The following is a 72089-nucleotide window of genomic DNA, read 5'->3' on the forward strand; positions in this document are numbered from 1 at the left end:
AGGGAGTCATTTTAGATCGCTGAAATGGTAGAAAACTCAGAAGAAAGAAAAAAAACCAGCACACATGTAGAAGATGGCATCCTGCCATTCTAGTCAGCTGAACTGGCTTGAGGGAGTCTCTAAGTAGCCCCAGAACAGGTGTAGAGAGAGAGAGCAGGAATACTCCTCTTTATGGCTTTGTGCCGTTAAACCAGTACACCTGCTTCTGAAATGGAACCCAGGAGAATCTTTCCCTGATTCTGGGATTGCTGTGCAACAATTGAGGTGTGCTGGGCCCGAAGGAACACACAGGAGAGCAGAGCAAAAATCTAAATGCAAGTGGGGAGTCTAAAAAATGCATTTTTAGAGCATGTGTGTGGTGAGTCCTGGTCTCCTCTCTCTCACACCGCCTGTGTGTCTTGTATTTCTAATCTGCAAATAACGGCCTAGGAGATGAGTATGCTACCCAGAAGACTTCTGACTGCTACATGAGTGACAGAAGACCAAGCCAACCATCTTTCTCAGCTAAAGTAAATTTTCCATTTCACTCGGGCTTGCAACCTCTGCCCCAGATCATGCTCCTTTTTTCTATTTCTCCCCAATTCTCCTTCCATCCCAGTTGGCTCCTTTTATTCCAGTTCAGTCTTATCCCCCCTGCAAGGGAATGCATCAGGCTGCACCTATAGAAACAACCATTATAGGTCCCTTCCAACTCAGAATATTCTGTGATTCTGTGACTCCACACTGTAGCAGGTGTCCTGAGGAGCTTATTTTATTCTAGTAATGGCAATGAGGATTCGTGATTGATTCTGCAGAGGTGACAGACATGTATCTGGACAAGGTAAGAGAACAAAGCCTGTGAAGTCAAACTGAATATATTTTTTGAGAATTTATTCCAGCACTTTATAGAAAACTGAGGTAACCCTAACAGAAGCAAAACTCAAGTCAGTATTACAGAAAGAATAAAAAAATCACCGGTGAATTCACATGTGAAAGTACAACCATATACTGTTCATTCTTTAAAGCTCTTCAAATTTGTACAAGTTTCAGGAAGACAGATTGGCTTAGTTTGTTGGCAATTCACAGCTACTTTGAAAGCACAAATGAAACTGTTACTGTACTGTAATGCAGTGTGACATTAGTATGAAAGAGTCAAGACCCTCCCTCTGTCTCTGATCTCATTTGAAGCATGACAGCATCAGACTGGCATTACTAATGCACAGGTCCCCAGTGTACACTGGCTCTCACTTTTGCATGCTCTGAGCTTTCCATACCCTTTTCACTACAGATCTGTAGATGTCAAGGACCCCTAGCCTCGAGCATGCAGTACTAAGTATGTATGAGCAAAACACATTTATAGAAGACATTTTAAAATTAAATGTGCTTTCTCTTGGACCTTCTACAGTCTGGAAAAGATCTGCAGTTGGATCTCGGGAAAACTATTTCAGCTTCAGATAAAAACATTTGGAATGTCAAGGGACTACTGGAAGTCCTGAGAACAACTTTATGAATATTACTGTTATAACTCAGTAAAATCCATTAACGTTTCCCACAACATTGAATCTGAACATGCATCAGTGTGAACCATGAATGATAATTCCAAGCTGCAATATGTCCTAACATTTCCAGATATAACAGAAACAAATGGCTGTGGTCATTCACAACAGAACATTGCACAATGTCGAACAAAGTGCCTCTTTTTAATATGTATAAGGAGATTCCAGATGGATGATGAGACAAAAGCAGATATATTTATTTGAATGAACTTTTAAGAAATGTTAAAGCTACTATTTAATAAAATAAAAACCTGATTACCACATAAGAAAATCTTTTTGGAAATGCTTTCTTTTTTCAAAATGTAGAAATTCTCTGCTGACAATCTTATAAAACACATACATGCTGCAAAAATGAAACATACAGAGGAGCAATGAAGAATTACCTCAGCTTTCACCACCACTTCACTTGATTGAAACTGTTCTTGTGTTCCATTAAGCATAATAATATATTTGGAAAATGTAAATAACCTAATTATGTTTTTTTGCTTCAAGCTTCCAGGCACCAGTCATATATCGTAGTCGTATAAAAAGAAGATCCCTGCCCATCTGCAGCCAGCTCCAAAAGGGAACTAACTTAGAACCTGTGATTAATGAAGAAGAAAATCAGAACGACATTGTTAGGAAAAAAATGAGCACCAGCAAGACTCACATTTAAGCAGTCACGAACCTCTGCATACTCAGCCCCACAACCTAGATTTTAACATTTATAAAAAATATATATTTTGAAAGCAATTACTTTATAGTATTACATTATGCCATAGGTGAGACACTCTAGTTTGCAAGCAGCACAGTAATTCCATGTATGTGACAAGATGCACACTGCTCTCTGTGACAAGGCTTTGTTCAAGTAAAAAGGAACCTGAACACCAATAACTAAGCAAATGATTTATCTAGCAACTTTGGAGAAGAGGACCACCAACCTGTCTTACAACAATAATATGAAGGTACCTATCTTCAGGCAAGGCAAGGAACCCACACTACAAAACCAAGCCTTCTACCATCTCTGCTAATATTTGTGTTTGGTGTAATGTACACATGGAACTGCACTGAAACATTTCTAGTAAAGTTGGCTCAGGACATTCTCTGCTTGCACTTTTCATCATTACCACAGTTCATTATAATTTCTGTTGTCCAGGGGTTGTGCTGAGGAGATAAAAATAAAAAACATGAAAAGGGCAAAAAAATAGAGGAACTGCATTTGATGGGGGGGAAGTGAGCTGAAGCAAGCAGTACCTCTTGAGCTGGTTCTGCACTGAAAAAAGAGCTATACTTCCCAGTAACTCAGTGGCAGAGACCTCCCTACAGGTCTGAAACAGTATCACATCTTAAGAAGAGATGGTGCTCTACAGGAAGCCTTAGTAGCTGAGAATTTTGGAAGGCAAGATACAGTCAAATGGAATTGAATCAGTTAAGTGATGATGGTCAGACTCCCTGCACAGTGTTTTAAAATGGCACTAATTTATTAACACATTATAGCAAGAAGACATGCCAAAATAGTGTTTTGTCCTGGCACTGTAATTCCTTACTTTTGTCTCCAGTGGGACTGCAGAGTTTCTCTGCTATTCTACCCCTTCACCTACACTTTCTGTACCAAGCCATAGCAATAGGCTGGCAAGGACACGAAATTCAGAATGTATATGGAAAGAAGGCCGTGTGCTATCAAAACCAGGTAAATAGGGCAATAACCTTGGATCTGTTATTCTGGATTGACATGTCAGGAATCTTGTAAGAACATGAACTATCTCCCTACCTACCTTCTATTTCAGTCCAGTTGACAGCAACTTCTGCTATAGGTATTTTCAAGCGCTGGGCTATATAAAGAAGTTCCACGTCAAAAGCCCTGAAGAAGAACAGGAAATACCAAATATAATCACACATACTCCCAGATGAAAGACAGCAGTGGAAATGTTAATTAAATGACTTCAGTTAGTTAAGCAGTTGGTACCAATGCTCTACGGGTCAGATACACATGGATGGGAAATTAATTTTCTTGACTGAACTTCTCACAAAACAGCCAAAATACAGAAAACAATAATACTTCTCTGTGTCCTGTATTTGAAGGTATAGATCACTCTGTGTTCAGCCCACTACTTGCTTTTCCTACTGTCACAGTCACAATTTAAACATTTTTGAAGACCATGAAAACCAAGCAGTCAAATGTACAGTGTCACTCCACATCTCTAGTAGTTTCATCAAAGAGTATCTACCTGCTGTGGCTTTATGCTGATCTGATGGGTGCTCCTTTTACTTTCTCAGTCAAGGAACTCAAGGCAGCAGCATAGAAGTGAGAAATTATTTATGTTACCATGCACAACCGAATCCAAACAACAGTTTAGTGACCACTTAATGCACAACACAAAAACCCTCTAGAGAGACACATGTTTTTTATTGGCTCAATTTTTTGCAGGTTGTATGGCAAAATGAATAGGGGCAGTGATCCTGCTGTGTCAGGTGCTCCTTCCTTTTCACTTTGTCCAGAATGCGCCTTAATCCTCTCAGTTCTCTGCACAGTGAATTGTCTGTGTGTTTCATTCCTGTAAATGCATTCTCAAGTAGGCCTGGCGGCTCTGAAACACCAGATTTTTGATATGCAGTAAGTAGTCTGGCAGCTTTTAATGCTCATTTAGAAATCAGCATATGAAACTGCCAGTAGCTACTACTGCCAGGGTTGAACACAAATCACAGTTATAAAGATTCCGATAATTTGCCTTAAATTCTCGTTGCTAAGTCCAAGATAGCTTTCTTTTAAAATGAAAGAAAATATTTCGGCACTGAAGGAAATGTATGCAATAAAAAAAAACCTCAAAATTATTCACTCATGCTTAAAGAGTTGCTTGAATTCATGTCTTTGGTAATTCCATTTAACACTAGAGAAAAGATGGAAAGGGACAAGTGATCAAGAGCAGGCAGAAGACACACTTTAGCAGGTTGCTTGCCTAATTCAGCTGTTATTTCCTTCTACTTCAAGCCACCTTCTCCTTTTAAGCAGTGCAGTTCTGTAAAACTATTAATAAATGCAACAACATGAGCAGTCCACTCTGAAATGTGCAGCTAGGTCTGACACACACAGCTAGGTTCCCACTGAAGTACAGACCACAGCAGGCTGGCCTGATACCACAGGCACACCTGCACAGACCTGTGCTCTACATGTACATGGCATGAGAAAGCCCCTGATTCCACACGGGACAGCGCTAAAACAAGCAAGGGCAGCACAGACAGAGGTTATCTACATAGGCTACAGATATTGTGTATAGGGAATTTTGAGCTGCTTTGCAAATCTGATTTTGATTAGGACACAGGCCTTCTCACTGCCACCAAAAAAGTTAGAAGAATAAATTATTTCTTTACCTCAGTGAACTAAATCTGCTCCAAGCAGCCCTGTCATTTCACTGCTGTCTTTACATGAGGGTTGAATATTATTTTATTAATCACTCCATGGTCTCTTCTACTGAAGAGGTAGTATTTAACTTTTTGCTGACATTTTACATTTGTAAGCCAAAAACCCAAACCTTTGAATGTTTATGAATCATGTGTATTAAGACTAAATCTAATTTTGTAATACTTACTTAAATGACTAAAAATCTTAAGAGACGCAGAATAATTGTCTGATGAATTAGACTGTATGAGCTTCTCTAAAAGTATTACATAAACTATTAGCCTAGTGAACTAATAGTTATTTGCAGTAATTCCTGTGGACAACTGATTACTGGAATGTCAGCACATACATCACAGAACAACAACATTAAATAGTTCTGTGAACTACAGGGCTCAAAGTAAGAGATTAAAAGCACAGGAATTAATCAGGTTGAACACTAATATTGTTACATGTGGTTGCCATTTGGGTAACAGTGAACATATCCTGAAATTAAAAAAAAAAAACCAAACCTATTCAAAGCTGAAAGGAGAATTACTTCAGTAGAATACCACTGGGTTATCGTTTTTCTTCCCTTTTCCCCATCACCTTTCAGTATGCCAGAATGGTTAGTCAAGGAATACAGACTGTAGTGTTCTCAATACACTGACAACAGTACAGACATACTGCAGACCACCAGATCCATATGGTACAGGAGAACCATACAGAAGCTTCTACAGTCAAGATTAAACTTGAGTGTCTTAAATGGAGCCTACCCTAGAGGAGATCAAAGCCACACCAGTGGATGAGCTGTAAGTACAATTCATGTGATTTGCCACAAAGCCATTTGTGAGCAGTTAACCTGTGACAGAACTGCTCCCAGAAACAGCAAGATATATACTCTTCACACCAGGTACTTCATTTTGCTGCCTCTTGGGAGGGGGACACATAGCTCAGAACACCCAAACTTGGCTCCAGCCTGAAAGAATTCAGATTCCAATCTAAGTACCCAGAGTTAGATAGCCAAAAATCTATGGTGTGAACAATTTCCCCATCTATTTCTAGTAGTGGCTCCATGATGTGCTAATTACCACAAACGTGTATTGTAAAGTAAAGAAAAAATTCTCCACGTGATTGTGTTTTGGTTAAGTTACAATTTAAGGCAATGCTAGCTAAAATTCATTTGAAAACTAAGTTGGTAGGTGTTTAATTGAATTCAGTCTTTTTAAACTGAATCCTTAAGATGCTTGAGCTTACAAAATATCTATCCTTAAAAATTATTCTGTATTTTAAAATTGCACTAGGACTCTTTCTTTTTCTGGTGCAATATTATGTGTTTAAAAAAACAAAATCAGGCCTTCAGCTATAATGTTTTAACTGGAATTTATGAGTTTTGTACATCCAAGATATGTTTTTCCAATAAACTCTTAAAGGCAAAGAAAACAGCGAATGGTCAAAGAGGTCTAACAATGAAACAAGATGCCAAGTGGGCTAGACTGCCAGAACTGCCCTAGCTGAACTTGGGCTTTTGAAAGTCCATATGTCAGCCAAGAGCAGGACTTTTTAAAAGACAAAACAGACAGAGTTAAAACAGCAAAAATATTTTTGCGTTGACTAGACACTCATAAACAATTCTACTTGCCATGCACAAAACCAGGAAAAAACCAACTTATTCCACTGCTTGTGTTGGTCTACAATGGCACAAAACTGGGAAAAAAATCCCTGCAGCAATATCAATGCTTATTTTTCTGAAATTTTTATATAGAAACTCATATTTAGAGATTAGTGACAAACTGGAGAAACAAACATTTTTTTTACCAGTTTCTTTCCCAGTTTTAAAAGTGAAACAGCATACCTTGCTCAGAGCACAAGGCAATTTTTACAGATAAAAGTAATAGCAACAATTTGATCTCTTCATTGATCTGCTGACTTGTACAATGCCGTCATAAATTGCCACTTCACAAAAATATGTCAATCCAACCAGTACTAGAACTACATTTTGAATTTCCCCTCCTTTTATCATAAAGGTAGGACTGTAACTGCTATGTCTAGTTCTCCTAAGGACAGACATTTTCTGGCTGGAAGAAAATTTATCTTTTTTTTTTGTTGTCAGAAGAAATCAATGATCAAATTTAGGATAGGAAAATTCAGCCAGCGAGACCATTTAATTTTCCAGTATTTCTCCTACGCATCAAAATTTAACACGAACAATTACATTTTTCAAGTCAAGACTGTAGATGCAGAACTAGATCTTCTTTTATAGCCTGAAGTGACTAATTCCAACTGTCTCTGTTATGTTTTTAGAATATCTCTTTTAATTTTCCTTTAAGTTTTAAATTAAAAAATCTGCTCCATCCATTTCTGAAAAACAGATTGCTGTGTAATCAAATTCAGAATCTAAAACACAAAGCATATGCTCTCTGTACAAAAGGTTGCTTTCATTTCAAACTAATGTCAAAACTTCGCTATTTAGAAAGTAAATTTCAAGAATGTTTCGTTTATACTCATATATACACAGCCAAAGGATAGTTAAACAAAAAAGACAATGAGAACACTCACCAAAAAAAGCCAGTTTAGGATGTAAGTATCGAGTATATAAATAGTTTGTAATATCTATTAATTTTCAAATGCCTTCTAAAATTTAGGGTTAGAATAAAAAATTATTCTAGGAAATATCCTGATCTCTCTTTAAGAAGTGTTATGTGATCCTTACTGCCATAATAATAAAACTGTATTTTTCCTTGTATGCTTCAGTTTCAAGATTTCTTAAATGTAAGCATCTATAAATCAAATTCAGTGGAACAAGAAGAAAAATCTGGTCTGTTTTCTAGTATTTTTAATATTAAAGAGGTGATATTCACATCAGTGTCCACTGGAATGGAAAAATCATGGTGAAAGCATTAAGAACTGAGGGTCTAAGCAGGTGGGAATTATTAGATAGCTGATTTTATAGTACTTTTGTATTAACTTCATGAGTAAATATGTTATGCCTCAATTTTAGTCTAAATATATTTTATAAGAATTCACCTAGCACTGTAGTACCCCCCCAAATCCAAGCCTGACTAACCTTGAGCAGGCAGACAGTTTGGTTTGTGCAGAAGCCTGGTGTTCATTCCCTTCAGCAGCTCACCACACGTTCCAGTGCAGCAGCTGGGGAGCCCCCGGCAGGCTCAAGGACCAGGGTGCTTAACTCAGATGGCTTTTATCCTATTAAATCCAGCACTATCCTTATTCCCAGAACATCTGAGCACTGACTACACAGAACTGAACACTCCTTCTAGTACCTAACAGACTTGCACCCCACTTGTGGGAATTTAAGGTTCAATGAGAATCAAATGTCCATTTCCTTGGATGTCAAGTAGCCCCAGTGCAGTGACACAGAAGTGGAAATAAATCCAGATTTCAGAGCCTCTTATCTGGTACCAAGACAGTGATTCCTCTGCTACCCCTTGCTGATGGTTTCAGTATGAAAAAGTTGCTCTGTGACCCAGCTGGGGACTCCACATTGTTCCAGGCCAGCAGAAGTACAATACCAACTACTATTTCTTACTCTTCTGTCTCCATACTCACGATATATACTGAACCTCTATGGGACAATGTCTAACCAGTTTGTATTTTCTTTTTCACATGGTATGCAATGGAAAGATATCAGGGACCAGATTTGTTTAAAATAAGAAGTTTCCAGCATTGAGCTGTTTCAGATTCTTACACAATTATGTACAAAGAAATCTAATGCTATGGGATGAATGTTCGATGTCCCTATATAATTTCCAATTGCAATTATCCCAACTATTTGTACAACACTGACATTTCACTTAGGACTAAAATTTCCCTGAATATATGCACTCTCCCCACATACAAATACCTCCCCATGTCCCAGTTTACTTCCAGATCTTATGAATATTAAATGGGAAAGGGACAATACTTGATTTGTGCACTGACATGCCATCTTCCAGTTACAGATGCTAAATGACTAGCTGTGGAGCAGAAAAGTAACTTTTGAGACCTTACTATAAGGTTTTTTCTTCAGCAGTGGCAATAATCTGAGTTTCTCTCCTCTAAGAGGGTTTAACTTTCCACTAACCTTGTCAAAGCTTTTGATCTTGAAATCTCTACTGTTCTGTCAGATTTGGTTTGAATTAGCCAATAGATATAAAAAAGGCATGTAAACTGAGACTGTTGATTGAGAGATCAGCATGAAACCAGAAAATACATTACCAGTTTGTACAGAAGTAAACCAAATTTTGAAAGACCCCAAAAAAATCTATAGCTGTTTTAGGCAAATTTGAGACTTGGAATTATCTGAAGAGCTTCTTTCTTGGAAGAACTTGAGTTGTTCTTTTCTTGACACACAAAACAAGCATTGTTCATCACTAACTAGCACATTTCAGATAAATAAAACACACAAGGGGATTAGTTTATGGATTACTATAGATAAAAGAGCAAGAATCAGGCTCTGATTCTACGAAGAAGGCTCATCTTCTAGCGGCACATACAAGGCTCAATGAACTAAGACATGAAGATCTGGTATGTTCCACACCAATGATATAATTACTATAAAATGTTAGCAATATCCCTTTTTCATATGAGTTTAACTGTTTATTATCAGTATTTAGAAAATCCCTGTATGTGAAATTTACCGAGCTTTATAGATCAAGACTGGCTTTAGAGGTAGCAGCAGAAATCATACTTCTGGCTCAGCTATAGTCTCCTTTAGGTCAATAAGCTACCCACTCAGGTGGGAAAGTGATTTTCTGACTGTTGACTGCTCAGTTCAATGCAACAATAGCTCTGTTCCACAAGAGATTCGTGCACCTGAACACAACCTTTGCAACTGCGGTCTGGAGGGGCAGTACAGCTGTCAGAGCTCAGCCTAAAACTATACACATTGGAACAGACTAGGACTGTAGGATTGCACACGTTTGTGTTTGGGAACATTGTTCAGCAGTTCTGTTACCTGTCAACCAAACAGAAGCTCATGAGAGATTTTCCTGAATGAAGACAATAGTTTGAAAAGGTTTGATTACATCTAATTAAACTATCCTTTTCAGCAAAAATTGTGGCATAGAAAATCTACAGGAATTATGGTATTTGTGTGAAAGCTGCTTCAGTCGCATAACAGCAGTCATGGCTGTATCACTCACATATGGGAACTGCTCTACCTAAATTACAACCAAAGGAGCTCTAAAGTTATTAAAAGACCACACATAATTTTCAATTGTCTTAAATTAAAGATATCTGTCAATGTTCCTCACATAAAATACTTTAGCAAGAAAGTAAGTAAAGAATAAGCATTTGCTTTCACTTTAGAGTCCTCAGCAATTCCAAAGACCTTATCAGATATTAATTTTACATAAAATACTTTGGTTAAGCATTACTGAATTGTAATGTATAAAAAAATAACACTGATAGGAGTTTGGAATACGATTAATAACTCTTAACTTTCTTTATCATAATAACAGCTTCTCTCTATTTCTTACTTACTTGCATGGCTTATATCTGTAAAAGGAGAGAGGACTCTCAGAAATTGGAGTGAATTACAGCACCATGTAAAAGTGTTTGAAATTTCTTCTGGAGGTGAAGAAAGAAGAGTTGTTGGGATTTTCAGTTGTTTGAGGCCTTTTTCCTCTTTTTCCCCCTCTCCTCTTTCCTAATCAATTACCATTTCCCATGACAAGGCAAAACCAAAGTATCCTACCTAGGATTACATACATCTTTTGAGAAAAGAGAATAAAATTAAATAAAGAATAAAATTAAATACCCAACTACTTTACTACAATGTATCTTAATAAGAACATAGAATTTCTAGCAATTACCAGGATACTTTAACATAACAAGAAATCGAAGCTGCCATGCAGGCAATACTATAATTGGCTAAACTGAGCAGCTGAGATGCATACACAGACATCACATGCTTCATCATAGCTGCAACACTAAAATTACTTTTTCAAGTAATGAAACTTGACAGTCATGTTCAATTATAAAAAAACACCACCAACAAAAAAGGAACAATTTACCAGCGTTCTATGTGAAGATTTGAGAAAGTCTGCAAGGCAGCTTCTCTGGTTAGAAGTTTAAATCCACACTGTGTGTCCCGGATCTCTTTGACACAGAGAAACCACACCAGGAAGTGGAACCCATACATGAGGAGAGTTCGAAAGTAAGAGCGCTGTGGACAAAGGCAAGAAGTTAGATGGTTTTATTTGAGTGATGAGAGAAGTCCTTGAAGAGAGCTGTCTTACAGGACAGTAACTCTGTTTTGTGATAGCTTTCAAAGTTTGTAAACTGGTTGTATTTTGCACTGGAATGAAAACAGAACTTAACAATTGTTACAGTACAAACAAAATTTTGGCTGAAAGGGAAATATTTTCATCTAGGGAAAGACTTGCCAGTCATGTGTATAGTCTAGGACAGGAGAAATCCAAGTTCCTTCTTCTCCTCTCCCCACTTCAGAGCAGTTTCTCAGTCTGGATTATGCCTTATTAAGTAAAGCAGGAACCTGCACCTGGATTTCAAATAATTAGTGGAACAGCCATAGTATCTTCTGTATGACTCTTCGGAAGTATATAATGGACCAAGTGAAAACGAGGTCTAAAGTAAAGGCTGCTGTGCAAGATATTTCATTTTATATTGCCAGCAACGTTACAGTCATCTCTTGTTCTTTTGCCTGCCGCCCCTCACTCTCAACATCAGCTAGCTGGGGAAGCAAAGCAGCAGAGTCATCTGTTGTTCTTTTGCTTTCATGGATATATTTTATATTCCCGATAAATGTTCCCAGCCTACCTGTTGGTTACACTTGTGCTCTTGACACAATAATCATACAGATAAGTTTGGCCATGAATTCCAAAGGCTGGAGTCTGGGTTTGCTGAGGTCCGTCTTAGGCTTTTATTCAAAATAGCTCCTAAACAACTAGAACTGTGATCTAAAAATTTCTTCTGAACTCACTGCTGTTCCCATGCTAAATTTAAGTGATTTTATCTATGACTGCAAGCCACAAATCATGTAAAATCTTTAGGAGCCAATGATTCAAATGTTAAGTATCTCTGGGTGATAAGAAATGCCTTTAAAGCCAACAATTTAGAATCTCACTTGAAAAATAAAGAAGATGCTTGGCTTATTATGTAATAGCCTTTGGCTTAAGAAAAACCAAATTCATAGCTTGCGTCTTTTGAAAAGTGCTCCTGCCCCAGGTTAATGGTGGATCTGGTGTGGCTTCTTTGGCTCTTTTGGGTCTGTGACCAGGAACACCAGGCTCCCACCAGGCCAGAAGGGAAGTGCTAGGAGGCTGCATGACTGTCAAGACAGTGAAGCTGTGCACTTACTTCACAAAGAGCAGTTCCTGGGTTATGCCTATCATTTCTAAGACTATGCAAGTCATAGTATAGATTCATTAAAGGACATTAACAATTCTGGAGGCAGACCCGAATTCTTGATGTATTGAGACTGAACACAAGGGTGAAATTCTGGTCTCAATGAATTTAATACAGCTGCTTATCACAGCTTCATTCTACAATTTTAGATGCCAGTAAGTCCAGAGAGAAATCCCAACATCTGAAAGATTGCTCTGCAACTTTTTTATACCTATTGTACTATACAACAGTCTTGTCCCACCATAGTAGAGGTAGTCTTTCTATTCCTGTCTAGGGACCACCAAGTGATGAAACAAAATGGGCTACACATTTCAAGCAAATCAGTTCTGCCTAAACAGTTTGTGATTCCTCTATTAAAAATTCAGAAATATGGGGAGAAGCAGGAAGCAAAGGATGGACATGTCCTAAAAATTGTACTTTTGTATTAGAAGATGAAAGTCCTGTCCCAATTCCTCTCCCTAATGTAGCAAGAAATATGAACGCACTGAGGAAAGTCTGTCCATATCCAGTACTTGACCATGCAATGAAACATTTTTTCTGGGCTCCACTTTATCAGCTACATAATCTCCCTGTAGCAGTTCCTAGTTTCTGATAATGATGAAGGCTTTTTTCTTGTTGTTTTTTTTTGGTTTTGGTTTCTTTTTCTTTTTGAGGATGAGGATGCTTTGAGGACGGAAATATACACACAGCAGTATTTGCAAGAACTCAGGAAGAGTGAACCACTCCAATACTATCTCATAAACCAGAAGAAAAAAGTACAGATCTGCCAGAGGCTGAACACTATCAAGTGTAACTTCTTTTGAATGTCTCTAACTATTTTAGTAGTCGTGTATATATTTTAGAATACTTTCAAGTACTAAACATCAGTATAAACAAAGCTTACTCTTGAGAACATTCAACGAGCTGAGCACATCCAATGACATTAAAAAATGAGCCCAGCAATGTGTCTGTTGCAATACAAGTTCCATGCCTGTGCTTTCTCAATTACTGTCTGCCAAGACATCAGAAAATCAGATGCAAGCTAAAGCCATGTGCCTGTGTATCACTGTTCATTACACAAGAGTCACACAGAGAACAGTACTGTCTGTGTGTTCAAAACTCAACAATTTTACTATGAGTAACACAGAATACTTAAACCACTTTCCCATGAATAGAGGTACTCTTCAAACAGCTGGCTGCTAATTATCCCTAACTAATTTTAAACAGGTTTCAAGATCAGCAGGCCAAGTTCTTGCATTGGAAGGAAATCAATAATAATGAACTCATCAGCTACCTTCCCTTCCAGCCCCAGTACTGGTTGCTGGACACCAATTCTGTCAGGGTTTCGAAGCTCTGCTTGTGAGATATTCTCAACTATAAAAATTAAGTCCTTAAATTGGAACACTAACTGAAATGAGTTCAAAGTGCCTAAAATCTAGAACATACTCTTTGTATATGATGGAGGACCTCCTGCATGTATGACAAGCTTTTCCTTATTTTTAGCTTCTATTCTTTTAAAAATATTGATTATCTAATTGCAAAACCTGTAGAGCAGAAACAAATAATGGAAATATTTGGTTATAAGTACACAGCAGGAAATGGAAACAAACCTTTGCTATTGAGTCCTTCTCCAGATGAGCTCTAGAACCACAGGAAATAGCCATCCCTTCCTGTACAGGAATATAAATTAAAGAGTTATTTCTTAAATGAATATTATTTGAATTGGTGGACTCTTGTGTTGAGAACCATAAAAAAACCTCCAAAACTTCAAAGCAGTACACTTTTCTGCTTCCTGTAGCTGTACTTCTTCTACTGCTAGGTTTTGACCCTAAATCAGTCTTTTACAATTAAGAGACAATCTAAAGTTTATTACAATTTGCATAAGGTGCATGCAGATTGCCTCCATTCATTCAGCTCTTGTTTAGCTTTACATTGTTTATGCACATGGAAAATATTAGCAGAACAGATAAGTACACAGCATTCCTAGGAACTAAATGTTATAATGTACATTTTCCTTAAGTATCGCACAATGGAAGCAACAACAAAATAAAGCACTTGTTGCACTGAAGTATCTTCAAAGGAATAAAATGCCATGACATCAGCCAAAAATATAATCTCAAATTAAATCAACATGATGAAAACAAAAGGTTTAACACTATTCTCACACTACTTCCCACATAAAATCTCTCAAGTCTACTCTATTTGAGGCCAATGCTGAAGAACCAGCAGCTGCTGCAGCCCTGACAGGGAAGAATGTCAGGGTCACAATGCTGCCCATTGTGTCCTGCACTTGTGGCTCTTCCATTCAGAGGCTGTGACCCCTTCCACAGGTACATTCCCCACAGCTCTGTCTGAAAGGCTGCACATCTTTTCTGTCACTCTGGGAAACCAGCTACAAGTACCTCACCCATCTGCATTTAAGCAGAAAATAAACCTCAGTTCTTTCAAGTCAAGCTTCCAAAAGAGAATGACTGTGCAGGGAGGTGTTCTTGCTCCACAGGTTGTTGAGTTTTTGTTTACAATAAAAGTTCTTCCAAATCCTGTCATTAAACTAAGGACTCTGAGAAAAGAAGACCTGTATAAAAGAGGGTGGAATTAAGATGCACCCTTAAAGGTATATAGAATGACATCAGATAAAATGAAAAAACAGAACAGTTCACAATGAAAACTAAGTAGGCATCACATGGTATTTATACAGAACAGAACAACTTCAAACAATTTGCAGGAAGGATAAACAGCAAATAGAACATTCTGTACTGCCTTCGAGTAGGCACAATGGATGCAAAGGAGGTAAGAACTCAGTGAAAGCTCCTTCTGACAGCCCATTCTTGAGGCTTCTAATCTTACACTTAGGTCTTCAGACTTACACCTGCATCTTCAACTGAATCTCAAAAAATTTGAAGTGAGCTACAAAAGTCTATTTTTGTGTATTAAAGTATGCATGTGTATTGCAGTAAAAGCAAGAGAATTTATACTCACAGGCCATGGCTGGAGACTCTTTAGACCTTCTTCTACTTTCTCAATATCTGCAAATTTTGTAGCTCCATCTGCATCAGCCATAAGAATCATCTTCCCCCGAGAACTAAAGACACCCTGCAATGAGAATAGCCAATAAAAAAAATCCAACAACTTTGTAATAAATTATTTGTCATAAGCTAGGTGCAAGACGCTCCAAAAACCTATGTAGAAACAAGACAGTGGTATCTCACAGATTCCACACAACAGGTGAGTATTAATATTCTGCTACTAACAGTAATTTACCTATTTATATGGCAATAACATCTAGAGCCTTCACACTCTGAGTGTCCACAGTGACAGACAATGCATGAACAGGAAAGGCTAACAATCCTTCCCAGGAAAACCTAAATCTAAAAGGCAACAAGTTGCTACAGTCAGCTCTAGAGGGGAGCAAGGAGTAGCAGTGATTAGCAGTTGCCACGGCAGTGGATGCCTTTTCTTTGTCATGAGCACTGTAGAAAGGAGGATGCAGTGCGAGTTTTTCCTAACACTGTTTAATGAAAATTCAAGAGCTATTTCTCAAAACTAATTTAAGAGTAAGTCTCAAGTCACAGTATCACTGCAAAACACTTGTGATACACAGGTTTCACAGTTTATTTTGCCATATGCTTGGTCAGAAAAATCTCTTAATTTTTGAAGGGGTCCAGACAGGAAAACAATTATCAGTGGGTGTGACAAAAGTACTGTTGCAACCAAGCATGTGTGCATCTGGAAAAGCCTGTCAAGGAAGTAGCTGTACACACATGCACTCTACATAATACATTGTAAAAGTTTATCACATAGAAAATTGTTCTCCTTCTCTTGGAATAACTTCAAAACTGTATCTCTTACAACAGTTCCATATGTTCTAATATTATGTTCTCTTCATTTCCAATAGTTATTCAGTTTTCATAAAAAATAATTGACATACTAAAGACAGAGCTGAAAATACAGATAAAGACACTCACTGACAATCCATAGATGATACCACCCTTTTTCAGAAAAGCAAGGTGTCATGCATCATAGGAATACAATGTTCCTTCTAAATGTGCAACTGCTATTTCATATTTAGAACATGTTCATTTTACGATAATATCCATGTGAAAGCATGAATTGTGCTGTTCTGACTATCGAGTGTGGGTGATAGCAGTGGGCTTCAGTAAACATAAACTGTGCTGGATGAGTTCTTGTTTATCAGCCATGTTAAAAACCACAGTCACGACCTAGAGAGTGAAGTTTGCCAATTTGGCTCTATTTTGTCTACAAAAGCTTAACTTTAATCTATAACAGTTTTGGTGGGTTTTTTTTTTTTGGTTGGCTTTTGTAAATGCAAGCCTATTTCTAAGTAGAACTAACATGAATATGAAATTCAAGCAGATTTTCCACTTTGAATTCTCATGTTAAAAAAATGTCTTTGTTATTGATCTTTCTGGAAAGACAACACTGCTACCAAGATGTAAAATAAACTTATTTTGAAAAAAAAAATTATGCTTTAATTTAGAGAATCTGTACTCAGTTTTCTCCTCATGATTTTGTTAATGCATTGAATTCAAAATGTCAATCAGCACAGCTCTATCTTCTGCATATTTTGGCACAGGTAGTTCAAACAGAGAAGGAGATGAAAGTATTAATTACCGTCCTGACTGCTCCCCCTTTCCCTCGATTTTTTTCCAAAGTTATCACTCGCACTTTGTCACTTCCATATTTCTTGCAGTACTCCTTTGCAACCTGACAGATACACAAAAAGCCAGCATAAAACAGAACCAGGAACCAAGGGAGAAGTGTACATTTGCTCACCCTTCAAAAGAAAATAAATTAATAGCACAGAGGTATAACCACTTCAGTCAGCACAAATATATTGCCAGTGTTCGCTGGAGTCTGTTTGGGAAAATAAAAACAGTTCACAGTCAAAACAAAAAGACTGAAGAAACAAAGTAATGTTCAATAAGAACAGGATATTTCCCTAAGCAATTTCAACCCCCATCCTCCCACCTCCAAAAAACTCAATCCTAATTTAATTTACATCATACTATTACAGACCTTTTCTATTAACACCAATAGTTCATAAAAGAAATACAATTTTCTATGACAGCTACCTATTTCTCACTTGTCTTGCTGCTATTTGTGGTTTTGAAGAAAAATTCATATTGATCTAAGACTCCATTCACACTGCAAGGATCTGAACATTTTGGTACATGTTGTGGGGAAGAGAAAGAAAGCTTAGGCTTTCTCCTGATCTCCTGATTTTTTTTAAAGGTTGTCTTGAGTCCTTTTAAGTCCAGAGGCCTGCAGCCATTGTATGCTCAGTTGAAAGAGATGGTAGAAAGAATGCACAGCAGTCAAAATTATATACCAGCAATCCTTAAAGCAATATACATTTTAGTGTGTACCTCAAATATCTTCCAAGCAGTAGGGAAAAAACCCCACAAGCTGGCTAGCCTTCCTTGCCAGTGACATAGACAAAAGTTGAAGCAGAAGAATACAGAACTATTTTGAAAATACTAATACTGGCATGTGGATATTTAAATGAACAATCCCACAATGGGTGTGGGAAACAACCATATCAACTGTTATGTCAATCACAGTATGAATGAAATATTTTAAAAGACTTTTTAGCTTCCTCAATTTCATATTCACATCATCACTATGGACATGCAGAGTATTTAATGTGAAATTTCTAGAAGTCAGTATTAGCATTCTTAGAACCTCAGCTGCAGGAAAGTGGCTGTCACAGTTGCCAATCAAGAAAACTGAAATTTGCAAAAGAATTGTGTGTGTATTCATGTGCCTCTGCGCCATCCATGATGCAATGACAGAGATAATTCAGATTTGTGAACTTCAACTGTCAACTGCTTCAAGTACCAAAATATAAATATAAACCACTGGTATATTCCACAAATATACAAAAATCCAAACAAAATTCACGCCTCTGATTGCTTGGGAAGACATTACTTTTTCTTACCTTTGCAGTTTGATCTTTACTGCCATCATTAACCACTATCACTTCATAAGTGAATGAAGGATCTTGTTTCTTGAAAATAAAAACAGAAATAATGCATTTTATTTCAGTTTCATCAATTTCATACAACTTCTTAGGCAAGCAATAGGTCTTTCAAATGTCATTATTATTTTCTCCCTAGCAGTCATTCATAGTTGCCAACAGATATTAATATGATGCAGTAAATTTGTTAAGATGGCATAATTACAGAATTTTGCTATATTTGATGCAGGTACTGTTACACTGGGTTTCATGCTACCATCTAGAACTGAAAAATCAATTTAGCTGTAGAAGATGGAAGCTCAGAAAAAAACATAACTTTTAAGAAAACCCAACAAACAAAATCCACAAACTTTCACAGTGAGCTTCTTACCCAGAGAACAAATCCTAATGAAGAACAGATGCTTATGAAACTTGTTGGAACAAACCAGGACTTAGTTTAGAAAGTTAAATGCATGGTTAATCCTTAGCTCTGTCTTGGGCAAATTTCATGCATATGAAGATTGTTTCATCCTACAGTAGCATATTAAATTTTTACTTCATTTAAAAATCCTTTCTGGCACTTGATCTAAAAATAACTGATAAGAGACAGAAGCATTATTTCTAAGTGGCCAAGTACTACTGTTTTAATGTACACTAACATAATAAAATGACTAGATCACTGACTTCTTATACATAATACACAGAGAAACAGTGAATTTTGAAGGCAAAAAGAAAATACCTGTCTTTTTTCTAGATAATCCAAAGCTTCATCCATCATAAGTGGTACTAGAGAAAAGGTGGAGGAGGTCAGGTTATTAGCTTATAATACCAAAAGCACCTGCACAAGCAAGCTGAAAACAGCCACAAAGCAAGGCTGAGCAAATCAACTCTTTCATACAACACTACCTTCAGTAAACAAGCTTAGCAGCTGCAACTCTTAAGTGCTGTCTTTTCTGAATGCAGAAAGAACATTGAAGAAAATCACACAGGTGATAAAAAGACAGGATAAAAACTTTTATTCTGAGGAACGAAATTTTCATTTTGAAGTATGTAATTCTCTACATAACATTAAAGGAAAAAAAAAATCATTCTTTAAGACTGACCCTGTAAAGCAGCAGTAACTTTATCTATTTAAGCAATCTGTCAGCTTGTGTACTGCCACATCAGCTTTAGAGCTTGATTATTTCTATTGCATCTAAAAGCCTTCACTCAGTATTATGTACTCCTATCTATGGCCAAGTCAAACACAAACCCATGAGATCATCACTTTTTCTGCTTGTTTGAAGCTTCTGTTGTTGTTTAAAGAGTGGTAAGCTCTCAAGTCATTTTACTACTTCTTGCCTCGCAGCATTGGCAGGGGCAATGAACAGCCCATTCTTCTGGAGTTCATTAAAATTAAGAGGATTCTTACAAGTGCCCCATGCTATTTTTAGCAGTAGAAATCAAGTTACACTATGCCTTAATTTTGAAATTCAATGTACTTGGACTGTTTTCTGGAAACTGTGTCCAAAATCTGATATGTAATCTGGCCTGCCAGAATCTACTGCTAACCCAACTGACCTCTTCATTATTACAGTAACAACAGATAGATTTTCTTCTTTTCCTCAAAACTAGAAAAATCTTACACCGGTTTTCCTCATTGTATGAAGGCACAACGACAGAGAGTCCTCTTGTAGCAGGATCATGTATATTTGGTGCAGATCCTTTCCTGCACTCAGCATCTTCATGTGGCATTGTTTTGGCAGTTACATGAGCGATTACACAAATCTGTGATGAAGAAGAAATGAAAAATGTTGTCAAGCATTATGTTAGAAGTTTACCTAGCTATTAGATGTGCTACCAGAAGTAACCAAGTATATTTTAGCAATGAGGTGGGTCACTGCTGTGGAATTTCACACAGGACCAAAACCCTCTCACACCATTTGGTTACTCCCACTCTGACCCCTGTCAGCATCATTGGCTTGCTGCTGTTTTTATCTGCAAAGCATGCAAGTGCCTCCAAAGCCGTGGTCCAAGCTCCTTCCCCAAGTAACCTCGAGTACATAAGCAGGTGGTACCTTTGATCCCCCACCAAGCCACTGAAATCAATGGCAAGGCTCACAACCAGCCAGCCATATGTGCTTGCAAAACCAAGGCTCTGATTGCTTTTTGCATGGCTGAAAAAAAAAGCGGTAGAACTTGGGTTCTGGAGCACTTTTACTTGGTGACATCACACACAGAATCACCTGTGTTGAAAAAGACCTCTGAGATCACCGATGCCCCAACACCACCGTATCAATTAGACCGCAGCACTGAGTGCCACGTCCAGTCTTTCCTTAAACACCTCCAGGGACGGCGCCTCCGCCACCTCCCCGGGCAGGAAGCATACGTGGCACTGCGGACAGGCAGCAGAATTTCGCTTTCCAGGGGGTCGACCTTCTTAATCTCGCAGGACATTTCGAATAAGCAGAAACACAGCCACTTCCCAAATGGTTCACGCGAAGGCGTTACCAGGACATTTCCCAACCCGTACTGTAAGGCTGAAATGCTCCGTCCTGGTGCCCTTTGCCAGGCACGGCACCCCACGCCTTGCCGAAACACGTTCCCCGCACAACCCCCCGCACAAGCGCAGCCCTGCCGGCTTCTGCCGCCCAGCCCGGGCCGGCCCTGCCGCCCGCGGGGCGCGGCGGGACCCCGGGGCAGGACCGGGACCCCGGGCAGCGCCCCTGCTCCGCAACGGGGGGCGGGCACAGGGCGGCATCGCGCACCGCCCCCGCCGCGGAGCCCCCCGGGGCCCGCCGTGCGCGGCTCTCACCAGGACGAGGAGGAAGGCGGCGAGGGTCGCCAGCGCCAGCGCGGCTGCGGGCAGGGTCAGGGGCAGGGACGGGAGCGGTGGCAGCGCCATCGCCCGCGGCAGCCGCGGGGCCCCAGCGTAGACCAGGTTGCTCAGAGCCCTATCCAGCCTGGCCTTGAACACCTCCAGGCATGTGGCATCCACAGGTTCTCTGGGCAGTCTGTCCCAGCATCCTTGATTCTATTGTATGGCTTAAAAGCTTCAAACGAGGTTTAGCAAGTGCTGTTACATGAACTGGAAAACAACAGACCTTGTGTTGTGCTTATAATCCAGTGGTACAGGACCAACATATATGGAGCCAACAGGGGCCAATTCATGCTGGCTGTTATGTTGGTGATGCCTCTGTGTGTTAGTCTGCATTTGGAAAACTTGCCTATTCCACTTATCTTTTTTCCATCCCTGCCCCAGAAGCACTATTTTAATGAAACTGTGGCCTCTGTGTGTTAGTCTGCATTTGGAAAACTTGCCTATTCCACTTATCTTTTTTCCATCCCTATTTTAATGAAACTGTGAATGCTTTGTTTAAATATTGGCGACACTTTTTATAAAAGCTTTTTTTTTTTACGTTAGTGCTTAAATTCTAATACACAGGTACTGTTACTAGTGCGTGATTAATAATAAGCAGCAATTATTTATCATCTGAAACACTTCATGGAGCATATTTTGTAATTTTATACTTTTTCAAAGATTCTAAGAAAAACTGAATAATTCAAAATTTTTTACAGTTTTCTGCATCTGAATGCAATCCTTGAACTAACATATTTCACACAGTGTAGTAAAATTTTCCTTTTTGCATTCCTTGAAAGGCACTTTCCTTCCTACACCCTTCTGTCACTAAACACTTCTTTTGATTTAAAGTGAATAGGATTATTGAAGTGAAAGCTAGCAGTTTTTGTTAAGTGTATGTGCAGGCATGTTCCTTGTATGGAAGAAGCATTTTAGAAGTGAATTTAGGAAAACATCTTTTTTTTAAATTGGTTTAAAATTTCCTCATTGTTCTGTAACTGTATTGCTAAGCAGCTTTGTCAGGCGTCTTGATACCCAGATTATTTATTGTTGCAGGTTTGTGCTTTTTTCTTAAATTTTTTTTTTGTTTTTCCTCTGTGTCTTGCCTACTCAGGAGCTTGCATTTGAACTTCTCTTTCTATTTGTTCTAGAACTGTGGAACCATTGGAATATTACAGAAGGTTTTTGGTGAGTGAAACATAAGATGCCTGTATAAGTTCCTTGCAGTGATTTTTTTCTTGCTTGCTTCTGCTCCTCTAACTGTATGGAAATCTGAAACTATGGAAATGAAAACTGAAAAAAAACCCCACAAAAAACTGTCTGAGCAGGCAAAAAACATTTGTGCTCTTCAGAATATGTTTTTCTTTCCATCAGTGGTGTTGGTGCTGTTCATCTTGATGGGTAAATGCTTCTCTTGGTCTTGAAAGGAGTTCAGGTTAAATTAGACCAAGATGCAGGTTTTTGCCTAGTATAAATTATGTCAAACCAGGCTTTTAGATGCTACAGAAATTAGTAATGGAGACTATTGCTGCTAACCATGCACACTGTAACTGCAGAGGAAGAACACTGACTTTTGTTACCTTAAATTAGTTCAGCTATTACTGAAGTTGTATTGACTTAGAAATGGATCCAGTATTATTGCAAATTTTGGTTCTCATAATTGAACCAAAAGTGTTTGCTTTTGAAAAGCTTGAAACTGTGGTGAGTAACAATTCAGATCTAAAATGATAGAATACTGTTTTCAGTTTCTGACATAAGGGTTATGTGTTGTACAGCTTCTGACTGATGTTATTTGAATGCCATATTTTCTTTGGGTGCAGGGTTTTTCTTTTGTTTTCTTTAGTTCACTCTAATTTTAGGAGCTCCACTAAGCAATGCAGGTGGGTAGAAACTCTCATTTTAAGCTACCAGTGTGTGTTCATTCTTGGATGATGTTCTGAATCTAGTCTCCTGTAGTACCTACCCTTGAGACAATCAGTCTATTGTTATATTATCTAAATAAATTTAAATGGATTTTTAAAATTAGGAGTTGTCTTTTGCAGGCCTGCAACCACAAACTACATATCAGTTGATTAAAAGCCAACTAGAGTGTGACTGAGTTTTCCCTCATATTTTTGAGAAGACAGTATTCTTTTTTATGAAGTTCTGTAGCAAAAATATTACTGTGTTATTTGATAAAGTATGTTTTCTAATTTGAAGTTTGTAATTTTTCTTTAGAAAGAGAACTGTCGGCCTGATGGAAGAGAGTTAGGTGAATTTCGTACAACCACTGTCAACATAGGCAAGTGCTTATGTGGAATAATAATAATAATAATGGGGGAGGTATTATTAATATCAGGTTATAGTGGTGACCTTAATGACTTGGTAATTGGTTTTCTTGGTTCTTGCATTTGGAAACCAGGAAGAGGAAGGATTTTTTTTACAGTTTCAACAAGGATGAAAAAGAATGTGTGGTACAGTGAAATCCTTGAGCACTGTTTTCAGTCCTGTTCCTGGGCGAATGTGCACGGTGTAATTAGTCAATTCTGCTCCTGTATGTGCAGCACAATATAGGTGCCCTCACAAGTTTGCGGATGACACCGAACTAGGAGGGGCTGATATGCCAGAGGGTTGTGCTGCCATCCAGAGGGGCCTCAGCAGGCTGGAGAATCTCAACCATTCTGTGTGATTGACTGTTTAATACAGTCAGTTTAATAGGTTCTTTCCCACTCTGGATTTGAGACTTTGCTTGGGCTGTCTTTAGTGTAAAATGATGGAAAGTAAACACTCTGTGACTGCTGGATGTTATTTTGCGCCCTTTGAAGGGAAAATAGATTTTATTCAACAATACTTTTTCTCTTCAGGTTCAATTACAACTGCAGATGGTTCTGCCCTGGTGAAGTTAGGAAATACCACAGTGATTTGTGGAGTAAAAGCGGTATGGTTGGTTTTTATCTTCATTTGTTAGCTGACTTTGTTCATTTGTGTTTAGAATTAATTGCCCATGGAGTTGCAATAATGTGCCAGTCAGATGCAATTACAGTCTTTCACCTGAGTTACTTCCAGACCTGAAAGTTAATACATAATGTAATTGTATAATCCTACCTGTATAGTCTGAGAAACATGTATTTTTGTGATGCCCATCGTGTATGGGGAAAGATGTATAGAAAACTAAAGACCTTGTTATTTCTAGATAAAAGCTCTGTAATTGAAAAGTTCCTGAACATGGATCAGTAAGTGCACTGGGAATGAGCTGGCTGGACTATTGAATGTCTTGTAGCCTCAACTCTACTGCTGGCAGGTCCTGACCTACAAAACAAATGACTGTTCATCCCTGTACTGAGTTCTTCCATGGGAAATTTACAGACAAGGACTGATTAAAAATGACTTTTGTAAATCTTATTGTTATAATAATTGGGAAGAAAACAACCATTTTTATATAGAACAGCTGAAAAATATTTTGTACAAAATTCTTAATTTTTCTCTTTTCTATTTCTCCAGGAACTTGCTGCACCTGCAGTGGAGTCTGCTAATAAGGGATATATTGGTAAGTGTTTCAGTATGGATCTGAGGTTTTGTATTACTTCAGCTAAAAGGTTGTGGAAATTGTGTTCTGTAGATTTCTTAAAAGAATTAACTTTGATCAAATTTTATTGCAACCCTTCAAATTAATTTCAAAATTGGTATCCAGGCATCTAGAATTCCCTTTGCTTTGCTTGTGAGTTTTCCATATACAGCTACCTTTTTGTTGCTGTTTCCAGGCTGGGCATGGAAGTAAACCTGCATCATTGTGTATATTAAGAGGGAGAAGATACTCCATAAAAGATAGTGGCATGCATGGCTGTGCAAAGGCATGTTAACTTCTGTTTCAAAGTCCCAGTAGGCAAAAAATGTAACTGTTAAAAACAGTGAAATAAAAACTGTTTATTTCTCAGAGAACTGTAAGTCCCAGTGGTACCTCCTCACTCTTGTTTGGAGTTTCTTTGGAAATAAAATAATTCAGTGGAATTGAGAGACAAAATCCCCTTTTTCTAAGGCATCTCCCAAGTATGTTGTTTTCAGTAAGCTTAACTATGCTTAGGTTTTTTTCATGAATGTTTATGCATGTTTTTGCTTCAAGTCTAAAGTCTCACGTTTTAATGGTTGATGGAAAGCAGACAGCATAGCAGTGAAGTCAGGCAGTGGGATGGAAATGGTACTGTTTCTTGATCTGCTGAAAAGTGCTTAACAATTGAAGTATTTGTGTGGGTCATGATAGAGAAGGATTATAAACAGAATGGTAGCTAGGAGTATGTGCTTTTCCATGGAATATATAGTTTCTGAGTACAGAGAGTACTACAAGTTCTTTAATACAAACTCATGCATAACTTTATTTTTGAGGAGAGAATAAGGAAGGCTTGATTGAAAAATTCTTGGTCTTGCCTTTCATTTGAAGTACATAAAATAGTATTAAGAGCATCTGTTATTTATTTTTTTATTTTTGATTACCCATTGCCTGCTTTCTTTGCTTTATGACTAATGCTTCTTGCTACCTAGTTCCAAATGTGGAGCTGCCATCCCTCTGTGCAGAGAGGTTTCGCTCTGGACCACCTGGTGAAGAAGCTCAAGCAGCGAGCCAGTTCATCGCAGATGTGATTGAAAAGTAAGAACCATCTTAGTACTGTTAGAATACAAGCAACTCTGCAAGAGTTTTCTATTGCCTTGCTTACTCTCATTTCATTTTAGTTCACAGATGATAGTGAAAGAAGATCTGTGTATTGCCAATGGCAAGGTAAGTTGTATCTCAGAATGAAGAGGGAGATAGTAACAAGATCACAGGACCTGTACACAAGTACAAATACAGAAGGTATTTAAGGTTAGAGGGGGTTTTAGTGTTGTTTTTGCTTTTCAGTGCTCATCCTAAGTGCAAAAATCAAATAATAGAAATAAGTATCTCTATTTAGAGTGGCCAAAATTTTCCTAATATATTGCACCATTTGCTTAGCTGATGTAATATCTCACATGTGCGAACCTTTTTTGATAGCTTGCATGGGTGTTATACTGTGATATCATATGTCTGGACTATGATGGAAACCTTCTGGATGCCAGTGTCTTTGCTTTGTTGGCAGCATTAAAAAATGGTAAGGCTTCCTTAGAACAAGAGACATTCTGATTAGTGTTGCTTGGAGAAATGCACTCGTTTTGAACCTGATAAGTGGGCAACTCGTTCCTGGGACTGTTTGTTTCATTTGAATGCAATAGAAGGTGGAAATTAGGGTGGGATGCCATAGTGTGTAACACATGAAAAATAGGATCTTTTTTGTACACTTATTATTGCTTTCTTAAAAGACTAATAGCTATTCTGCCACATGTTCTCTGGGGTTAGATACCCAAGTCTTTTGGCAGTGGCCATGAATGAGTTTAACATCTACATGGAGTATTACTTTGATAATGTATTTTGTGAAGGCAGGATGAGCTACCAGAGGTTTTGCTTACACAAGTACTTTGTCACAACAGAATATTCCTTTCCAAGCTTAATGAATTATCGTTTGTAAAAAAATGTGTGGCCTGACTGTTTGCAGGTGTGTGGCTTATAAATGTATGAAGGCAGCAGTTTAAAGGGAAGTTTATGGCAAGGCCTCCCTTTCTAACTGTGAATTGCCAGCTTTGGAATTCCCCTAGCTACTTTGCTCTTGTCCTCCTTGTCACCAGCAATGTATGGGTTGTCACAGCAAGAGTTAGCTGAAGGTCAGGTTGCACTGTTTCTACAAATATATACAATTCATGACATGAGACTATATTCCCAGTTTTTATATGTCCAGTAGACTTGGGGAAAAAATACTTCTGGTTAAATATGATTCTGAAGTATTTTAATTGTGTGGCATTTTGGAAGTAGAAAATATTTTTGTGTAAGGAGAAAACCTTCTGTTACCCTGAGTACAAAAATCAAATACTTCCTTGAATGGGTAGTTCTAAGCTAAATACTTTCCTTGAATTCAAATATTTTTTTTTTTTGGAGCGAATACCATTAGTGTATGAAAAATTATTCTGATTGATTTTCAGTGGGTTAAGAGAACAGCTTAAATATTTCAGTAGTTGTCGACATCTCTAGGCCTGGTAAATCCAGCATGTTTAATATTAGACCATTGTAATTTTTTCATCTCTTCAGTGCAATTGCCGTTGGTTACGATAAACGAAGAAACTGGTTTATCAGAAGTTAATTTAAAACAGAAGAATCCTTTGATTATCAGAAAGCATCCAGTTGCCACATCATTTGCTGTATTTGATGAGTAAGTTCCAAACTGTTTTGTACTTTATGGAAACAACAGTGTCTGTAAAACAAATGAAGGACAGAGGATGCCACCAGTGATGTTTGTGCACTCCTGCCAGGGATCAGAGTGGAGCCTCAGGCAATGCTGCTCCACCCATCTTAAATCCACAGCCTCTCATTGAAGGGGCCTCTAGTTCTGTGATGTAAGGAGTGCAAGGAACAAAGTGCAGTCTGTACTCTGCAGCTTCTTCCTGTGGCTTAAAGCAGAAGTGGTTCCCAACCTAAAAGATAAGTTTAAAAGTGCAGGGAGGGTACTGTTTTAGGTTTTTGAAGTATCTCTAAGATGAAAATGTTACCAGTGCAATTAATGTTTTAGAAGCCTGTGTAACTGATAGAAAGGATGATAACTTTTGAACAGCTTATGCCAAGGATGTAGTCAACAAAGGAAGTAGGAAGTAGCAGTCCAGTTAGAACAATAGAACTCCTGGATAACTGAAAACATAATTACCCAAGGTGAACTAGCATGCTTAAGTCATTGTTCATGTAGGAAGAGAATCTGATTATGTGAATTCAAAGTAATCACATATAATAACTTGATTCCTCATCTGAAATTGTCTACTTGCTCTTCCTTATGTCAAGAATGTTTAGAATGTGTTCTGCTGCTGTTTTTAAGAAATGCAGTCATTTCTGGTGACATCCATTTGCAAAGTAGAAAGTGACAGATAAGTGCTCACTGTGCTATTCAAGATTTAGGCCTGTTTGAAGATCTAGGGGGGTTATGGCACATTAATTTGTATTCACAGAAATATTAGTACAGGCCTTTCATCCAAATAACAAATGGGGTGGGAGAGCAATAATCTCAAATGTTGACCAAGTGATTACCAAAATGCATCAGAGCAGGACGTTATTGGTACTTTAGAATGCCTCTGTTAATTGCTTTAATACCATTTCTGCTGGGTCTGAAATTTGATGTATACTGAGTGTTTGGGTAACATACTAGGCAGACAGCTGGCAGTAGGGTATTACTCACACACAAATCACACATACTTGCACATAGACGAAAAAGCTGCTGGGGAAGAATGCTTTCCATGAGTGTCTGTTGGGCTTTGTTTCCTTCCCTGAAACCTATTGTTGCATCAAAAAAGTTACTGAAGTCTCCTTTTACCTCCTAAAACTTAAGTATTGAGGGGGTGTCTGCCTGTGTTGTGTGGTTTGCGTTGTTTTCTGTTGTTTTTATTTTTAATTCTGGTTAATAGCCCTTTCAATAAAATGCTTTACATACTCTGACTTCCAGAGGCATTTTTCTTCTACATAAAAGGCCTTGAATAAATGGAAGTGGTAGGTTGCTGGTTAGTGTGGCCGTGGCTGAGGAGCACTGCTGCAGGGCTGCTCCTGTGGCAGCGACCTGTACATCAACAGCAGCCATGCACTGAACTGCTCATGTGACAGTATGACAGCCAGAATAAGCTGTCTTAAGCAACCCAATGAATCTGGTTTTGAACTATTCCCAGTCTGAATGAGGTTAGAGTTCACTGACAACAAACTGAGAGCTACTTTGGTGAACATAGCAGTGGAAATGAGTTTTACTTTAAGGTGTCTGGTAGAAATTAGTGCAGCCTATACCTAAAACCAATGCCAGTCTCCAGTGTAACTACAAAAGAATGACTGCAATCTTTCATAATGCATACTGCAAATGGCAGTTTAGTGGCATTTTCCTGCAATACATCACTGTCACAAATTTATGAAACCACTCATATGCCTATTTTCCACATGATTATGTGGAATCTCCCACATTTTTTTGGCTTTTTTTTTTTTTTTTAATTGGTGCATTTTGGTAGGAAAACAGAAAGCTTGAGCACTAAATCCATCTACAAGTATTTTGTAAGACTACAGTAAAAATTGTATTTTGCAATAACATTAATGGAGCAATGTATACCAACATATCTGCATGCATTTCTTTCACAAGCACATTACTCATTGTTGATCCAACTGCTGAAGAAGAAGATTTAGCAACTGGAACAGTAACCATTGTAACTGATGAAGAAGGCAGACTCTGTTCTGTCCATAAACCAGGTACTTCTAAATTTACTACAAAGAAACCTATGGAGATGATGTTAGATCAAGAAAAGATTCTGTACGTGCTTTGCTTTGTGAGATACAGGTGCTTTATAGTAACAGAGTGACTGTTTGAATAGTCATTAAATTACCTGCTCTTGAAAGGAGTTGTAAGATGATGGATGGCATAACTAAAGTTGAAAAAGCAGTCACATCAGAGGACTAATTCTGGGCATGTGTCCTGTTACAGCTTGTTTGTTTCCATTATCTTTGCCTGAAGCTAGGGCTGGGAAAGCTGTATGCTCCCCAGTGAAAGGTGCTGGTAATGACAATTACTGTATTTATACTCGCATTTGGAAATAACAGTTAGATACATGTAACTGAAGTACAAGTAGAAAATCAAACTGTTCCCTTCAATGTTTAGGTGGAAGTCCTCTTACAGGAGCCAAGCTTCAGGACTGTATCACCAGAGCAATTACAAGACACAAAGAAGTAAAGAAGCTGATAGACAAAGTAATAAAAAGTATAACACCCAAGTGAACAAAAAGAGATCTCTTTTCAAAAATTGATTTGTAAAAATTGTATTTGTTACAGTGTTCACAAACTTTTTTATACTAAATAAACAAATACCAATACTACATTTACAAAGTTCATTTTTTCTAAAATGTTTTTCACCCTTATTCTATGTACAATGTTGTTGACTGGTAAAAAATACAAGATAAAACATTCTGTTAAAAAATTAAGTGACTAGAGGAAACCAGATCCTAGCCGCTTTATAGATGAAATTTCTAAGTTCTGTAAGGTTGGCTTCCAAAATCAGTTCATTTCTTTTAGTGTAATGTCTAAAGTTCATTTTCCCACCAGTAATATAAAACGCTAATTTTATTTTAAGCCTGTTCCTTAACAATCTGAAAAAAAAAAATCCCCTTCCAGTCAATTTTTTTTGGGGGGGGAGGCAAGAATCATGATTTTGGAGGGGCTGGCGTGCCTCTTTTCCTTTTACTTTTTGAGTGGCTGCCTGAATGTTGTTGATGATGCAGATGAGCTGCTTGTGCTGCTGCCGCTGCCATAGCCATTTGATGCTGCAAGAATCGCAACTGCTGCCATGGAGGAGAAGGGAGAAAAAGCTTGTTAGTGTTGACTATAAAGCTTTCATATCAGGAAGAATGAAGGGGGGGAGAGAAAGAAAAACTGAGGAAGCACCAGGCTGACAAAAGGAACACACCATGTACTGGGGCAATGGGTACAGTCAAGCAGCACCAGTGGCACAGAAGCCTGCTGAGGGCACAAGCTAACATTTTACATGTGAATGTGCACAGCTTTGTTTCTTTGCCCTTTCTTTTCATTGCAGTAACTGCAGTAACTCAGCAACTTCACTGAGTGTTTGGGTTACACAGTACCTTTTTGATGTGATAGCTTCTCAGTGTATGCATTGTATGAATTTTCTGTATTTATTACAAACATGAGACTGTGTGCTAAAAAAATGCTAAAATGTTTTCATGAAGCATCTGAATGGTAAAGAAATGCTTTGCAGAGCTCTTGCTTTCATGTACTGACTGTAGCAGTGCTACATTCGATCTTCCAGGTGCTTACATCCATGCCATTTTGAAATCTATTGGCAGCTGGTATAGTATTTAGATATGTGCCACAAGCACCCCTTGAATGTTTGCAAATCAGGAAGGTGGAGGGCTTAAACAAATAAAAATAAATTCAGTGCTCCAAGCTGAGAGAACCACAGATTTCAGATCATGCATGATAGTTTGCCAAATACATGTTGGTTTTGTTGGTTTTTTTTTTTTGGTTTTTTTTTTTTTTTCCCTTCAGTTTACAAGCCCATAACTGCATTAGTTAAAAAGAGATCCCAAGAGGGCAATATTTTTGATTTTGGAGCCAAGAATTGTATTTTTAATTTAATTTTTTTTTTAACACAGTCAGAGTGAAGTTGCTGGATTACTTGTATCTGTTGCTGCTGCTGCTGCAAGGCTTGTTGTTGTTGCTGTTGCAAGGCAGAAGAGAGCTGGAGTCTCTGCTGAGGAAGGCTTTGCCCAGGTCTGTTCACGGCAGAGCCAAGCTGAGACAACACTGAGAAAGGAGAAGGGGAAAGCAGGCAGGTCAAAGAGGTCAGGTTGAGTTGGTCAGGGGAGGAAGACATAGGAATACAGTGTAACAGGAAAGGGATCAATAGAATTAGTTTCAGAGTCAAATTTGGAACAGTGCAGAATAAAGTATACATGATATACATACTCTGTTAGTTAGAACATAATTAGATTATGAAGTGCTTGTGGAGACAAAGGTTTCTCACACTGGATGTTAAGCACAGAGTTAAAGAAACATTCCTTAATGAAGTCTGGCATGAAGTTCCCTGCATTTTCGTTTTGTCTTAAAGTGTAACTTATTTTCATGTGATACCATCAATTGATGGCACTTAACTGCCAAACAAAGCAGAGAAGTGCATGCTTTAGAAGTCGAGTATTTCTCATAGAATTAATGTCCTGATAATAAACAGTAAATCATTCTGATCTAACATAAGACTTCCTTAAGACCAAACTTCATTTCAGTGTGAATTTATCAACATAAACACTTCGCTACAAAAGGAGGCTCAGCAAGCACATACCTGTGGCTTGAGGTTGCATAAAATTCCCTACTCCAGTCAGGTTAATTACAGCAGCTTGTTGGGCAGATAATGCCTGATCTTGATTGGATGGACCTTGGTCAGACCCCTAGCAAAAATGAAAAGCTTGATCCTTATTACCAAACTTTCGTATCAATGAATAAGCAAATAAAGCCAGTGTGTGAAGGCAAACTTCTGAAGTGCCATTTAAAAACATTTAATGCTACGTCATCCAGTGTGTGTTAGATACAGACTGCAGTGTAGCCACTATCAGCAGAACAGATACTGAATACCCCAGAACAGCTTTGTTTTGGCAGAAATGGTATTGCTGCTGTTACTCAGCAGAAGTCCACGTAGTTGTCAATTTCTCTGCAGTCTAGCAGAGACTACACTTCATGGTTGTAATCTTACGACAATTTCCTGCCCCACTCCCAGCCCCAAAGTCTTTAGGGGACCCCGAGATATCCATGTGCAAAGGTTCTAATCAATCAAAGTGTGCAAAGGCTGACACATTCCCATGTTCATATTGTGCCACACGCTCCTTAATTTCATAAAAATACATTCCCTGCTTTTAAAATTGTATTTTCAGAACACCGTAGTTTTCACAGTAATCACTTCAAAGGAATTAGTGGAGTCTGACCTAGTGTCTCCTGAAGTCAAAGGGTGCTGAATTATGACCTCTTTTAGAACTTAAATTATGCACTGATTTATAACACAGGGAAATAAAGTATTATATGCACAATTCAAGGAAGCTGCATGGCTTATGAGTTGGAAAAAAGCTGGTTCAGTCCAGGAATTGCAATGCTTCTTTAGCATTACACTATAATGCCAAGATCTAGGAAAACCAGACCAAAAGACTGCACGTTGAGACATCATCTCCATGATGACTTAAGAGTCATAGAACCAATATGTGGGGAAAATCCCTAAGTATGAGAGAGAATGCATATTTATATTATATTGGTAGCACAGAAAATTGTTGGTTTTGAGCCTAACTTTTCTCACTAAGCACTGTGAGTACATACATTCCTCTCTTTATCAAAGCTAAGGAATCTAGTGTTTTAATATCTCGTTTTAGCCAACAATCCCCTCCTCTATAATGCAAGGTATGAGAGAGGTTCCTTAGGGCAGTTTAACCAATGCAGAGATTGATTTTCTCCAGAACTTCCTGCCACAAGAACTAAGCTTACATCAGCCTTTTTATTAATGCCCTTGATGTTCAATATCTAGAAAATAAAATCCAACAGTACAAGGTCACATTTTTTTTAGTAGTTCAACTACTAACTGACATTTAGAGATTCGGATGCTGTGAACAAATTGGAAAGTTTCCATTAAACTGTCCCACAATCCAGAACAAGGCCTGTGTCACAGGAGGCTATATACCATAAAAAAATTTCAGAGAGGCATTTTATTTATGAACAGTCTACAGTATCACAGTGAAATTATGACAAACTTGAGTATCCAGTAGAGAGTATTTGGTAAGCAGAAGGCTTGTGTGTCTGAGAACACAAAAGCAGAACAGCTAGTTTTCTCACACTGCTGCATCAATGTTAGTTTTTAAGTACTAACCCGGTACTTGCACCTCAGGATTTTTAAGGTGCAACTGACCACTCAAAATTTGTCATTTGAGGATGGATTGGTGCTTACCACCTTTAACACTAGTTACAGGCAGCACCAGAGCTAATGTCTTAAGATTACAGCTTTAAAGACAACTTACATTTTCTTTGGTGTAAAGAAAATTCTGCTGAACTACAGCAGCGAGGTTTGTAAGCCAACTCACAGGAGTATCAGTAACAAGTATTTGTTTCTCTGTAACAATCCTCACTGCATTTTTTTCTATGTTCATCTGATATATCTGTTAGTTATGATAAACAAAGCACTAAGCTGATTTTACACCACGCATACAGTGGGGCTGACTCTCTTCATGACAGAGCTAGACAATGCTCAGCAGTTGTTGCAGGTTTTTCTATACAGGATATAAATAAAGAAGTATAACCCAGCTCCAACCATACCAACAGAGCCACTGCACTCTTTGCTGTTTGAGAAAGTTTAGGAGGAAGAGTTTCAGATCTATGGGGTAATGGCTCATTTACTTGTGGAGATGGGGAGAATAAGAGAAACTGTTTCCTCCATGCACCCCAGACTGAGGGCTGTTAGCACACTCCTGTTCTCCCTGTTGCTGGGGTCTACAGGTTGTAGGCTGCTGAGATTGGTGCTGTGGAGAAAACTGTGACAGCTGCTGCTGGAGTGGGTTAAAAATAAGTGAACCACCTGGAAGCTGTTGAAGATTAAAAACAAAAGGCATAATTCAATCAAACTGCTGAGTTTCCTGCTGTTCTAGGACGAACATGGTATTGATAGTGGTGTACTTCCAAGAGGCTTGATTTTCGTTTTGTAATGACTTTAAAATCAATCAATTTACAATTGTTGCTGTTTCTGAAAAAGGGTCATGCTCTGAAAACAAACTTGCATGAACTTATAGAAAGATATTTCCATAGGAAAACATTTTATTTTAATTAAAATGGCAGATACTGTACTGATACTGGAAAGATAAATGCCAGTCTCCAATAGCACTGTATTGTAATTGTTTTCCACTTTCAGAATATTCCACTGAATTTTGATAGTGAAATGGCTTTGATTACTCTCCCTTACTCCAGCTTTAATTGCACTTATTTCAGCTGAATTGTTCTTGGTTTATGTGAGTGGCAGAGCTACCTTGAAAGAATGTCCTTCAACATGGAATCACTCAAATACAAGTATTTAATTCTATAGAAGAGCTCTACTCTGGTGTAACTGCCTCCTGTGCCTGCCCTTTTCCATGTTTCTGGACTGTACAGGAGTGGGAAGAGGAAGAAGCAAAGCTGGTAGTAATTTTTTGAAGTGTGGTGAAATCTATGAGGAACACTGAAGCTGCAGTTCTGCACCTGAAAGTGGCAGCTGCCTTCAAGGTCTGGGAACTCCACCCAGTTCCACAAACAACCCCTGCTCCGCTTTTTTAAATGCAACTCTGACATAATAAATGCTGCTCATGTTTGTATTTGTATGTATGCTTAGTGCAAATAAAGCATTTACAGTCCTTCTAAACTCCCGATCTTACATGAACTTCCATTTCCAAAAACTCTTTAAACCTATTACTGCACCTACCTGTGCATGCTGAGCTTGGCTTTTAGGCATTCTGTGTGTAACCTCTGAGTGATTCTACTACACTGTTTTGTACACTATAATTGTAACTTTAGTCTGAGATCTGCAATGAAACCTTAGGCAAATCCTGAAAGATTGTATTTTAGGATTAATATTTTGAATCCAAATGTCAGCATCTTTATATTGTTACTGAGAATTATCTGCTTTTTTCTGAGCTAGGAATATAACTTCCACCTGGTATGTCTATGGAGATGTCTTTTCTCTTATTCTAAGCCTTTTAAATCTGTGTGGGGCAGTGCAGTAAGCAGCATTAAGCAGGTCTCTACAGAAAGATAAGAAATTATCATTATTATTGTGTCCAAGTATATAAATTACCTGTAGAAGATTTAAGGGCCGAAGATTTGATGTATTTTTCAAACCAAATGGGCTGCCTGTTAAAGAAAACATCTTTTTATTAGTAGTGAGTCTTTACTCAGTTGTATTTGTGTTTTGCACTACACCTTTCCACTGGGACTATTTCTAAACATCTGGAAGTTGGAAAACTGGCAAGTGTAAATTGAGTGTAAACTTAATACTAAGTGTATAATAATACAAGTATAATAAAAGTGTAATACTGGCAAGTGTAAATTAAGGGTAAACTTAATACAATGCTGCATTTTCCATAATACAGTTCAGTTACTCAGACTCAAAGCGCACAAGAGCTGACTAAATGGAAAGAAATCTGTATCACTACATAACATTATACCCTGTGACCTAAAACCTGTTTGTGCATTTACACAAAGGTGATTGTGGAGAACACCACAGCAGTTATTTTTCAGAGATCCTTCTTCTGCCTTTAAAAAGCTTTACTGTTTGTACAGTAAATCCAAAAAAGTCCAAGGGCTCAATGAAGTAATACACTCTTACCAAACAGAAAACAATCCCACCCCAAATCTGAGCAATGCTCTAGGAAGACAGCAGCTATCAAACAGAAGCCCTGGAGGTCTTGCACAGACCTAGCTCAGCTCACTAACTGCATCTGTTGTGTGGGTGACAGCACACCATGTACAAATCTGTGACACCTAACTGGTAGAAGTTGATAGTGCTTGAAAGGACAGAAGTAGACTAAAAGCGATCCTCATGAACTGAAGAAATGGTCCAAAACTCAGTAACATTGATTTAAAAAGACAAATGACCAAGTACAAAGTTGTAACTATCTTTGTGTCTATACAGCAAGAAAGGACATGAGAAGTTACAGGAGGTCACAAACATATCCAAATCATCCATATCACAAAATACAGAGCACACAAAAGAAAAGAACCTCTTTACACAGTTTACATTTATAAAATTCACTGTCACAAGATGCTGTAGAGATTCCAAAAATATACAATTAGATAAAAAAACCCAATTAGATAAATCCACAGACTAGAAATCTAGCACAGGATATTAAGCACAAAGATCCATGTGGATATTCTTCAGCTGAGAAAGTCTCAAAGCTGTAGATTGCCAGAAGAGGTACAGTTGTAGACAAGGGATGTTTCATTTCACACTTTTGTCTCATCTCAAACACTCTCCTCTAATGGCAACTGTCAGAGACAGAATATAAACTGGATGGATTTTTGGCCTAAACTAGTAAAGCCATTCTTATGTTAAGGTAATGCTGTTGCAAAAAATACAGATAAAAAACAGGCAGACCTCATTTGGGGAAATGTTAACAGGAATGTTGTGAAAGAGATGAGATGTATTTATTCTGCTGTGCTCCACAGTGGTAAATCAGCCAAGCTCAGGCTTGTGTCCCGTTTTGGTTATCACATTTTAAGAAGGATGTAAGCAAATTGGACAGTCTAGAAAAGAGTGACAGGATTATGAAAGGTTTGAAAAATACGACCTATCAGAAAAAGACAAATGTGGGACATGACAGCATGTTTGATACTTAGAAGATAAAGAGAAAGAGTGAACAACTATTTTTCACATCTGAAGGATATAGGAGGAAATAAAAATTGCAATTCAGGAGATGCACTGTAATTAGAAGCATCAATTTTGCATTGATAATGAGCTGCTCCAAACAGCTACTGAGGAAGACTGGAATCTTCTTCAGTGTAGATATTTAAACACAGTTTAAATAAACATTGGTTCAGTATGGTTTAGACAGATTTAACTCTTAGCATAAGGGATGGATATCTTGAAGTCTTCTACTGTTGTCATTCTATAACCATACCTATACCATACCTATTATTTGTTCAGAAAAAATAAACTGATAATTTAAATTGTACTTTTAAGATTTATATAGCTGCATTTGAAGGCAATAAGGAGCTACGTAATTGTTGTACAAGAATAAAGTAGTACCAGGGCCAGAATAAAATGCCCCACACATTTAGAAAGTGAGGCCTCTTTCTAAATTCAATCATGACTTTTTTTCTGGCAGTCATCATTACCAAAATTTCATTTAAATTTGGAGTTTCTCTTGAACTTCTTACTGAGTACACCAAACAATCCAGGTTTTGACTGTGTATTCCCAGCCTAGCTCACCCAAAAACCAGCTTCAAATAAACTCCAACACAGCCTACACCTTGAATACAAAAACATGTATGTTGTTCCTGAGCTCCAGCCATCAAATACACAACCTCTTCACACAATGGCCACTTCAGTCCATTTTTCTCACAGAATGTCTTCACACTGTCCCTGTCTGAAGGGTGGCTTTTCCACTCAGTCACACTGACCTGCTTGGGAGGCAGATTGCATTGCAGCGGGCAGCGCACTTGGTACCAGACCTCCTGGGGGTAAAATGCCACTCAGATTTATACCTGCAGGGGCTATGGCACCAGTGTTGCACCCCAACATAGGGTTTGAACCACTCATCAGTGACTGTGCTCCACTGTAGAAGAGGAAAGACAACACATCAAACCCAAGTGGCACAAGTAAATCTGAATAACCAAATTACTGTCCTCTGTCTCATGGCAAATAAATCAGTAGCTTGCTGTAAATTATAGGACTATGGATAAAGCATCAATACAGCTTAAAAAAATAGTTTTGCCTAGAGGATAACATATATTTAATATTATGAGCACATACTGTTTTTTTTCTTCTTTGATATCAACTGTTAAGAATAAACAACAAGTGGTCCTTTCATTCTAGAAATACTAAAAGGCCAACAGTCTTCAAAATGGTTGTACTATCATAAAATGACAGGTTTATTTAAAAAAGTCCAATTTATCAACAGTGACCAGCTGCTGAACACCTTAGCTGGATAATTTGAATGTCTGAGACCTGCATTGAAGCACACTATGTGGCTTACACTGACCATCGTAATCGCAGAATTTTGCTTAGTCTAAAAAGCAGTTCATGTTATACCATACCATCAATTCTTGACAGCATTTATTATTTTCTTCAAACCACAAAATGAGTTTTAAGAATCAAAGAGTGTTTCATCGCAATGCTTTTTCAAATTGATAGAAACAAATCTGTTCCCATTTTTCATTTAGATTGGTCTGCATATGATATTCTACCTCCCCTCTGATTAATAAAAAGTTTTCAAACTTACAGAGCAAAACCTCAGAAATCACTTAAATTGAGATAAAGCTTTCAGAAATTTTCATCACAAAGATGAAAGCAATAAAGGCCTTTCTTAATAATCTTTTCAATAATCTAATAGTAGGTGACTTCTACTGGTTTGAGAAATACAAATGGTTTCTAGTGTCTCTTCACTTCGTAATTACAAAGTGAGTGATCTTTTTTGTAATGCAGATCCTGAAAAATATTTACCCTAATGGATGGTGGACAGTCCTGGACCACATCCCCTCCCACCAACAAACCAACCCCTCTGGCAAATTAAGAAACCATCATAACAAAAGACTTACCACACAGAGCCCACTACATTGATGAAGTTAAGTCCTGCAGGGTTTGCCATGACCTGGGTGGATGTTGTTCCTGTAGTAATGGATGTTACCATGGTGGAAAGAGGAATGGTCATTACAGGCAGTGCCTGGCTCAGAGACATTTGCTGCTGAGCAAACGGGGTTAACAAAGTGGGCTGAGGGGTGAAGCCTGAATCTTGGGGAGTAGGGGTGGCAGAAAGGGTAATAGGAGTTGAGCTCTGAGCATCAGGAGGGTGTGGGGTCGATGAAGGGGTGTTGGTTGGAGTAGGAGTAGATGGTTTAGGAGTTCCAGACCCTGCTCATTGAGAAAAATAAAAAGTGCTAGTTTGTTATAAAAGGCCAGTCCTTTTTGTATAAGGTTAATGGAATCTTACTTAGCATTGACAATTTCTTCTGTTTTTTAGACTGCAAGTGTTAATTTCTACATGACAAGTGTTGCAGCACACACTCATTGTTAAGGATGCAGTAGAATCACAAAGAAAATCCATTCTCCATGCTTCATTCCTTGTGGCATACACCAATTTCTATTTTCCTTTAAGGCTTCCATAATCCATCAAGTCATAATTCTATTCAGAAATACTTAAAATAATTTCTTAGTGACCATTTTAACCTAATTAATGTTTATCCTAAACTGTTAAACAAATAGTGTCCATGTACTGCCTGCACAATAGGTTGTGTTAAAAACTTACAATGGAAAACAAGAGTCAGCAAGATCATGTACAATTTCAATGATCATGAGGCTGATCTAAATTTCATCAGATAGTCAAACTGCAATTTTCCAAGTATCAACCAAATAAAAAGCAACTGTCTAATATTTAAGAACCATAGAAGAGGATAATACTGCATCTTTAAAAGCTATTGTGTAATTCTTTCTACTTAAATGTAACACATACAGCTGTATTTGTTGTTGATGCAGTAGGCAAAATCTATCAATAGGGTCACAAAACAAAACAAAACCCCCAAAAAGCTTGAGCTGGTTTCTTTTTGTTTTTCTTTTTTTTTTTTTTTTTAAGCTTTCATGTCCTGCAGAAAGAAAGGAAATAAATATGAATGGTGACCAGAGCCTTAAAGTAACTGTGTGCAGCAGATTTACACAATTCATAACACTAACATAAAACCAGACTCATTATTTTGGAAGAAAACTTAAGTTTTCTTTTTTATCTTGTGCAAAAACAAGAAGGCAGAAAAGTTACACCTTTTGCGCTACCCAGATTTTAAATTATTTAATGCAAAAAGCATATTATAATACCATGCAGGATACTGGAATGTGCAGTATACAATTATTCATAAAAAAATTGAGAAGCTGCCGCTATGTTTCCTATTTGTACAGATCTGTTCACGAAATGGCTCAAGACACATACATGTTTTAGAAACATTTATGATCTACAGCTAAGATTACAATGATCCTGTCAGTGTTAATGAAAATACTTTAACTAGGATGTCACTTCTGATTGAAATTTCCATTTTTACACCTGAGAATATGGTGCTATCATCAGCAGCATCACCACCACACTTGCAATCAGCAATGATTTGTAAAACAGTGTAGGAGTGTTTTTAAAAAATCATCTTATCGTTTATTGTATCATCACCTCGGGACTGATCAGATTATATACATACACAGATACACAACTGCACCAGCTCCTATAACATTTAAAAAACCAGATGCTTAAATAATGTAAAGGCAAATTGATCTAACATATTGTTTTTACACCGGAGGAAAAAAAATCTACACTTTGGAATTTATCTCATCACATAATCTACCAGCCTTTCATATATGAGGAGATCATGCTAGTTGCATAAAATGTATTAAAACGTATACACAGAGGGTGCATACATATATATACAGAAAACGAACACAGTTACAATAAACATAAAATACATACAGTGAACAAGAGACCTGCCTAAAGCTGCACAACTTATACAATTTAGGGTACACTGTACACTTAAGTTTCATCATTCCACAGGTTAAGAAGTTTATCTCAGGAAGCATTTATGCAAAAGCCTAAGATTTAATGGAGAATTTAGGTCGTGACTCACTTTGTGAAGAGCTCGCAGGAGACATGGCAGCTGGAGAGAGCATGCTAACTTGATTAAGATCCATAGATTGTTTCCGAGAAAGACCAGGAGGCTTAGAGGGAGGAGGTGGAGTTGGGGATTTTAGATGGCCACTTGACTGTTGTGAACTAAAAATATTACCTGAAAAAGCAAAATTAAAATACATTACTATTCTGTGAGTACATGTTCACTTGAATATTAGGATACAATTTTGTGAACAATATAATCACAAATTAAAAAAAAAAAAGCAACCAAAAAACCCCATGCTCTTCTCACAGATAAGATTCTGGTATTTTTAAATTAAATCTTCACTAAAGGGCTATCCTTTCATTTTACAACAGGCAGAACACATTAAAATTAGATGTTTGAGTCAAAAAATAATTACCTGAAGAGCTACTTCCTGAACTTGAAGGTAATTTGATAGGAGGAGGTCGGTGTTTTACACCTTTCCCCAGTACTGAAGACTGAACAGAGCCTGACACACTTTCTGGCTGCTGGGAGGAAAGAGAAATTAACACTACCACAGCAATGATGAGAGCTTTCACATAGCTGACAGAAAAGACAATTCAACTGATTTGTATGAAGGCTTCTCAGAACTATGACAACATTCCTTTCAGCAATTTCAGATGCTTACATATTTATTTAAAAAAAATAACCTATGATGAACTCTCTTTAGATAAAGTCTTGACCATCAAGAAGCAGCATGAAAGTGCTAGTAAAAAAACTAAACTGAGCAAAGAAATAAATAATTAAAGAGTTTCACTTTTCTCCATAATTCTGGATTTTTTGTAGTAATTTTCACAAACACAAAAGTGATGAATACACCTGAAATAATAAAACATTTAGATTTTATTTGAAAAATTACATAATTTCATTAATTCATTCTGTATATACCTGCCATTTTCAACCAAGAGAGACTTAAAGAACAGGATCAGAACTCTTCATTCTGGGAGCAGGATTTCAAATATAGGAAAATCCTGAATGCAGATAAATCAACACACATTTTCCCAATGTGTGGGACCAGAATTAAATCCATAATTCCAAAAGCTGACATTGTCTAAAGACTCAACAGTGAAATGCACTCAACAGTGAAATGCACTTATAGTCTGTGTGTTTTTACCTTATAGCAGATATCCATAAATGACAGTAATGTTTAAACAAACATACAGTTTGAAAACTGCTGAAACTAGGAAATGAAACTGGCAATTTAGTGGATGGAGTATTTCAATACTGGAGCCTCAATTAAATGTGCATGAGCTAAAAAATCAGAGCATTGTGCAGAATCACCCTTTTTGGGGAGCTTAACTTCCACTGATTCTCAGTAATAAGAGACAGTCCCTCTACATGTTTCTAATAGCTTGCTTATAAAAAAGAATCTTTTGAGGAGAATTCTGAGGACTACCTTCCCATTCTTCAATTAAAATCTGCTTTCTTAGTTTTGAAAATAAAGACCAATGCCCCATTCCATCATCCAACTAGATCATTAAATATAGTAACCTGAGTAACTTTAGTCCAGCTTTTAGTAGGGGCTTGGATAGGCAGACAAGTTGACTTTGGCAAGCACCCTTCCACCCATTTATTATATTATTTTAATGTATATTACACACATGCGTGTGTGTGTGTGCACACATACACAGAAACATCCATATCCCTTTCTGCAACTGCTGGCCTTGGAATGCTGCTGGTCTGCCTGACACCAGGAACTACCTCCTTCACAAAAACATTGCTGGAGTTTTTAAGTGGGTATTTAGGGGAAAGATGTCAAGGAAATACCCCAGGGGATACAAATTTCATTTACTAGCTGGAGTATAACATACAGCTCACTGCTGAAGTACTGACTGACCAAACAAAGCCAGAAGCAGCAAATACATGCAAGGCAATGCCAACAGGCAGGAAAATTTGGGAATGCAAGGGTTTATACTGGAAATGTAGAAATGTATGTGCATGTAAACATACACACTTTAAAGTTGATGGGGTTTGAGTTTTGGAGGTTTTTTTTGGTGGTTTTTTTGTATGTTTGGGGGTTTTTTGCCTTTGGCTTTTTGTTTCTTTTGTTTTTATTGGGTTTTGTTTTGGTGGTTTTTTTTAAGTTTTCCTCTTCAAATTGAAGACAAAATAATTTAAAATTCTAAAGGTAAAAGAAGTTCAGCTACTCCATCTGCTTCTGTGTTTACTGACCTGTAAAACAAGACACACAGCTGCATTTTACTATACTGCACTATGAGAAGTTCACCTGAACAGGGGAAAATGCTAAAACAAAACTTTGGAGCTACATGATTCAGACCCAACCCCTCACCCCTCAAAACAGCTAAAAGACAACATCTGAACATGGAAAATATAAATGCTTTCCACTAACTTTTTCAATATACTCACACTGAATGTTCATGACCATAATGCATTTAAAAATTCATTCAGGATAACATTTTTAGCTTATTTTACTGTTAAATGTGGATAGCAAAACTTATTCTAATAATTCAATAATTAAGTGCAAATAAGAGAAATTTGTAGCCTGATAAACTCACTTCCATTTCCTTCCCTGGAGAAAGACGACTGACTGATCCACTTGAATTATGAAACATTTTCACAGTACATTTAGCTTCATTTTGCACTAACTCCTGGTACTGGTTCACCACCCTGAAACAAACAATAAGGACATAAAAAGATTAACAAATTTGAACTTCCAAAGTAGATACTTAGAGATAAACACATAACTCTATATGTTATAGTAATATATTTTATATATTGTGTAAGCATATCTCTATATAACATAGAGATGCACATATATAAAACATACTTATATCTCTTTGTATCTTTCAACATTATATTCCTGGGCTCTTAAATTTATTTAATTGTAACTTTTAATCTCTTTTTTTTCCTAATACAAAATACAGTGTAAGAAACACTCTACTGGAGGAATATAGAAAACAATACAACAGTTCCATTCCCAAAAGCAGCTGCAGATCTTTGGGATATCAGTCAAAAGGGATCCCGTTCCCCCTTTTTTACAGAGGTCCAGAATATTTTATAAAAATGTCTCTTCTGGTTATGCTGCCTGTGAAACAGTCAACCCTCCTTCAGCTTGAGGTCTGTGTCAGATGAGGAGTCTAAATGCAGGGCTGAACAATACTCCCCTGTGAGCATTATAACAGACATATGATAAAGCATCAGGGAAACAAGTTTAAAATACTGTTCTATCAAATTATCTGAATAAGATACTACATCTCTACTAATCTAAGACAACCAAGCTGAGGGAATACTGTTTCACAAACATGAGTGGAATATACAAAATGACCTTGAAATATAAACCTGAAGTGCTGTGGTCACTTACACTCTGGCAGACTGGACCTCGGTGAAAACCAGCTGGAATATTTCCATTACCTCACACCTAAATGTGATGAAATACTCTTTATTTTGATGTAGCCCTGCTTCTGTCATATGCTGTTACCTGACTAATGCAGAGATAAGCAAGGGCTCTGACACACATGACAGAGGAAAGTGGGCAGTGCACTTTTTGTAGCAATTAGATTTTAGACTGACATAAAAATCGGCGAAATCAGGGTAGTAAAATGCCATGTACTCGAAAAGGTAGTCCTGCACTCCTCTACTGTTTCTTCTTATCCTTGCCACTGAAATCCTGTTGCTTATTCTGATGAAAGGACTTGTGCAACCCAGTGATAAACATGATGCGGAAATCCCAGTTAAAACTAGCCTCTTGTAATACTGTTGTTTTACTTTTCAGCCAGCCAATCTCCGCAGTTCAGCTTACAGAACAAGATGCAAAAGTATCAGCACAAAGGAGGTAGGAGAGAACAAAAGCAAAGAGTTTCTTCATCAAAATTACTTATTTAAAAAAAGAACATTATTAATGATTTTTGATCAAATCAAAGACTCATTTCCCTGCCAGGCACATAAGGGTGCATGGGCATAAGAGCTATGGCATGTACGTAGCCAGCGGTATCCTATGGAGGTACAAAACCACACCTGGCTTTGACAGAGGTTCCTTTTTAAAGGTTCTGTGCTTATATGCACAGGCAATCTAATGTGATGTACTCTGACAAACACTTAAAAAAACCACTTATTTTGCTGCCTCAGTTACCCCTGAATTGCTACTCCTACTCATTCTACAACTAAAATATACTGAAAAATTGGTCTATTATTTGCTTCTCTAGGAAAGCAGACTCAAGACATATGCAATACACAAAATGAAGGTGTATAAGTCTTAAATCCTTGATTACACTTCAAATGACAAGTTTAAATGAGCTATTTCCATGATTGCTAATTTACCATGCCAAATGTTAGGATGAAATTACTGCTAAGTGCTCAGAGTTCAGGTGTACTCACGTATTTGATGTCCTCTATTCTTCCTTCCTTGTTAAATACAGAAACTACACACTATTCTACTTCTTGATATGATGACTAATTCCTCTTATTTTTTTCATTTGTTCTGCATCTGTTTCCATAACTGTAACACTGGCAGTCATGACTGCCAAAAAGGAACAAAATTTATTATTTGTCATCAAGCCACATAGCTGTACAAACTGTATTAATTTACCTTTCAGCATCAGTCTTCGAACCAATAAGGAACCTAAAATATAAAGTACATTTTCAGTCATGAACTGGACTAGAAGAACATATTTTTGTAATCACAAAACTTCAAACAAATGGCAGTGCTGTGTTTTTTTCATACCTGCTTGAAATACAAATGATAATGTATCCACTCAATGGACTGAGTATCATTCAGTATTTGAAATACACACTTAACTTCCTAACTATGTATACAATATACACATATGATCTAATATCGTCTCCTTTAACAGTAAATTACCTACAAAGCAAAAGGCAGAATATAGAAGTTTTGGATTTTATATTTTTTAAAAAATGGAAGTGAGTAACTGCTACAGAATTATTTATGTAAAAAGTACAAAGGAAAAGTTATGTATAAACCATACCAGTACACTCAGACTGAAATACAAACATGCTGAGGAGAGGTCAAAAACAGTCCTATGCGTAATATTTTAACAAACATTTAGTTTCCATTGCTTGATTTCACTTATGCCAATTCCAATTCCCCATGAATTTCCAGACCTTCTAAGTAAGTATCTCTCTTTTGTGTAACACTTATGGCTTGCAAGCTTATTGCTATGTTTCTTTAACTTTACAGAACTTTCTCCAGCTCAAAAAAAAAAAAGTTAAAAAAACCATTTTATTCTACTGAACAACAAAAATGTTTATTTCACCTTTCATTTCATATGACAGTTTGCTAAGGATGAGTTACCCAAGCTTTCATGAACTTTATTGTTAGTGTCTTAGCAATGATTTCCAAAACCCTCCAGGCATTTAATACCCCTAAATTAATTTAATTCCCAGCCTTATTACACAACTCTAATTTAAACACTGTTGCTCCAAAAAGAGCAGTACTAAGGATGTATGCTGGTTTTGGCTAGGGTAGAGTTAATTTTCTCCACGGTAGCTGACACGGGGCTATTTTGGATTTGTGCTAAAAACAGTGTTGGTAACACAAGGGTGTTTTAGCTACTCCTAAGCCATATTGACAAAAGTCTCTCACAAGCAAAAGGGCTAGGGGTGTACAAGAAGTGGGGAAGTGACACTGCAAGGACAGCTGACTCCAAGTGACCAAAGGAAGGGATATTCCACACATACCATATAGAACCATGCTCAGCATATAAAGCCAGGGTAAAAAGGCAGAGAGGATAGGGGAAGCATTTAAAGAGAAGGCATTTGTCTTTCCCAGTAACCATGAGGTGCGATGGGGCTCTGCCCTCCTGGAGACAGGCAAACACCTGCCTGCCCATGGGAAGCGGTGAATGAATTCCTTGTTTTATTTTGCTTGCATGTCTAGGCTTTCCTTGACCTGTTAAACTGTCCTTATCTCAAGCCACATGGTTCCTCACTTTTACCCTTGCTATTTTTTGCCCCATCCCACCAAGGAGGTCAGGGGAGGAGGTAGTGAGTTTGCATGGTGCCTAGCTGCCAGCTGGAGTTAAACCACAACAGTATGGAAACAAACAGTGAATAGCTCAAGTCTAGGGATAAAATATTCTTAAAACTCAGGATGTTTTAAGATTTTCATAAAAAATAAGAGAATGATTACATACTAGAAGATAAAAATAACTTTCATTAGCAGAACTAAAAGGTTTCCTCAGTCTCACTGCTCCTTGCCTTAGTGAAATTTATATGCTCTACTCTGCTGCATGGGTTCCTCCACACAAATAATCTGGTATATACAACAAAAACAGCCAAGAGCAGTGAATCTTTGTAGAACCGCAGCCAAAACCAGCATATTACAAACAATTCAAAATTATGAAGCTTCTTAGAAGCTTATGTTTTTCTTCATTTATTTACTTCAACTGGATCTAAGAGTAAACAGAATATAGTCACATCTTACGCTTTCATAGCATCAGGCAAATTTTGAGAACAATCAAGATTCTGAGTATCACCAAAAAGGAGTGCAACAACATCTCATAGTCTCCACAACTTTCATGGTCTTATTTTCCCTCCAATGTATCTTTAATGTAAAAGAATGTACCATTTTAATGCAAAAGTACATTTGAAATATGATGGTTACTTATACACATTTTGGTTTAGTTTTTTTTTTGGTTAAAAAATCTTAAGTCAGACTACTAGCTCTAGAGTATTTTTGTGACTGAAAATGACAAGTAATGTTTGTTTTCCCCCACCTACTGATCACAGCATAGTTTAAAAAAAGAACATGTAACTTACTGTGATGGAGTTAATAGGTTGTCATTTTCCTCATCACCTTTGAGCGTCTGAATTTTACCATAGTACAAGGGATTGCCAAGAGACTGAAAAATGGTCAGTTTTGTTTTTTGAACCTGATTACCAACTTCACATTCAAACACATAATCATCCTTCATTTCCTAAAAAGACAGAATGACCTAGTAAGTCTTGAACAAGCCTTAGCTGAAACAGCAAGTAAAGCAGACCAACTCTATATACAAAACAGAGTAAGAAACATGCTATAAGTAACTTTAAGTAACACTCTACAGGAAGAGGTGCATTATTTAAAATGGAAGTGATTCCAGAAGTTCCATTAACAGGATGAGAGGAAAAGGATTTATCACCTCTTAAAAATACCAAGTTATTGCAAATCCCAAACAATCATGTTAGACATGGAAATGTAGACTGGGTAAACATATATGGAAACAGTTTTATATAAATTATGACCATGCAAAAAACGTTGAGAGTAAAATGTTGGAGCTGAACATCAAGTTCTATAAGGAAGTATTACTTTTTTCCAACAGGCAACTACAAAAATATCATGACACATGCTGTTAATAAAGCTAGTGGCATGCCTCTGAAATTATAAAAAATTAATCCATTTTGTGATTTAATCACATAACTAATCAATGAATTAATTATTATTAACGTGAATTAATCAATGATTATATTAAATTACTACTTCTGATCAAATCACATCGTTTGTGCCAAAAATCTTAAGGTTCAACTTAAACGTTGCAGAAGAAGTTTTTTTGTAACAGGCATTTATATTAATCTCTTTTAAAATGTAACATTTTGATTTCAATAAAGCTCTTCTTCATCAGCTTTTGAATGTCTGAGTAAAGAAAGCAATTTGTTGTGCAGAGTTCCATGCAAATTATGATAATTTCTTTAGTACAAGTTGCTTATCCTTGTATTTCTGGAAAATCTGAGAAAATCAGACTGATCACATGCTTGCTTTACTGTACAAAATTATAAGTATCTCTGGTAATCTTCCCATGTCTCCATAACACATGAAAGATTAATTAAATTGGGGGAGGGAAGATTATTCCACATCACATTGATTTTGTTGAAATAAGAGGCATTTCAACTAGAGACAGTGCAGTTTGGCCAAAGGTCTAAATTACTCACGTGTGCTGGCCAGACAGTTGGTTGTGAGTCATCAGACTTGATAGACTTTTCCACTTTGGCATATTTTTCCACCTTAAAGAAAATAGATCAGAAAAGAAAGAAACCCCGATGTTATCTCCTACGTTTCTTCAAGGAAACATAATTTAAGAACCTTCAGAACTTTATAATGTTATACCACATTTGTTATGTTAAACTTAACACAAGAGTGAAACATGGTTTCAGATTACAGATTGAAATAATTGCCCACAGTGTGGAATGGTTAAGTAATTTCACAATAACAGTCATTCCTAAAGCCTCTGATTAAGTCAGGTACAACAAACTTGAAGTGAAAAGAGGTTTGTTTTGTAGAAACTTACACTGTCATTTGCATTCTTACTGGCCCTATGATGTCCAAAGCTACAGTCTTGTCTAGTCTATTGTCTTTTAAAAAATCTCAGCATAGTAGAGAAAACTTGTGGAAAGGGACCTGGACGTCCTGGTTGGTGGCAAGTCAAATATGAGTCAGCAGTGTCCTGGCAGCCAGGAAGTCCAGGCGTGTCCTGGGGTGCATCAGGCACAGCATGGCCAGCCGAGCAAGGGAGGGGATTGTTCCACTCTGCTTTGAGCTGGGGCTGCCTCACCTTGAGTGCTGAGGCAGTTTTGGGTGCCACAATATAAGAAGGATATAAAGCTATTAGAGAGTGTTCAAAGGAGAGCCACGAGGATGGTGAAGGTCCTTGAGGGGAAGCTGTATCAAGAGTGGCTGAGGTCACTTGGCCTGGAGGAGACTGAGGAGAGACCTCACTGCAGTTACAACTTCCTTGTGAAGGGAAGAGGTGGAGCAGGCACTGATCTAAACTCTCTGGTGACCAGTGACAGGACACAAGGGAATGGCCTGAAGTTGTGTCAGGGGAGGTTTAGGTTGGATATTAGGAAAAGGTTCTTCATCCAGAGAGTCGCTAGGCACTGGAACAGGCTCCCCAGGGTAGCCTCTCTCAGCACCAAGCCTGAGAGAGTTTAAGAAGCATTTGGATAAGACACGTTTTATGATTTTGGGACTTGTCCAGTCCTGCAGGACTAGGAGTTGGACCTGATGATCCTTGTAGATCCCTTCCAATTCAGAATATTCCGAGTCCCTTCTGTACATTACTAGTATGTGTTCTGGCAGTGCCAGAAAGTAAGAATATGAATGCCCCCAAGAGAAAAATGCACACAGAGCGAAAAAAACAACTCTCAACTACAATTCTCTGCATAAAGTCTAAAACTTTTCAAAATATTAATGTCCCATAGTATAATATATCAAAATATAGGAATTTCTACCAAGATGAAAGAGAAGTGACTAATTTTTAAACAATCTACAAACCTCATTTGCTTTTTAGGTTTTCATACAATCAGACAACTTCAAATAGACATGTGCTCATTGAGTCCATAGAAGAACAATGCTAACAATTTGTTTGTACTGATTAATCTATCCAGACTATTCTGATGCAACTGCAATACATTACAGTGTGGCTTAACTTGTGTCTATACCTTATGGTACAGAAAAGTAACTGTAAATGTTAAAGTCACTCCTGCTTTTTAAAGGTCATTCTTTGATACTGTTTACTTCTTAGAGACTTCTTCATATAATACAATTTCAAATAATTGCTAATTATACATAACAATTGGTGGTCTTACATCTACTTCAGAAGGAGCAGTCAAGTAGCAAGGGTTCTGTTTCCACATATCTACGCACTGGAAAATGAAAAACAGGATTAACATATTAAATCCTTTAATTAAATAGTTAGGAGTATATTACATTACTTTTCAGAACACTTACATTTCCAGCTTTTGAAATTTTGAGGTCATATTGCTGGGCTGTTTTCCTCTCCTTCCTTTTCTGTAAGTAGTCAAGTAGTCTGAGCTGAGGTGGAGTTGAGTAGTGAGCTACTTCTTGCTGTCTGTTCAGAGAGGACCTTGAGTACCTTTTGAAGCACCTATGGCAAAATGACACCTAAGCTTGTAAAACCATCAACATTAACTTCTCCACTGCCCCTGTACAAAACCAAAACTATGCAGGGAACTGCTACTTACATGGAGACAAATAAGTTTTTAAATACTAATTTAAAATTGCTTTTCTGGAGTACACTGTACAACTCTAAATTATGATTTCATATTTATAAAAATATACCAGTGTTCTGTTCATCTGTTTCAGCACTAAAAATGTGGTTATTTTTTAAATGCCTGATTTAAGTACATCATCAAAATGAGTAATTAAGAAGCTGCCAAGCTTAAAATATTTATCTATTATCATAATTGCAGTTCTATCAAATGATCCTTGTCCTACTTATGTAACTATAAAGTTATAATGACAGTAACTACTCTCTAGTCTTTGTTTCATGACAAACTCATGGGTTCAGTAATGCTGTTCTGGACACTCATTTAATCCCTTTTCCTATTTTTCTAGTGGAATATTTGTTGACCATCAAGCTTTAATTTCAGAGAAAGCTTGATCAAATTCATTATTTATATTTTTTTTAGAAATTACTGCTGTTTTGGTACTAGCATAGTATTTCAATGCAAATTTATTTTTAAATATTTCAGTAATTGTGACAGACCATTAATGCATTTCTATTTGCAGAGTGAATGTAACTCTTGTGATAGAAAAAACACGTTGAACAAAGGTTTCAAGCTTGTGTGGAAATAAGGAAGAGCCCAACCATGCACAAAAGTGAAATAATTTTGTATTATAAAATATATCAGTATTTTGTACATAGTGCATACCACATTATTTTAAATTTTTCCAATATTCTTATACACTTACACTTCCGTTTAGCCTCAATATCAAACAAATAATTATTTTCATTTGCTCATTCAGGATGAAATTTGTATGCAGCTTTTAACAAATCAGCGACCAATATGCAATATATTTGTTTATGTATTTTACATTATTGAGCTGTCATCTGACTCTGCTTACACAAAACCCCAAATCCAAACTGCACTAAAATTGATTATGTTAAGAAAATATATATACACTTTCCTTTGGTATACCAAAATGAGCACACTACAGTATCTACTAGTAACCAAAATAAAATACAATATTGAGCACTTAAAAACATGATATAATTTCTTGACTGTTTCTCACACATTCCTATTTAAATAGGTATTACCTACGAGGAGCTAAACTTTCACATAAAGCATTACTTATAATCTTCCTTGAAAACATATTTCATATTGCAAACTACCGTTTCATGGGGCGAGTGTTCATCTTCTGCTTGTTGTACAGGAGTCTGTTTGTAGTACAGGTCACTGCTATTGAAGGATCAAGACACAAAGGCTCTGCTGTAGCCAAAATAAGTTGGCTCTCAAGTAGGAGTTTGTCCTCCTGTAATATACACAGATATTAATAAATATAAAAATATGAAAACTTTTACAGTAGTAAAGTTCCTATATACCTATGGATGTAGACATTATCTTAGAAAAAACTGGAAAAAATTATAACAAATTACAAATATGTATAAATTTTTGTTTTGTTGTGTATTTATGACATCACTGCAAAATTTTTAAATAACCTCAACCTACCTGTGTCCATTTGTGGTTGTCACTTGTTATAGAATGCACATCACAAATTAAAGTCTGAGGAAAAAGACATAACGGTCATTATGAATAACAGGATTTGATAATATATGTTCCACTTATATATCTCCATTCTATGAACTACCATAACACTGACAAATTACTTAAGGCTCCTCTTTACCTGCATTGTAGGTCGCAAAAGAATGTGCTTGCTTTGGTAGGTTGGAGATTTCATGTTACCAGACTGCCTATAGTCCCGTATTTCTGCTATCACACATCCACAATGGAAAATATTAACCTGGTTAAAAGAAAAACACCAGCTTTTGAATAAACAAGCATTTACCAATCTTCCCCTGCCTCTACAAAGAAGTTTGCTATATAACATATAAAATTCAGTGAAACTAGGAATAAAACTAATGACTAAGTTTTTCAGACCAGCAGATCTTTCTATGTACACAGACATGCTTGTCCTAGACATAACCTAAAATATAGACTTCAAATGCAGTGTTTTCATATGCCAGCAATGCAGTTGTAAGAAATTCTCATGACAAACATTCTATAATGAGAAAGAACAAAGGAAATATTGCTAGAGCAGAGTTGAAGATGTTTCACAGCTATAATCATAGCAATCTCTTTTATCTCCCTCTCCTCAGTAGTAAGTACTGTTTTTTTTCCTATATATCAATAAAATATTTATTTGGGGCATTAAATACTACAGTTTCATATGCACAAGTGTCTTGTGCTTACAATCATCTATGTGAACCGCTCAAAAAAATCAAGGTCTATCTGGGTGCAGTACTTAAATTCTTTTTGAAAACAAAAATTTCAAACCTGAGATTTTTCTAAAAGATCAACCAAAATAGGTGGTAGTTCCTCTGCATCCAAGTATTCAAGCAGCTCTCCTTCTTCATAAGGCAGACGAATGGTCTCAGAGTCTGAATTTAAACAAAACACATTACCTTTGTGTTTCAAGTTCGCACATTAAGAAATCTAAAACAAACCTGCCACAGGAAAAAGCAGGATTGGCAGAAACCTATCCACACATACCATATTTTTGGATTCTGTTATTTTTTACATCCATTTCTATACTTAGGAGTTTTAGTTTGCTCTTACTGTGCTAGCTTTTCCTTCCAGGTGACACATACCATATTTTTGGATTCTGTTATTTTTTACATCCATTTCTATACTTAAAGAGTTTTAGTTTGCTCTTATTGTGCTAGCTTTTCCTTCCAGGTGATATAATGTATGCTCTTACTGCCCATGGCAGTACAAATGGCATGAAAATGCCACCAAAGTGGAACACAAATGTTTCTAGGCAGATCTAGACATGGGAAGCAGTGAAAGAAACAATTTGACAGAAGGAACCTGAAGTGAGAGAAACTTGCATACGCAGCTGCAGAAACTAAAGGGGAAATAAGAGACTGGAAGGCTATAAAAAAGACTCCTATCTACAGATTTTGTCTGCAGATAAACAGCTCAGAGCTTTATGTAAATTTTTAGCTCAAGTACAGTTGATTGTTCTCCCACCCCCCACTGGAATTATGTTCGAGGTAAAACATAAATGTAAACAACAACACATTCTAAAAATTTATACAGCGTTCTGAGTATTTTTAAAAATTCAAGAGCAAAATATTACCTGAACCATTTTTTCCCCTGAGCATCAGTGAATAACCCTCATTTCCTGGATAGAGGTTTACCACCAGACATGACAACGTTTCCTGCATAACCAGCTTCTCAAGTAAGTTCACATTTCGTCTCAGCTTCTGCTTTAAAAGTAAACATTGCTCATGAACATAGTACTATGAAATAATTAGCAAAAATAAAAACACTGCTAGAATATGACTTAGATTAATGGCAAATTACACATCTAAACAAGCCCAGTTAAATTTAATTTACTATATTCAGCAGAATAAACATGTTATGTATTATCACGCATGCTTATAGATACAGATTTTTGTAAAAAAATCCCACTCATTTAAATTACAAATCTTAGAACTGGAAGCCCACAGACAGAGTCAATAAAATTATGCTAAAATGTTGTACTTGTAAATCTACAATGCACCATTATTTATATCATTTCTACGAACATCATCAATTCAGTACAACTTGTTTGATAATAACAAAATATGTAGTACTTTCAAATATTCCTAACAGAAGAAGGCATTTCTCTGCAGGATTAAAATAATGAACTGGAACATTTGGAAGCTTCCTTAATTGCATTTTCTTGTCTTTATTTGCTGAAATCTGATCCAGCAGCCATAGACACTATACCCTTATTTAACTGTAAAACTACCTTTTCAATGTATAACAGATTTTTATAATTTCTTGGTGTGTTTCAGAGACCACATAAACATCCTACAAATTGAAACATTTGAAATCCCCTTAGAACTTAAGACAATGAATTCTGAACCTCAGATAATTTTACAGCCTCTGGCTGGAGACCATATTTCATCTCTGAATACCAGCTCTGGGTACAACCATTAACTGGGAGTTAACCTGAGTGCTCATTTGTCTTCCCACTCATTTTACTTCCTTGAAAGCAGCAATAAAAAGCAGCAGGTTCCACAGCTTTATATTCTTGTTCAATTTGACCTTCAGAGTTTAGCAAAGTAATTTGTGCCTTTTACACCTTATATGTAGAACTGATAAGCCTGTTTGAGTCTCTTATCTAACATTATGAAAATTTTTCACAAAACTTCTTAGCTTACCAACAATTGGAGAAATAAATCTGAATTTACAACAAAATTACAGGGTCTGAAAAATGTTCCACATTTTTCCACAGCAGTCATACTAAGCAACTGATTGTGAAACAACAATGCACATGGCATTGACACTGGCCCTGAACTTGAACACAAGTGCCCTTCGGTGACACAGGATTAAGACAGAATGAACAGCTCACTGAGCCAGTCTAGGCCTTACTATTCACATTAGGTGGTCTTATCTTTAAGTGACTACTACAGTAGGAAGGGTTTATATTTCATTTAACAAAGAAATCAAGTGGAATTAAAACCAAAGTATTTTCTCAACCTGCCTGTTTAGACAGAAATGAAAAGCTTTTCAGCAATTTCCACTTACCTTTATCTCAGGCTCCTTTTCACATTCTTCAATATATAAATCATAAAGTTTTTGAAATACAGATTTTCTGAAATTAAAAAGACTCAACATGTAACCCAAATTAAATCAAAGAAATGCTATTAAGAAACTAAATATTGAAACTCTTGGTACCTTCCACTGGATAAATATTTTCTTTTGGGAGGTCTCTGACGGGCACTTTCGATGATATACTAAAAGAGAAAAGTAAACAAGAAACCAGCATACATTACAAAGAAATTTAATTCCAGTTACCACACAACTAGAGATCATTACCAGACAGCATTCCATGTATACAGAAAGTAATTAACACTTACAGTACATGACTGTTCCAAAAGTGCACTAAACACAATCTGGTTTATGTTACAGTCATCAACAAGAACACAGCTCAATTTAGCTGTCAAAGACAGCATTTCATGCCCATGGCATCAATTCCGTGCAAGGTTTTGATTCTACACTCATATTTTTTAATTCCAGTAGTAACTAACACTACAACACTACTCTACTTAGCTACCACTACTGAAATTCATGTGGTTAACACACTAAGGTGCAACCAAGGTTATGCGTACTGGCTTGACAACATTTACAAATCAAATACTCTTCAACATGATTATTTCAGGAAGTTCTCCCTTTGCCTTTTGCATTTACATTATTTTTCTCTATAGAGCTGTGCATTATAAATGCAATTCATGTACATTAAAAATTTCAATTAAAAAAGAGTAAGAGAGATAGCATCCTCCAGTAAATGTGGTGTATATTCTAACAAGATTTTTCCAAATCTCTATTGTTGGAAGTATTTCAATTAACAGCTTGTTCAGAATTTATGTTCTCTCACAGGAACACGTATTTCCCGTAACAGGGTTCAAGGTAACTGTTATATCAGATGACAGCATTAAAGAATATGAACGTGACGGCACTTGCCTTCATTCTCATTAGACTATCCTTAAAAACACAAACAGGATTTTACCATATATTTCTGCCTGCTTATTTCACAGCACACAGATTTGCTGGTTTAGAAGGGGAAAGCTCAAGTCTTGCACAGTCTATCACCATTGCATTTGATGTTCTCAGTACAATGGGTAAGAGACAAATACATGACAGCAATTTCAGTGAGAATTCTGCAAACTCAGTGTTACATATATATGTGATAATACACGTATATATTTACATAATGTGGTTCTGCTTTTCAGGAGAAATAAAAAATAGCTGTTGTGTTTTTATAACTCTGAGACCAATAAATTATGTACAAACAAGTAATTTAGCTGCTTCTTACCTCAGCACGATCCAATGCCAGTTCTAAAGCTTGTTGCTGCAAGAATGACAAAGGGTTTTTTAGAAATTATATTACTTTTTTTAACATCCTCATACATTAAAACACCCCAACAACTCTACAACACGAATTTATAATGAGAAGATGGGCTCAAAAATTCTTTGGCACATACTGAACTTAACTAAAACCTCACGTAACTGCATCACAAGGCTTGGCTAGATTATGAAGCCTTAGAACAATGAAAGGCAATTAGAGTTAAACCAGGAATGGAAATCACACCTAATAAATGCAATAACAAATACTATCCAAAACAATTAAGAGATGACTACTAGAAAACCTGATCTCCTTTGTTAAGCTGGTCACTAACTCAAAAGAAAGGATAGGCCAAAATATCCCTGAACAGATGTCCAGGAAGAAAACATTTATCTTTTAGATACCAGTGCCCAAGTATCGGTACAGTTATTTTTCACAAAATAGAAACAAAGTTCTTGTGGTCAGAACATTATTTCTGCACATAATACAATTTAAGAAGTGTTCCTTATGATATACTGTTAGATGGCTAGGAAACAAAACCAGCTTCCACTAGAGACTTTTTCCAAGGCAGGCTAAAAGTCTGCCCAACCCCATGAAACACAACAAAATCTGCAAAAGCTTCTCAATATCCCATAGCATGGTATACTCAATGCCATTTATTTTAATGAATTTAGCTGCTTTGGAATGTTTTTTACTTCAGTACATCTGCAGTTGATATACCTTTATTTCAAAAAGAGCCCACAACTTCACAGATCAGAATTATGAGTTCTTGGACTAAAATTTGAGAAGCATTTCAAACCAGAATAAACAAGCACCAGTGTCAAAAAAAAAAAAACCAATCCAAAAAAGTCTTCCTTGGCTCCTAATGTTCCTTCTCTGGTACTCACTTAAGCTCTGACCTCCTTTGTGCAGGAATAATGTGCTGCTGCTAAATGAACCGAACAATGAAACTGATTTCGGGCAGGGAGGAAAAAGAGGACACTATCAAGAACCAAAGTATTGTAGGAGAATGCCAGAAGCTTGATTCATCTCCAGGTAAGTCCAGAGAAGCAATGCATTCACTTCAGTGGCAGCTGGATAAAGTCCTCAGCAATGTACTCGTGACAAGCTCTAATATTCAGTTAAGTTAGGAACATTTGCAATAGGTACCTCTTCCCAAACATGCATTTGTCCTATTCCCTCAGTTTAAACCATCCCTATCAGCTGCTTCTAAAAGCAAACAGCTCTATTTTAGCCTCAAGGAACAGAAGACACACAAGCCATGTCCAATTTGAGGTAACACCAGTTATTACATAGATAATATTTTATTAGAATAGAATCCAGTGAAGAGAAACCATACTACACAACAACAAGAGAACAACAAAGAAATATACAACAAAAACACTCATATAATATACCTAAAACAAAATTTCTTACCTGTTTATGAAAATCCCCCCACCTACTTACCATGCTACTGTGTGGTAGAACCTGCCATGACAGAATATTTTAATTTTCAAATGTCTAGGTGTTTTTATGAAAATGTCAAATACTGATGCTTTCTGTATAAGAGAATATATCTAGCAGATACATCTACAATGCCTATGTTTAGGTATGATTTCAAATATTCAATTCACTGACTGTTTAACGTTTGGTAAAAATCCATGGTAATATGAGCATCTGGGAATACAAGACTACTGTGCAGAAGCAGGATTTATATACACCCAACTTCCTGCCACCAACCCTGACTGAAAACATCACTAGCTTGATATGGCAATTCCTACGCTGCACTGGCCAGTGAGTAAGTGATCAGAAGTATCCACAAGCTATGAAGACACTCCTAAAAAGGGAAATATCAGAATTCAGCAAAACAGTAACAAGCAAAACAATTTTTTAAAAGAAAACGTCAAATATTAGTGGCATGCTCCTCATCAGCCAGACAGCTAGCAAGACTAGAGCAAAAAGGTCTGAAAATATATGATCTAAATCCTAACTTACCATTGTAGTTGAAGCCATGTGGCCAAATGGCAAAAGAAGTACTTAAGGAGTTTTGTGTAGCAGGCAAAGAATCATATTTGATGGTCAGACTCGGGATACTGAAAACAAAAAATTCAAGGAGAAAAAAAAAACACCACTGAGAAACAAAATGGGCATTTTCTTTAAATACAACATTTCTGGTGGTTAATTCTACTTTAATTTCATTACCATAGTTTCCTCCAAGAGTAGGAACAAGTGCTCCATCCACTGCTAGTGCGGAGGTTCGCACATCAATGACTACTACTACTTTACACAATCATTTTGCATTAGTTTTATTCAACAGTAAAGCAATAAGTAAATGTAAATATTACATTTATGCAATAAATGCACATATACTTTTCCCTATTGCAGTAGTATCCTAGTATATATACTTATACTATTATACCTATATGTATACTATACGTACATATATACATATATGTACATGTATTTTTCTCCATTGCAGCAGTCTCCTAGGCTATCCCAAATGTCACATCCTCAAATGCACAGGAGGCTAAAAGACTTAATAAAAAGCAGAGGGTTTAGCAGACCGCATCAGCTCTTTTGTTTTGCTTTTGAGAAGGTGTTATTCCATAGCCAACACCTCCACTAGCGGTGTCTTCTAGCATTGTTTGCTTTGAAACTGACTCACAGCAAGCTGTCCATCAAGAAATGAAAAAAATTTGCTGCCACCGCCTCCTCGGACCCGCCGGGGCGGAGAGCGAGCGGCGCAGCCCCCGACGGCAGCAGCCGGCCGGGAAGAGCCGGGCCGGCGCAAGCCAAGGGCGCAGGCCGGACCGCCGCTTCCCTTCTCGCCCGGCCCGCCCCGCCGCTTCCGAGCCGCGGCCGGAAGGGGCGGGCAGGTCGCCGTGGAGAGCGCGAGGGGCGGGCGAGGGCGGGCAGCGGCCGCCGGCGCCGTGGTGCAGGCGGGGGTGTGGGTTTGGTGGGGGACTGGGATAGGCACCGAGTAATTCAAGGGGTTCAGTGGTAGTAAAGAGCCTGGACTGCGCTGCCAGTCACAGCTTTAATGCCTTTGTGAAGATCAGGAGAGGATCCTGTGTGTCTCAGGGATGCTGTAAGGATATTTGAAGGGGTTTGGTATGTCCATGTGGCCCTGCACAGGACCGTCCACAGGAGTCACACCGTGTGCCTGAGAGCGCTGTCCAAACCCTTGTCACGCTTGGTGCTGCAGTCACTTCCCTGGGGAGCCCGTGGGCCGATGGAGCCTATGAGCATCCATACTCAAGCTCTGCCAGGCACACCTACACCGCACATTGTACATGGGTACCTGGGCACAACACTTTTATGACTTGTAGCACGTTTTTCCCAGACCTTTCTATCACTTCTCACTGAGCCATAATTCATTTGTTCACAGCAATGGGCGAACGTGCTAGCCTGTGATCCTGCAGCCAGTCCTATATGAAAAACCACACCTAACACCACCCTTCAATGCCTTTGTTAATGCTGTGGTGCTGACATGTCCTAGCAAGGACTTGAAAACTCAAAAAAATGCAGACACTGGGAGCTCCAGGCAGCTCTGGATAGAGTGAAGCACTTCTTGTAGGACTACCCAGGTACTTTGTCTTGGTGCTGACACTTCTGCTTTCAGCACTGGATTCTTAGGAGCCCTTCTTTGTCTCACAGCATAGCCAAAATTTTGGGAGTCAATTACTGGTTGTGTCTAGAGTTTCTCAGAGGTTCTCAGTGCATAGAATAAAAACATCTGATGAAATCAGTATTCTTCAGCTGTGGGCCTAAATAAGTTGGACACCAATTTCAGCAGCAGGAAGGCTAGTTTATTGATTTTTTTAGGAGCCCATGTTGTTCCTGAACACCAGAGAAAAGATGGCCAGAATCCTGTCCTGGAGCAGGTGGGAGTTCTTCCCTGACTCATCTAGGCACTCAATCGGTGCATGGTCCAATGGTTCAGCAGCTGCATTTCATCCAACTTTTAAGCTCCTTTGAGGATGCAGTTGTGCCATCCTTTAACCTGTTTTTTTCTAAATTCTTGTGCTGTATGTCTGGGAGAACCAGAGTTCTGTAGCCATATTGATAGACCTGTCCCAGTACAAAATTGCAAAGCTGTTTTTCATTTTCATTTTCCTGTGCTCTTTCAAAGTTAAATGGCTTACAGGCCTATGGATCTGAGTCAGATTTATATGCTGAGGCTGAGGCAGTGATTCAAGTATGGTCCCTCTCATTTGAGTACAAACATTAAAAAGAAATGACAGCATGCTGTAAGTAGAAAGTGCTTCATTCAAATGAGACAGACTGTAGGCATGTGGATGAAGCTTAGGGCAAACAGCCATGAACTCCTGAATTCTAAATCAGTTATGTCATTGGCTTTCTGTGTGGGCAGTTATAAATCCCTGTGGTAACATTTCCTACCCTGGTTATGTACATCTGTATTCAGGACTTAAATGATTTGCAGACATGAAGAAACCCCATATCTTCCATTTACTTTTGAAGTCAGATACACTTTGTTAGGTATAACCATCCATTCTTTTGTAGGCAGGTATTTCTGACTTGACTGTTTAAATAGAATTTTAAAGGTCTGGCAAGTGTAGCACAGAGGGGATCTGTGCTCTTCAGCTGGGGACATTACCCCTGTGTTAGTCAGCCTCCTGCTGGTCAACCAAGTCACTCCCTTGGGACTTGGCTGCCTTGAAGAGTTCCTCTGACTATGGGAGCATTAACCTGGAGACACCTAGAATTATCTGTCTCCATCTCAAACTGAGCCTTTCTGCAAGCTCATACCTCAGTTTTGAGATGCTTAGTAGAGACAGCTTGAAACAGCCTTGATATTCTGAATTTTCTGACTTACGCTTTGTGACATAGGCATGTTTAATTCCATTCTTTCCTAATTGCTCCCCATTTGTTTGAACTTGATAGTTCCTATCAGACACAGCAAAAACTGTTCAGCAGGAGATAAAGTGGGCAAAGGCTTGCTTGCATTTCTGTACACAGAATTGTGGCTATCAGAGAATGAATTCAAGAGCTAACAATCCTTTTCAGGATAGCAAATAAAGCAAGGAGATTTAATAGAGGTGGTAAGTCTGAAATGTTGTGAGCCACAGGGAATAAGCCGGAGGCTGAGGTTACTAGGACTGATTTTTGGATGCAGTTTTTTCTGTTTTCTTGAGAAAGGCAGGGAGAAGGAAGTAAAAACTGAGGACATGTACAGTGGTCAGAATAGATTGGCTCCCTGATGAATCTGGAGGGAGGCAAGGCAACATTAGCTTGGGCCTGAGGAGGTTATGCAATCCGGGCTGTACTTTATATAGGAAGGCTGCTCGGGCTGGTCCTTTTCTTGACATGGGTTTACATAGAAACCCTTACGAGAATGCCAATCATGCTTATAGTAATTAATGTCTCATGATGCTAGCTCAATCTGGTATTTGGATTTGGGATAGGTGTCATATTCTTTCCAAGAGCCAAGGAACCTGTGGTTGGAGAAGTTTGGCACTGAAGGCATTTCAAGGAGAACTTAGGGCAATACAGATACAGCCAAAAAATTTGAGTCTGTGATGCCAAACTTACCTAGCTTGCGAGCACATAAAGGGAGGCTTACAATGAAACCATTATATTTAGAGTATTTCTGGGAAGAGAATTTTGTCCAGTACCAGTCGATCCAACATGATCAATCAAAGCAGTCAACTAAACAGTGAGGTTGCCATGGCAAACCGTAGTGGAACAGTAAAACGAGGCCCTCTAATTAAAGCAATGATGTCTGAGTGCAAGAATTACAGTGTAACAAAGTTAAGGGCAGCTTCAGGATCCCTAGAATTTTTTTGTCAAATTATTCTTATTTGGCAAAGTCTAATATATGTGCTTGGATTATGAAAAAAATTAATGTAGATATTGAATTAATAAATCTGTAATAAGGATAGAAATAGGATGTTTTCTTCTCCTTAAACGATTAAAAATCACATCTTTTAGTGAGCATCTTCTGTAATGAATAAGCAAAGAAATGTACTATTTCTACATAATTAATTTTTGGATTGGCTGCTCTGAGTAGTCCAAACTTCATAAGTAACAGCTTTGTTGGCCTTCTCTTGCAGAACTCGGAATCTGGATAACATATCTGCATATTTGCATTTTTAACTTTTACAGATGATGTGAAAGTGCACTGCATTTGTCACTCTTTGGAATAGGTATCTTTGTTTAATTTTAAAACAATAATAATAATAATAATAATAATTTCAGTAGTGTCACCCTTATCTTCTGTCTATCTAGTTTGGTCTGATTCCCATTTGCTTAGTTCACAGCAAACCAGAACAACATTATATTCATTAATGTAGGTACATAATGTGACAAAGAGAATCAGCTTTCACGAGACTTCTGTGCTGGAGACTGTAGGACATGTAGCTTCGAAGGAGTATGGCAGAGTACCTGTGGCTATCCTGTTAAGGCTATCCATGCATCATTTATCCTGTGTCAGGAACTTGAAAGAGGCAGACCACATTCCCATCACTTTGTGTCTTTCTTTGGCCTTCTGGATAAAGGCAGCTGAATTTAATGTTGTCTCTTGCATATTTTCTGCAGTCTTTATGTGGAAGCCTCCCATACTTAATTGGAAAATCATTTCAGTAATCTTTTCAGAGCTCTGGATTTAATTTTCACTGTGGGATAAAAATAATAGGAAACCTAAGATCCTCAGTCTTGGAGTAACGAGTGTATCATGCAATTGTTAAATTTTTACTGAACGTAATAGAGGTTCATAAGCCTTTGCAGCAATCAGGTCTTAATCTAATTCTTAGATTGCAGAAAAATTGGAATGTACTTATCCCTAACCTGTTTTACTTGTTTTTCTGAATCCAATCATAGGTATCTTTTGGTCTGAAGGTAAGTTAGCAAAAAAAAAAGATAAGCAAACTTTGCAGATAACTAAGAGTTACAGAGTGCAGAGTTCCTAATGGGAATGAGCAGTCATCTGCTGAGAATCAAAACACCTCATCAATCAGATGGATGTTGGCATAAGGCAAACACAGTACTGCCGTTAGCCTGCGATTAATTTTCATCTGTTTAATAAAACAGCTATTCCTTGGCTGATTTCATGGCTTTGCTTTCTACATTTTCCAGGTTTAAATGATATTGTTTATGAAACCAAGTTAGCATGTTATCCTGCCTGCAATATTGTTTCACTGAACCCACTAGAGGTCAGGGCTGTACTGCTAAGGTAAATCGTTAAAATCAGCTAGCAAGAAATCTCTAAAGAGGTTGCCAAAAGGGAGAGTTTTGTGAGAGACTTCTAAATTATGGAAATTTAGAACATGTTACATAATGCAGCTAATATTAAACAATCCATTGTATTTACTACTGCTGAAGTAGGTAAGTTGGGGAGGTCCATGGTTATTATAAAATTAGAGAGCAGTGACAAAAATATCTAATCTGTTTTTAATTATTATATCTCTAAATTTCTATTAAATTGATGTTGCAGTTTTAATTCTAGTTTTGTGATTGCATTTTATACATTGGTTATCTAAGTACCTACTTAAGATCAGAGACAGGTATAAGGAATTTTTCTTAGTTCCATAAAACAAGGGTTAATTCAAGTCTCGTAACCTTCTCAGTAACATTTTAATTGAAGGGGTTGCAATACTAATGGTTTTTAATCCAAAGCAAGGGCAAGGTCTTCAATATCACATTTCACACACAGTCTTGGGACTTCTATACTTTAATGAGTGGTAATAGGAACTGATTTTTTCTTGTTATGAAAAACTAAAATGCAGCACATGATCAGTACTTTGTTCATATTTTATTCTTCTCTTTAGTAGTGTTCCTTTTGAAAAATCCATGCATGCTCAATCAAGGAGAGCCACAAGGCTCATGGCAAACTTATACAAAGGCTTAACATGCTGACTACATCAGTGTATGACAAAGCCAGGGGAAGGCAGATGAGCAGCTTCATATTGCCTCTGGTGTGAGAAAGAAAACATTCCTTTTTTATCCTGTATTGACTGTATGCCTGACAAGGCCAGGTCCACCTTGTGACAAGAACAGGCATCCTGAAAAGGTGAGAAATTAGTATTCATCCAGGCTGACAGCGATGCTCATTTCTTTACCATTGTTTGTTATGAGATCAGCATCTAAAATATCTGAGACATCTCTCTCAAGTGACCAGTGTGTGTCTAAACACACAGCACTCGTTTCTCATTTTGATGTCTACGTGCACTATGGATGTGTGTCTGCAAGTGGGGGTGAGAGGAGCAGCACCAACTGCTTGCTGTGCCTGTGGCATTGCAGGAGGGATGTGTGCCTGCCTGTGGAGTAGTTGTGCTCCAAGCCAGTGCTGGGGGTGCTGCAGGGAAGGGCTGTGGCTGCAATAGAACCACGTACAGTGGGATTGTGCTCCTGGCTTTGCTGGCATTCTGCCAGCCCAGTAGCCATATTGCCTGACCAGTAGTCAACAAATCCCAGATCAGGTTCACATGTGACATCTGCCATGTGGCTCTGGAGTAGTGAAGCTGCAAGACCACAGATGGAAAGGACTGTGGGAGAGCCAGAAGACTGAACATTAAACTGAGAGCAACATGTTTGAAAGTTGTGGTAATGTTTATTTTTATCATTTTTCAGAGGGTGAGCCCTCCCTCCTTCCCTAAATTTTTGAAGAAGTCAATAATTTAAAATTTCACATATGCAGTTGTGGTTTTATCCAGAATAACTAAGATTCTTTCCATGATAACTGGCTTAATTGTGCTTTTGAAATCTCACAGAATCTGATTGAATTTGAACAATGGAAGTTGTTATGTTTCTGAGCCGGTCTGATATCAGTATTTGCAGGATAATGCGATGTGATGGGTTTGTGCATTTGTTAATACTCCCTAGCAAAGGAAATACTTGTGGCTGTATGCTGGGATTTGTTTTCAACTTGTCTTAGTAAACCAAAATTAGGAAAAGCAATGTGGACTCTTCTAAATTTTTCACAGTGTTGTAAGATGGTGCAGAACAGACTTACCTATCTCTGTCTGCAGGAAGGGTGATATATGTTGTGATTATTTGTTACTGTAAACTTTATTGAACTTTTGCTGTAGCACATAGACAGTCAAAGATAATTTAATTTGGGTTTTTTGCTAGGCCTGGCTGAGCCACCCCATGCTGCAGTATGAACAAACTATGGTGTTGAAGCCCCAGTTGTTTAAGCATTTTGACTCTCACATTTTACTTTTCCCGTGATACTGTCTTTCAGGACACTCAGTTTAAGAAGAGTTACTTGCTCAGTGCATCTCTGTCCTACTACTTATGCCAAAAATAATCAAGCGTTGCTGCTGTGTAGTAGTGACGTGTATGGTGTAGTTGGTAACCTCAGCAAACATTCCTGCATGTCAGAAGCTTGCTGAAACTAATTTGGTTACCCAGTATTTGGCAAAAGTTGGGGTAATGAAGTGAGGAGTAACAAATGACAATCCTTTTCTCCACTGAGATGGGCTGGTGGCTTGTGATGGTCTCAGGGTGGATATCCAGGGCCAGTTCTCCACAGAGCACTCCAAAGGTGGCCCTCTGTATGGGGAAACTCTTCATCCATTGTTGGTCATCCCACTTGTAGCAAGACTTGCCAATGGGTGTTAGTCTTTGAGGCCTTAGACTTTTCCTCTCTTAAGAGGTAATGCATAGCAGACTTGGGCCCTCCTTATTGAATTGGCCTTGGCAAGGAATTGTGGGCCTCAATAGCACTTTTCTTTGTTCCATTGCTGAGTCCCAAGACAAGGCATAGGTTATGTGTGTTGTGGATCCTTTGCTGATGCATAATTTTTTCACCAACCAAGAAGGCAAGCCTGAGAAAGCGTGCAAAGCTGTCTGATATGGATAAAAGTAATAAAAAAATCAAAGCAATTGGAGCTTTGGAAGCATGAGCATCCAGAGGCAGCATGTTAAGACACAGAGGGTTCAGCAGCTGCCCATGTGAGAGCATCTGTGGGTCTGAAGTTATTCAGTGCATGTGTCCTATCGGACATGCAGAGAGGTGTGTGGGCCACTTCCAAGCTCTGGGAGATGGATCCCATGCACTAGTCTCTGCTATCTAACTGGCATCTGACCCAAGATCACTGTTTTGGAAGGTGGTGAGTTTATCAGCCTGCATGCACACCATGCTATGTCAGCTTGCTGAAGGGGCAGAGCAAGTAAGTGCTTTGGCATGCTCCTTTTTGTATTGGAAACATATTGTAATTCTGTTAGGCAGAGCTAGGTACCTGTGGATGTTTCATGAGTGCCAACATGCTGATTGGGAAATCATATATGCTGCACTATTGAAATTGTTGTAAACAGCAGTGTTGTTAATCATAACATTTCTCAGCTTTCTCTGCAGCAGGATCATTGCACAGGAATTCCTTTGAAGGTAAATCCATAGTAACAAAATTAAGGCAACATCAGTCCTTGCTCTCAAAAGATGATCAAAGATTAGATTCACATTTTTCAGTCCTTTCTCTGGGGTTTTTCCTCACTGTCTTTCGTGTTCTTTCTCCCTATCTAGTTTGAAGAACCTTTTCTTAATAATGAAAATTGGCCCAATTTGAATGGAGCTAACAAAAACAACTCCCATTTTTTCCATTCTTCCCTCATGCTGTCTTGTGCTAGAAACATAGATTTTTCTGAATATCCTAGAGCTGTGGGGATGGGATTCCCTGGGACAGCAGGAGCAATATCTTTAATCACTCAAGAAAGGAGTGGATTTAAATGGCCATCATACAAATCTTTGCTAATCACTCTAATCATTGTGCAATGATGGAAAGAGGGACACTTCAATCTTCCTTATGGAGAGATTGGTACACTTCATGTACTCTGGACATGCCTCAAGAATTGAGCTCTTAAGGTAACAGGCCCGGGCCTGGAGGAACACTTTACTTGGTTTATTATGCGTGAAATAGGTGTTGAGTTTTCAGAGCTATCAGGAGCACATTTCTCCTGACAAGTCCCAGGTGCAGCATTCTGGGTGTCAGGTGAGCTCTGGTGTCAGAAACTTAGCCAGCTGCCAAGCTTCTCTACAAACTGAACAGACACCAAATGGTGATTTTGCTGAGCTGTACTTCCAGTTAATGCCTGAAATGGAAGTTGGGACTCCTCTGCGGTGAGACTTTTAAAGGAAGTCCAGATTAGCTATTTAATACTAGTTTTAACTGTAGTAAAACAGTTGATTTAACTAGTTTTTAACTGCAGTAAAATTAATAACTGATAAATGCAACAGCTGACAGCAGGGCCCTTCATTTTTTTTTCCCTCAAGCCCGGAAAGAATGTTATTATGTTGCAATTATCTTTGTGTGTCTGAAAATTTAAAATTTTTCAATATGCCTCTGTTTTAAGTCAATTTTAAATGGTGTTCAGTATAACTAATAGTCTTTCTTATGAATAAGTAGTTCTGAAAAAAAGTCAGATTAAATATTGCTCAACTGACAGAGCATGGAAAAATCACATGGTGAGAAGGCCAAGTATCCTTATGATGTAACTTTGTCTTATATATCAAGTCATAATTTTGTTTGAGAATATATGTTTGTTTACAGCTGTTGGCAGCCGCTGCTTTTCATCTTTATGACCTTCAAGTGTGTCTGTTCAGGAGAACATCTACTCAAAGCCATTTTCTTTTACTTGCTTTCCAGATAGAATCACTGTATCTCCTTTTTGTTTAGAGAATCCAGAAAACTGTTGTATGAGAATTTGTTTTTTGGTTTTTTTTTTGTTCTTGCTTTTAATTTTCTTTCTTTCATGTATTTTTATGTGTTTATATATGCTGTAAATGACAAATAAATCCAAAACTTTGAACTGATGCTGAACTCTAAAGTCTTTATGCTTTTCTTACATGAGCACAGCCAATTTATTCCATATGTTACTGAAAAGCAGGCTTGTGAATTCTGCTTATATGTTAAATGTGTTATCAAGACTAACAGCTACTCCTCATGATTTTAAGGAATGTTTGTCTATGGATTTCATTTGAGTCTTGAAAGAAGGTGTAGGAAGGTAGGCCTACTGAAGGGACTGACCAGCCTAAAACCTGTGGCTTTCGAAGAAGCATAGTGTATTTTCACTAACCTGGTCCCTCCACAATCTGAAGTCTCTTGTTTTGCCTTTGTTTTGCTGAAAGTGTTAATACTATGCCCAGGACAAACTACTGCCTTGGAAGCAACAGACTTTTTGAATTTGCAGGTCACACACGCTTGCATATTCTCAAGTCAATGGTACTTTTAGTTATTGTCTAAACTATTGCTGTGTCAAGGACTATTTTTTGGTGCTACTGGTTTTTTGTATTAATAATACCACATTTGGTATGGGAAATAAAGCGTGTCATGGCTTCTGGTGTGTGTGAAGGCAAGGAAGGGACGTGTCTTACTTTGGACTTGTCATTCTATAGCTGTGGAAAAGTGGACTTGATACTTAAGGGCATCCTATTTGTTTCTATACATTTGTAATCACTAAAGAACTCCAGACAGGCTATGCTGTTTCTGGTTTAAGTTCTGATACATATATATGGAGGTATCATTCAAGTATGTGTACCTTCAAGAACCCAAGATGGGAGTCATGCCCAGACTACAGTCACCTAAGCTTCTGCATCTCAAAAGAAGTTTCCACATTCGCGTGAGGTGCCTCAGATGCCAATATAATAAGGAGATCAGTATGGAGAACAGAGTGGGATTCAGTTGCATTAATTCAGCTCAACTCTCTTAAAAGTTTATTCAGCTGATCACCTGTAAGTGCCACTTTTAGGTAAACTGGATCAGTTGATTATATAGGTGGGAAGATGATTTTGTTTCCTATGCATGTGAATTTAATGCCCTTTTTAGTGGCAAGGGTACATTCCTGGAATTCAGCTGCTCCACGTTTTTCCCTGTGAGTCCTGTGACATAGCTGTCAGCTCTGTCCAGGTGTTCTGGATTGTCCATGATGCTGGAAATCTCTAAGGTCACTGAATTCCACTCTAGCTCTGGTGACATCAAAATTTTATTTTCAAAGTCTGACACTGATTCAAGCCTTTGTCCTTTACTCTTCTGCTAATCACATCTCTGTTAATCTACCTTGGATTTTTGTTTCATGCCTAAGTTTTGGACACTGGTTCTGCATTTATGTTATAAACTTTATATCATATAAGTAATCCAGTCCTGGTTTTAAGTTCACAGTATTACTCAGACATTAAAAAAAAAATACTGATACATTTTTAATTAGAAATTTGAATCGAAACTGTATAACTGTTTTGTCTTTATGAAAGGCCTTCTGAACAGTATAATGTAATTTTTCAAGTATTGCTGTATTTCATTTATTTGGGAAGTAATTCTTAATGGCAATTTTGGGATCCTTCAGAATTAATATAGTTGGTGTAATTGTTATCTTCTTTCATTATGAGTTTTACCACAAATTTAATGATGTGGGTTATAAATACTGGATGTTCTTTCTCTTGACTTCATAACCTTGTCTTTTAAACAGTTCAGGCATTATTCTCATGTAGACAGCAACTCTCCAGTTCTGCAGATGCTATGAACAGCTTAATTAAAAAACCTTACTCTTCTATTCTGAATGGCGAGACAAAAAATCAGATTTTGAAGCTGATCCAGCTGTAAGCTGGAGAAGTCTCTGGCATTGTGTTTTGCTATTTCTGTCTGAAACGAATGCCTTCTACAATAACTACCTTGTATATAATTTCAGACAGCTACCTCTTTCAAATGCACCCTACCATATATCAAAAAGTAGATAAAATTTTATGACAATAAATGAGTAAGAATTCATAGTAAGGAAGAAGTAGAAATACCTCAAATGGAGTTTTTCCAGGTATTAGTGTTGCCTTCCTGAACTTCAGAGAATTATAAAGAGTCAGAGTATGTGTGGCTTATGTTTGTGTTTCTCTATAACAAAGAAGTAACTTTAGATTCAGATTTTATTCTAGCATTTTGCTGAAGATTTTGTTCAGTACTGATTGACTCAGATAACACGCAAATAATGCCACAGTCTTAGATGTTGTAAATGTAGTTAGGAAGATCCTTGACACAGCAGGAAGACTGAGGAAACACTGCTCTAGTGGTCGCAAGAAGTAAAGGTTATTCGCTAGCTGTGAGAGTTTACATACTGCACACCCCTCACCTTCCAGTGCTTTCCTGTTGTGCTGGGCCATATCACTCTCTCTCTATCAAAAGGACAGGGGAAGAAAATGCAATGAAAAGCTTGTAGGCGGGCTAAGGAGAGAAGGATCACTTTTCAACCATCATCATGGGCAAAACAGACTCAACTTGGCAAAATTAATTAAATTTAATTTATTATTAGCCAATAATGAGAAATAAGAAATAATCTTAGAATACCTTTCCCCCACCCCTCCCTTCTTCCTGGGCTCAGCTTCACTATCAGCTTCTCCATCTCCTCCTACCCTCTTCAGCACAGGGGGATGGGGAATCAGTTCATCACGATGTCTCTGCCACTCCTTATTTCCCGGTCTCTTCCCATGTTCCAGTGTATCCTTAAATATAGGCTACAGTCCTTCATGACCTTCTCCAATGCGAGTCCTTCCCATGGGCTGCAATTCTTCACAAACATGCTCCTCCATGTGTTCCTTCCACAGGGTGGAAGAGTCCTTTAGGAATGGATTGCTTCAGTGTGGGTCCCTCATGGGCTCCCAAATCTCACCAGAAAACTTGTGTCAGTGTGGTCTCTTCTCCAGAGACTGCAGCTCCTGCCAGGAGCCTGCACCTGTGTGGGATGTCCATGGGCTGCATCTTTGTTTGGGGCACACTCATCTGCTCCAGCATGGGGCCTGCCATGGGCTCCAGGTGGATATCTGATCCACTGTGATCCTCAGGGCTTCAGGGGAACAACCTGGCTCACCATGCTGTGCATCGCAGGCTGCAGGGGAATCTTTGCTCTGGTACCTGGAGTGCCTCCTCCCTCTGCTTCTCCAGGGTCCTTGGTGTCTGCAGACTTGTTTCTCTCATATTTTTTCACTCCTCTCTCCCAGATGCTGCTGTGCAGCATTTTTCACCCTTTTAAAAATATGTTATCACAGAGACATTACCTGTGTCTCTGATGGGCTCAGCTTTGGCCAATGGTGCATTCATCATGAAGCTGGGTGGAAACTGGCCCAGTCCAATGGGGGGCAGCTTCTCACACAAGACAAAACTCTGCTCTCCAGATATCAGCAAGCCAGCATCACTTAGGCACCAGGTTTCTCCTGTGTAACCACAAAATACATAATTAAATTGACCAGTAAGCTTTACCTCTTAATTATATTGTGTCAGAGTTGTTCTAATTATCCAAAGAAAAAGCAGCTGAAAATGTATCCTGTGAGACATAATTGTTTCATATTTCCGGTTATGATTTT

At 37.8% G+C, this 72089-nt stretch overlaps 3 protein-coding genes across 11 annotated transcripts; 1 reads left to right on the top strand and 2 right to left on the bottom strand.

The window, feature by feature from the left end:
- Positions 1-855: 855 nt before the first annotated feature.
- On the bottom strand, positions 856-21120 carry ALG5 (ALG5 dolichyl-phosphate beta-glucosyltransferase). Of its 2 annotated transcripts, none has more exons than XM_041467038.1 (10): positions 21009-21120; positions 19840-19981; positions 18954-19000; positions 18197-18265; positions 16870-16962; positions 15217-15330; positions 13848-13907; positions 10905-11056; positions 3290-3375; positions 856-2116 (listed from the first exon to the last, which is right to left on the bottom strand). In XM_041467038.1, the coding sequence occupies exons 1-10, from the start codon at positions 21096-21098 to the stop codon at positions 2004-2006; spliced, it is 966 nt and encodes a 321-aa protein (XP_041322972.1). In that variant the 5' UTR covers positions 21099-21120; the 3' UTR covers positions 856-2003. The 2 variants fall into 2 exon arrangements, with proteins under 2 accessions (XP_041322972.1, XP_041322973.1); XM_041467039.1 differs by lacking the exon at positions 21009-21120 and adding an exon at positions 20440-20815.
- A 1061-nt stretch (positions 21121-22181) lies between these two features.
- EXOSC8 (exosome component 8) lies at positions 22182-29977 on the top strand (the record flags this gene model as incomplete). The annotated part of the gene is made up of 10 exons (XM_041466914.1): positions 22182-22241; positions 23271-23334; positions 23897-23970; positions 24534-24579; positions 25569-25674; positions 25758-25803; positions 26056-26152; positions 27181-27301; positions 29249-29355; positions 29762-29977. Coding segments are annotated over 10 exons (837 nt in total), but the record flags the coding sequence as incomplete, so codon positions are not given.
- Positions 29905-58887, bottom strand: SUPT20H (SPT20 homolog, SAGA complex component). 8 transcript variants are annotated; one of them, XM_041466913.1, is made up of 22 exons: positions 58787-58887; positions 56783-56818; positions 55645-55703; positions 55495-55561; positions 54056-54182; positions 53251-53354; positions 52601-52717; positions 52426-52479; positions 52089-52228; positions 50684-50840; positions 50542-50598; positions 48886-48957; positions 47737-47894; positions 45548-45580; positions 43518-43629; positions 41381-41486; positions 40978-41136; positions 38923-38992; positions 37786-37940; positions 35462-35517; positions 31952-32057; positions 29905-30437 (listed from the first exon to the last, which is right to left on the bottom strand). In XM_041466913.1, exons 1-22 carry the CDS (start codon positions 58802-58804, stop codon positions 30337-30339), a joined length of 2064 nt encoding a protein of 687 aa, XP_041322847.1. In that variant the 5' UTR covers positions 58805-58887; the 3' UTR covers positions 29905-30336. The 8 variants fall into 8 exon arrangements, with proteins under 8 accessions (XP_041322847.1, XP_041322843.1, XP_041322840.1 ...); XM_041466909.1 differs by having other exon boundaries at positions 38923-39235; XM_041466906.1 differs by having other exon boundaries at positions 38923-39235; positions 41381-41489.
- Between the last annotated feature and the right edge of the window lie 13202 nt (positions 58888-72089).

Source organism: Pyrgilauda ruficollis, unplaced genomic scaffold (genome assembly GCF_017590135.1).
Source record: "Pyrgilauda ruficollis isolate IOZ18807 unplaced genomic scaffold, ASM1759013v1 scaffold20, whole genome shotgun sequence".
Lineage (NCBI taxonomy): Eukaryota > Metazoa > Chordata > Aves > Passeriformes > Passeridae > Pyrgilauda > Pyrgilauda ruficollis.

What these genes read in the sequence shown, in the direction of transcription:
- ALG5 (XM_041467038.1), bottom strand. Translation starts at nt 21,098, where the DNA reads ATGGCGCTGCCACCGCTCCCGTCCCTGCCCCTGACCCTGCCCGCAGCC. An exon ending in CCGCCTTCCTCCTCGTCCTG is followed by an intron (nt 19,982 to 21,008) that starts GTGAGAGCCGCG and finishes TCTTCATCACAG; the next exon opens with ATTTGTGTAATCGCTCATGT. An exon ending in GTAAAGATCAAACTGCAAAG is followed by an intron (nt 16,963 to 18,196) that starts GTAAGAAAAAGT and finishes TGTATCTGTCAG; the next exon opens with GTTGCAAAGGAGTACTGCAA.
- SUPT20H (XM_041466905.1), bottom strand. An exon ending in CAACTGTCTGGCCAGCACAC is followed by an intron (nt 47,895 to 48,885) that starts GTGAGTAATTTA and finishes CTGTCTTTTTAG; the next exon opens with GAAATGAAGGATGATTATGT. An exon ending in CTCCAGGGAAGGAAATGGAA is followed by an intron (nt 41,490 to 43,517) that starts GTGAGTTTATCA and finishes CTTTCCTCCCAG; the next exon opens with CAGCCAGAAAGTGTGTCAGG.